The sequence below is a fragment of the Saccostrea echinata genome, unplaced genomic scaffold (assembly GCF_033153115.1).
Source record: "Saccostrea echinata isolate AGI-Se365-2 ecotype Australia unplaced genomic scaffold, CSIRO_AGI_Sech_v1 ptg000029l, whole genome shotgun sequence".
In the NCBI taxonomy this organism is placed as follows: Eukaryota; Metazoa; Mollusca; class Bivalvia; order Ostreida; family Ostreidae; genus Saccostrea; species Saccostrea echinata.
Genome location: NW_026889778.1, coordinates 4,987,999 through 5,056,000, shown reverse-complemented (window position 1 = coordinate 5,056,000; position 68,002 = coordinate 4,987,999). Strand labels below are relative to the sequence as shown.

The 68,002-nt window shown below is 33.3% G+C and overlaps 3 protein-coding genes across 3 annotated transcripts; all 3 read right to left on the bottom strand.

Moving 5' to 3' along the window:
• Positions 1 to 23,104: 23,104 nt before the first annotated feature.
• Positions 23,105 to 31,644, bottom strand: LOC133195515 (uncharacterized). The gene is made up of 4 exons (XM_061331377.1): positions 31,589 to 31,644; positions 29,122 to 29,200; positions 24,169 to 24,365; positions 23,105 to 23,584 (listed from the first exon to the last, which is right to left on the bottom strand). Exons 1-4 carry the CDS (start codon positions 31,635 to 31,637, stop codon positions 23,319 to 23,321), a joined length of 591 nt encoding a protein of 196 aa, XP_061187361.1. The 5' UTR covers positions 31,638 to 31,644; the 3' UTR covers positions 23,105 to 23,318.
• Positions 31,645 to 38,897: 7,253 nt separating this feature from the next.
• LOC133194455 (uncharacterized) lies at positions 38,898 to 51,303 on the bottom strand. The gene is made up of 5 exons (XM_061330411.1): positions 51,269 to 51,303; positions 46,094 to 46,714; positions 45,226 to 45,851; positions 44,790 to 44,950; positions 38,898 to 39,017 (listed from the first exon to the last, which is right to left on the bottom strand). Exons 1-5 carry the CDS (start codon positions 51,301 to 51,303, stop codon positions 38,898 to 38,900), a joined length of 1,563 nt encoding a protein of 520 aa, XP_061186395.1.
• An 82-nt stretch (positions 51,304 to 51,385) lies between these two features.
• LOC133194454 (uncharacterized) lies at positions 51,386 to 53,035 on the bottom strand. The gene has a single exon (XM_061330409.1). It carries the CDS (start codon positions 53,033 to 53,035, stop codon positions 51,386 to 51,388), a length of 1,650 nt encoding a protein of 549 aa, XP_061186393.1.
• Positions 53,036 to 68,002: the final 14,967 nt, after the last annotated feature.

The window sequence follows — 68,002 nt, the reverse complement described above, 5'->3', positions numbered from 1 at the left end:
GATAGGTTAAATCTACAGTGTGTTTTGACACAGTTACATGTGTATAAAGTAAAAGAGAAATATATACCACACGGATTTCTTGTATCTGGTAACAACTGTACGGTTTCTATCCGTCATTGCTCATTTCTAGGTAGAGAAAAAAAGGGACATATAATTTATCATTCTTTGTTCATTTTCCTGGGTAGAGAAAACAAAGAAAATATAATATATCACTCTTAAAAATGTAAAGGTATGTTTTATTTACGTTATTTTTTTTAATTGACAAAATCCTGTCCACATTTTAAACTAACTTAAAACAAATGGTGGCTTAAACATTGATTGTTTGTATACTGGCCATTCTAAATACGTACATCTACAAATGTACTACATGTATTAACTTTTATACTGGATAGTTATAAACTTTTGCATGTTAAGGAAATGTGAAAACCTGTGAGGTAGTGAACTTTTTCGTCAGTTAAAACTGCTTGGATTCCATAAAATCTGTCTAAACAAATTCAGAACATTAATTAGAAGTATATATATATATATATATATATATATATATATATATATATATATATATATATATATATATATATATATATATATATATATATATATATATATATATATATATAATATACCTTCTTTTTTTATACGAATGAAAAAGATTAAAAAATATCTACGTCATTTCCTGCTTTACTAAATGTAATTTGTTTCTTTTCATCAATCTTTATAATTCATGTGAGTTGTATTTGTAGATGGCAGAATACATTTACACCTGTCAATATTGCAATGATATTTTAAAAAGTTATGTTTTAAAAACTTTTTATAGAACAAAAATGGAAAGTTATACGTATCAATACACATCATGATAAATGATGCTTATTGATACTTATATCTAGTTTACACTGTTTCCGTGGATAAATTATTATGAGGTCCATTCGGCAAACCTCGGATGATTCCGCCGTTCATCAAACTACTAGATCAAATTATCAAATTAGATGAGGTACATGTACGAATCGGCCAAGGTGTTCCGTGCGTGATCATCAGAGGTCTGTGGGTCTGTTCGTGGGTTTCTGGAAAGGCTGTACAGGGCATTGTATAGAGGGAGTATCCTTTCCCTAAACTACAATTTGTTTAAATAAATTGTTGCCATTTTGGTCGTTTTAGATTTAGCATTTGGAAGCATTATTTCAAATGATGCTACCGGGTTGATGACAAAAAGAAATCATTATCAATATGCTAGTGAAAGTCTGAAATTTAAGTCAAATCACAACCTCCAACTATACCCCCCCCCCCCACCTCAACCTTGATTCAATATTCGACTACCCAATGTAAAATGCCATCCAACGCCCCATGTAGTATGGTTTGCCGGCATCAAATAGAGTTGACACACATTACTGACAGGAAATAATAATTCTAAAAATTTTGGAATATGTGTTGTTGTTTTTTTTCCCCTAAAATTCGAACTGCGGGTGATGAGTACTTTTGGACAGATTTTGACAAGGATATATACTGATACAGTATATTACACTGTACATGTTTTGCTTTTATATATACATACACCTGTCAGAACTTTGAATAATTCTTAAGATTAATCGTTATTGGTACATTTTTATTTCATCCATATCAGCAAAAAGAGTTGGAGGTTTTGACGTTTTAGATGATATTTTATGCAAGTGCATGTAATAACGTCAAAATGCTTTGTTTTTACGTCTGTGACATAACATGCTAACATTAATTTTTTGTTAGGATTTTGTCACCATAACAGGGATGGGGTAATCGTAATCGAGTAATCGTAATCGATTGTAATGATTACTTTTTTTCAAGTAATCGACAGTAATCTGTAATCGAAGAGATTTTCGATTACTTGTAATCGTAATTTAATCGATTATAGCTAAAATTTTCAATGTAATTATAATTACTTTTTCGATTACTTTCGATTATTTTATACATAAATGGATCTTATTTTGGAGAATTATTTCCATTCAGTCACACATAAATATCAAATATTATAAAACCACCTAGTGTAATGTTTGGATTTCCTAACTTTAATAAGTTTAATTATCATAAGTTAAATAATGTTCTCAATAAAATTTGCATTATAGACCTACTGGTCTAGTATTAAATAATTCAGAAGTGTATTTCAACCATTTATTAATAAAATATACATATTTTTCCTGTGCATTTTACATTTGACCCACTGTCCTCTTGCTGCATGTCCTTTTTCATGTTTCAGATGTTGAAAAACTTTGTCTTGTAATAGAAAATTATGAATAACAAAAACATATAAAAGTGCTGGATTGAATATAAATAATTTGTTAAATAAACTACATTGTACTTGAAAAAAAAGATGGAAATACTTATTCATATCTGAAAATGTTTAAACAACTTCAAACTTGTGTTTTAGTAACTTTAAAATTTGCAAAATCATTTCATGTTTTCATTCAAAATTGTAAGGTTGCTTTTATATCAGTGAGAGGTTAAAAGTTTCTGTAAGAGAGGAAGTGTGTCACTGTGTTTGCTTATCTTAATTGGCTAATTAATTGACTGAGACATCCCTGACTTGCAGATAATGAGGTGTAAACTGTGAACTACCTAGTGTTGAACTTTTATAATTGATAGTTCCATTGAAGACAAACAATATTATTAAAACAATTAATAGCTCTCAAAACACTTATTTCAGTACAGAATGAAATTGTGCTATTAGTTGAATTACTTAAAGACACATTTAATTTACATGTTTACTACTAAGAGTTCTAATTTACTTAATTTTTTGAAAAAGACACGTACAGGAATGTTTAATGAGTACTGTCAACATAAGGGCAGCCCAAATACTTCTAATATAGTAATTCACAATAAAATATGAAATAATTTTTGCAACAAGTCAATAAATATGGAGGTTCCGATCCAAGGTTGAAAGGAATAATTAATTCCTTGGCATATTTTATCGTAGGAATCATGTCTCCACTTTCCATGGTAGAGAATCTCTCATTTGGGCATTTAGTGAGAATGTTAGCCAGAATAAAACCTTAAAAGAATCTGCACTGAAACTGCAGGAACACATTCAAACTTCAGTGGATAACATCAACATTTACCATTTAAATATTGCTTTGATATTTGAAGGGATAAAAACTTGGAAGTAATCGATTATTAATCGATTACATCTTCCAAAGTAATCGATTACAATCGATTACAGGACGAAAATGAGTGTAATCGATTAATAATCGATTACACAAAATTCCTCTAAGTAATCGATTATTAATCAATTACATTTTTCAGTAATCGTGCCCATCCCTGCACCATAATATTGAAATTATTTTGGCATATACTAGTAACTTTTTGAAGAGATGCACATTTGATAAAAATCCTTTAATTTTCAATATGTCTCTATTTAATGACTAAACACATATGATTTATCCAACCACAGTTGTACCATAATAATTAGATTAAATTTTATTAGTTTTTGGACAATGTGCGACATTCAATGTTACTTCGTAGAGACCCTCTATAACAAACACATCTTTCAAGAATCGATTCAATTTTATATCTCAATGAAGTTTTGATTTTGCACATTTTGTATTTAATGTTGTATGGTGCCAAATTAGAAAATAAAATAATTCTATGTGATGCAATTCCAGTGCATTGCCCTGAAAAAACAAATAAGGTAAAACGGATCTATTTTTAATGGAAAAAAAATACAACCTTTGTTTTTGATGGATTAAAACTTAAGAGCCATTTGCTTGACCATTTATCAAAAACATCAAGATCATGGTTTAACCTATATTCTGTATCTAATGAATTAAATGAAGCATGTTGCATTGAATTATCATCAGCAAATAGTCTCTACACTTTGATGGCATATTTTCAGCAACATCATTAACATATAAAAAATAAGAGGACTTAGAACTGAGCCTTGAGGCACACCTGCATATACATTGAAAATGGATGAAAACAAATCCTTATGCATAACTCTTTGTGATCTTTTTCTCAAGTAACTTGTAATCCATAGTAAAAGATCGCTGGATATTCCATATGTTTGTAATTTGGAAAGAAGACTCTTGTGCCATACTCTGTCAAATGCTTTAGAAAGATCGCAAAAAACCATACTACACGATTTGCCTTCATCTATACTTTGTACAACATTATTTTAAGTTTCTAAAAGTTGGTACACTGTAGAGTGTCCAGGTAAAAAACCAGCTTAATATCGATAGAATAATTATCACAATGAAAATGATTGTAAATGTGTTTGAAAACAATTTTCTCCATAATTTTGCTAACACAACTTAACAAAGAAACAGGTCTATAGTTAGACACTAACGAAGGATCATCTTTTTTAAAAAGAGGTAATACATGAGCTACTTTCCACCTGCCTGGAAAAAACCTTCTCTGTTAGTGATTTATTAAATAACATAGTTAATGATTTTGACAGTGGAAACAGTACATTCTAACATTTTGTGACTGATATAGTCGGGACCCATAGCTTTATTGACTGGAAGTATAGAAATAATATCAACTACCTCTTGTTCTTCAAATATGATATTATATAAATAGTGCACGTTTTTGCGGGTAACAGTTGAAATTGACACCCCTCGGAAAACCATTGTCAACCTCCGCTGACGCGGAGGTTGACAATGGTTTTCCGAGGGGTGTCAATTTCAACTGTTACCCTCAAAAACGTGCACTATTTATTTTATTATACTGAATGTCTTATTGATTTCGGATGTCATAAAAAAATTCGGAGATCGTCGTTAAGTTCACGCTTAGAAAGCTTTCAAACTCCCCGCTTCTATTTTTCTCAATAAGAAAGCTTCGGAAAAGATTTACCAACCTTTCTATTGTTTGTTTGCTACTCAAAAAGTCCTTTATCATCTAAAGTTTGCACTCGCAAGGATGTTTCGTCTGTCGTTTGTTGTTTTCAAGTAAGCTACATCGGACGCAAGCTTTTATTGACGTCGTTTATTCGGCTTCTTTCAAACGCACAACCGACGTTTTGAGAATTCTACGGTGAACCGTACGCGCATGATTTGAACGCATGTGATATTTTCGTAATGTTACCCGTTGTCAAGTGTGTTGCTAACGCTGAGGGTAACATTACGGATTGTTAAATGCGTCTAAACCAATCAGATTTTAGTATTTAACATGAAAGTATAATAATACTAATTGTGTCACTACATCAAGAGAACATTTCTGGTAAGTTTTGGTTTTTATCATTGATACTGGAAATCGATGAATATTTTTTATTAGAAAGATCACCAGGAGATGACCATAAATGAAGCTTCTTCAGATCCTTGTGTAATGATCTATGTGAGCGGATCAAAGGATATGATTTCAATCAGATTGCGACTCCCCAAAAGTTAAAGTTAGACACGTACAGTGGTATTTTCTTTTGACATTATTTTTAAATTACGGTTATAGCCTAGACAACTGATGTACAGTAAATTTCTAACACTGTAAAGTCCTTGGGATCACATGACTAAAGCTATAGTGTGGGATCACATGACGGAGTTCAAAGTAAGAATGCAATGATCATCATACATGTAAGCATGTTCATGTATTTTAACAGAAATATATGTATACTTATGTTCGCTAATTTTTTTCGTCTTTATTTCTTATAAAAACCATTTCATTAAAACTGCACACAATTCGTAAAAGGACTTTGTTCCGCTATATTTCCCTTAATTTGCAGTTAGAAGTGGAGCCCCTATATAAGCCGTTCACTTGGTCTCGGTTCAGTGTAATATGCTTTTCAGTTTACACCTGTAAGGTTGGTTCTAGATAGTCATTGAAAATAATCGGAAGCGACAAAATTAATTACAGTACTAGTGTATTATACATGTTATACATCTAGACTTTTTACTTAATAAAATGAATCGATATATTTTGCTGATTCCCTAAAAATCGCCCTAGAAAGACTGATACCCTGCAAAAAAGGTGCGTCAGTTCACACTTATTTGAAACACGTCGCAATTTCTTTTAATCATAATTATGAAAAGTCCCTGTAAGTTCCAAATAAATCATGAATATTCATAAAGCTGCTCAATTAAAGTTTCACGAAAGTAGGCGGGGCCTAATAAAAAATATAATTGCTTGCAGATTCGTGTAATTTATAATCCTTTAATTCAAATGCAACGATTTTCTACCTTTGCACAGGTCATTGCAGTTAAAACAAACACAAACACACGTTAGCTGCAATAAAATGTAAACAAATGTAATGCAAGATAACCAACTCGGTCACGGACCGTTCATTCAATGGAGGTATCTTTGACAAGAGAGTAATCGGGTGTTATGAAAACGAAGGGTGTACCCCAGTGTTGATATCGGGGATAGAACTAATATGACGTATGCCTATTCACGAGTCCTGTTCAGCTTTAATCAATCCATTAAAGCCGCTAAGCTAGTTAGAACGGTTTTTACGCCATCTGCATGAAAGATATCAGACATATTTATATCAGTGGACTCTTCCATCAATGAAACATGATATGTACCTAAACCTACCTTTATGCGATTATCAATGCAGGTAGTAATATAAATAAAATGCTACATTAGGTTATGTATTTTACCCGCAATTATTTCCGCATTATCAAACAAATAAAGATTTCATTGTTTTAAACAAAGGTGAATGTTTTGCCAATTTTGATGACTATTTCTTTACCTACTTCCTTCTGGTTCAATTTAACTCTGTTCATAGGTTGTTCTTGTGTTTCAGAAAAGGACAAAGACGCTCATTTCAAAGAACTTGTAGTATAGATATGCTCCTTCAATGCTTCCAGGTAGTAGGATACAAGATAAAAATATGTAATTTAGTTTTTAATGACCATGATTTTTTTTTTACCAATTATACTACACTAATTTTTCTTTTGCTTGGAAATACTAGAAATCATTATCAAAGGTTGTATTGCACCAATATTCAGTTATAATTTTTTGCATGCTAAAATGTCATTTCCATTTTATAATGCCTAAATCACGTGTATATAATGGTATATTAAAAGTCAGAGCTCACGGAAATAAAACATACTTTTGAGACCAACAAGTAGTAGTAAATGCAGCACCGCAATTATATTTTGAATAAATTGTGCTCAAAAACTGGAATATCTAGAGGTAGGAATAGAATGGAATGTGGAGATAAAGAATAAATATCATGCTCAAAGTCCAATTAATTTAAATTGTGACAAAACAAACATGGACCCCTGAAAACAGAGGTTGGATCAGAAGCCATGGAGAAATAAGCATCCGCTGTCGACGGGTCACATCTCCCATGTGCCATGTCATGATTGGGTAAACAGAAAAAAAATCTTACATAATTCAGTTTGAAAATAATGGCCTAACAATTCGTTTAAAAGACGCCAATCAACATTTGTTCTGGTAATTAAAGTCATTGTCAAAACAAAAGTGTCAGACTCTTGGTGTCTTTTACTTGGGAGTTCAGGAATCAACGTGGGATTGACAATGGATATTGTTAATTAATTGACAAAACGTCCTCGTTATATCTTAAGCAAGAGACTTCTTTTGATGTTTTAAAATAAATTCTGCTTCATATAAATACAAAAACAAGTCTGCTACTAACGGGGCACTGTTAGTACCCATGGGAATACCAAAAGATTGTTGAAAACTTGTCTCCAGAGATAACATAGATATGGTTAATGAGAAACTCATGAACTGATAATCTTTGGTAAGCTCAAAGCAATCCTCTTCGTGTTGGACCTATTGATATTTTTCATTGACAAGGAGAGGGACTTACAAAATGTTTTCAGAGAGGATGCAGTGTATTTTCGATAATATGATATTTTATATGTTTATAGTTTTCACAAGAGATTGATTGATTATATTTTGTTTTACGTCTCAGTCAATTTTTTTACTTATATAAAGAAGTCACCGTATACCTGAGATGGACTTCAAATTTAGACCTATACTAGGAACTGAGGGCCATTGAGTAAAGGGATACTTTATCATGCCAACGCCTATCGTGACACGGGACCTCAGCTTTTAAGATCTCATCTGAAAATCCCGTGACTTTCACTTCTTATGCTGGTGTAAAGACGAGTATTGACAACGTAGAATAATGAACAGTGGTCATTTTTTGACGTTGAATAAGTCCCCAGCGGAAGACATATTTTTTTGAAGAAAATTTACCTTAGGGCCAGTTTTCTACATGTGCAACCTAAAGAAAAAAGAAATTTACCCCTGTTGAAAATTGACCTCAATCCGAACAGAGTAATGCAAAGTTAAAAAGAGGTGATTGATGACAATTTTGGATAGCAATGTTTTATTCTCAATTCTCATGCGGGTTTTTTTTTTTCTGACGAACACTGGACGAAAACAATTAAAATGTTATATGACAGCATTGCATGTGTTTAGATCTAGTAGATCTGTTTGGATATTTTACAAAAGAAAAAAAAGAAGAAGGCAAACTGTAGTGCTATGAAACCGTTTCCCTTTCATGTTTCTTATAAATAACTGTCACATTCGTTTCCCATCATTTATTTCCATCAACATAGGTAAAGGAAATGGTAAAGGAAAGGGAGAAGATTGACTACAACAAAAAATAAACAGAACTTACAAAGCTGTACATTATATAAATGTGACTGAAATGACGCACCATTCGACTGACTGATCAATTATACCGAGTACAATAATAAAAAAAAAACTTTATGTAATAAACTAGTAATGCATAATGGTGTTGAATAATTTAAGTAAATAGTGTAACGTGCAAGGGAGGTCACTACTTGTGAACTCCCGCGGACTCGTACCCGTGATAGAAACGGATAGCCCTGAGATGCTGAAATATGTACAATGCTCAGTCTTAATCAGGGGATTCTGCGTATATATGGCTTTTACCGGTAGCATACAAGTAACACTGGTAGGGAAGTCCACACACCTGCGAACTTCCACAAGGGACAAGCAGGGATGACCGCACACTTGACACTAAGGAAACGGTTTTAGACTAGAGACACTGACAGAGATGTCCGCACACCAATGCTCTACCACAAAATACAGGCAGGGAAGTCCGCACACTTTGATCTTGCGCAGCAACAAGCAGAAATGTCCGCACACTTGCTGCTAAGAGATGCCAAGTCCAAAGCTGGGATGACCACACACTCTGGCAAGTAATAAGCAGCGATGACCGCACACTTATTACTTATTGCTATACTACATAAGCCGTGATATCCTCACACTTACATGTATATAGACGGGTTTGTCGAGTTTAACCTATAGAACCTCTCTCGTTACAATTGCCATTAAAACCCCTATATATCGCAAGTACCATAAATAATAAATAGTGATTATTTATTTACAAACTAATGAAAATACTAAATAAGCTTACAATTAACAAATCTTTATCAAATCAAGTAAAGATACATACAATGATTATAATTGATAACTTTAATTCGAATTGAGCATTAGCGTAATATTAATTACAGTAAATATAAAAAATAATTAAAGAGAACGAGGGCGATTACTCTCGCAATAACAAAAATGAAAAATACAGCTTTCCGCTTCGATAGAAATGAACAAATGACGTTAAATCTAACGTATGAGAACGCTAATTTACATCATATACTCAAACCGAAGATTAACCTTGTTTGCTCCAAAAAGACAGTATACAAAAGGTTATGAAGTTAATACTGCCTTTAGACAACCATAAAAAGGTAATTACCGTGATTATTTTCCAATTCATCCAAAAATCTAAGGTAAAACAGCTCAATTTCACTACAGCTTTGTGTAAACATTGGAAAATCGTGCAATTATGGCTGGTTCACACGTTAAGATTGAAAATTCATATTCTGACAAAATTGGATAAATAAATCGATCCGGATAAATTTGGACAATAATACAAAATAATCTTACACAAACTAATAAAAACATCTATGATAAACGTGACGACCTCAACTTTTATATCGTTAACGTCCCTTATTTATGTAGCAATATACCTTTTGTGTTGTTTTTGTTTAACACAAGAAATGAGTACTAGAAGGCATCTTTACAGATTAGCATTTTATTCTAGACTAAAGCATACAAACATATGTACAGAGTATTAAGTCTGGCAATGCAATATGATATTCCTGGGACTGGATGCTGATGTCCGAACACATAGTAAAGTTAATATAAACAGTTCACTGGATTGTTTATACGGCTATATAGTGTTGTTTATTAATACACTGAATACGACAACACAACAATACCATTGTCATCTAAATATGGAGTTTATATTTTTTCGGTTGATTCGATACGCATACGGTCTGCGCTCGAACAATTTCTAAAACTGGGCGGCAAGCTAGCGACGAATAAATTGAAGATACAAGGATATCAACAGTTTCATTTAATGTCCTTTCTCAAATTCTATGGCCGATAAAATGACCTTGTTAGCAAATTCAATCTAGCGAATGTTGACTGGCGTTTTCTATAAAATGTTAGACCATTATTTTCACACTGAAATACCTTGAATTTTCCTTTTGCCCCATCTTGGCAAGGAGCACACGGCGGGCATTTCCATTTTCCATGGCACCCGATTTCAACTCTGATGAATATAGAGGTCCGTGTTTGCATTGTTCCAACGGACTTTTGAACCTAGTGATATGGCGTTCACTTCGTGATCGGGAGGACCTAGGTTCTCGTTCATTGCGCCGCGTCAAGCCTAAGACATAAACATAGGCAGTAACTGTTCCTTCGCTAAGCGCTCGGAATTGAAAGTGAAAGTCAGGGTCTTTCGGATGAGCTCCCGTGTCACGGAAGGCATTGGCACGATAAAGAACCCTAACTGCTCAATGACCCCGAGTACCGAGTATAGATCTAAATTTGAAGCCTTTAACCAGTATATGGTGACTTCTCTTTATGAGTGATAATTTCACGAATTGGACGTGAAACAACATACAATCAATCATCTAATCGTTTAGTTTACATTTCACCTATTTTGTTTTTATCACTCATAAAATCGTGCAAGATACTCCACAGTGGCTATAATATTGGTGAAATATATCTTTTCATCCATTAAAATATGGTTGATTGATTGATTGATTGTATGTTGTTTTACGTCCCGCTCGAGAATTTTTCACTCATATAGAGACGTCACCATGTACGGGTGAACGGCTTCAAATTTAAGCCTTTACTGGTCACTCAGGGCCATTGGGCAGTGGGGGTCCTTATCGTGCCAACGCCTACCATGACACGGGGCTTCGGTTTTGAAGGTCTCATCGGAAGGACCTGTAACTTTCACTTCAAAGAGCCGAGAGCTTAGCGAAGGAATAGTTGCTACCTACTTTTTAATCCACTTAGGTCAGTCGCAGCCCTGATCCGAGCACACGACCTTCCGATCAGGGAGAGAGCGTTCTACATTGTACCGACTGATATACGTGACGGTGTATGAAATATGGAGATAACGAACAGTATTCAAGCTCAAAATTCCATTCAAAGAATACAAATCAGGTGCAGAAGCAAACACGGACCTCTAAAACATCAGAGGTGGGATCAGGTGCCATGCAGGAGTGAGAATTCCCTGCAAAACGGTCACACACCCCGTATGCTCCTTTTCATGATAGGGAAAAACGGAAAAGTCCGTAGACATTTCAGTGTGTAAATAATATGATAGAGACGTCATGCATAAAAATGAATGATCAATTAAAAATAAAATATAAAAATGTAATTCGGGAAAGACACAAACTTTTAAGGTTTAGCATCAATTTCTAACAAACAAAAATAAATGAATGAAATAGGGGGAAACCACTACTAAAGTGTTTGAAAAATATGGTTTTTAGAGGTTTCCGGGGTTTCTTCCTAATATTTTCTGTTAAGTCGGGTTAGTGTGCGATGTACATTTCAAGAGACGGTAAAATGAGAGAACAATTATGACTGTGTTGTCGCTTGCATGCATGTAAACTTTGTTTATCAAATTAAAAAAAAGTGAAAAATAATTCCAGGTATATTTTATAAACATTTTATAAACAATTTAAGAATAATTATTCGAAAACAATTTACATACAGCAATGTCATAACAATAAAAAATATTTTCAGTCGGAGTTATACTATACCTAAAACTATCTACATTCACTTCGCCTGGGTAAATATTGATTTCTTTGGAGAGAGAGAGAGAGAGAGAGAGAGACAGAGAGAGAGACGAACGGCAACTCGGCACGGGAGATGGTGAGGACCTACAGTGTATTAACTTAATCCTATAAAAAAGAAAGTGATAAAATATTAATCAAAGCTGAAACAAATGAACAAATAAATAAATGCTAATTATAATTATAACGATTACGATTGTACGTGTACCAAATGGTCATAGAAAATTGCACCATGCAAAGTAGCAATAAATCCTTTTCATGTATACTAGCTAGATATTGGGTTCTTCATGAAACTTGGGAAATATACACGTGTGCTAATATTTTAAGCGATGAACCGTTTTCTTAGATATGTTTTAGTGACAAAATTAACAATGCACAGTTTTTATTTTGAAACTCTAAAAATTTACCATACTTCTTTCGTTCAGTAGGGAACTCACTTATGATCCATTGAAACCGGAAATCCCAAACAGCGGTATATATGACTTGTACAGATGTCCAAAAACATTTAGAAATGAAATTACCGATCAGTAATTATTTATGTCTTGGTAGATTTATATTTTTTCACAAGAGGTGTCTGTCTTGTCCTGATAAAAAATACAAACATGTATTTTCGATCAGTGAAAACAGGAAATAATGCAAACTATACATTTGAAGACGGGCATATTTAGCATCCGTCTGCAAAGGAATAAATTGATGAAAACTAATTTGTTGATTAATTAATTTATTTCTTTAGACTGAACAGGATTAGGGATAAAGTGCAATTATTCAACACATTTATTAAAACCTGATTTACACATAGTAAATAGAATATTTTCCGAAAAAATAACAAAACATGTTTTTGGATGATAAAGTTTGCAGCTTTAATAATTGTTTCAATGACAAATGTCAGACAAGCATTTAACAATCATTGGGTGCCACACACCTAAATTGGTAACGGGCGTTATGGCACCTCGCCTTCAAGGGTATTCCATAGCAAGGCGTAACAATATGAATTAATTGACTCCTAGGGTACCCCTTAGCAAGTCAGATGGGATATCAATGTAATTGCCTCCTAGGGAATTCCTTAACGAGGCTACTACCTGTTATACCGAACAGGTAAGCCCACTATACCGAGTAAGGCAAATAAACCACCCGTTATACCGAACAGGGTACGAGGTTACTGTTATACCAAACAGATCCCTCACACAAGCTCCTAGTGCACTCAATAACAAACTTGTATTGGCTACTAGGGTAGCCTTAGCGATCCACCTCATGCTCTACCAAGCATGTAAAATATATAATCAAACATAAATAATAATAAAATGATGACTAATGTCTTTGCTTGTCTGACATATCCGCAAAAGCCGCGACAGCAACGTAACGTCAGTCTTCAGTCCCATTGCAGGTAGCTCACAATCTTGTGCACATAAACATAAAAAAAGTCCATAGATACAGGTGACCTGAAAAATCAAATGTACAGAAGCAACAGCAGCAGCAGCTCAGTTCTGTATGTTTAAACATACAATATACTAACAGCTAAGATTATATTGCTCTTTAATGGGAGTGGTGAGTGGGAAACAATTATTACAAGTGCAGAACGCTGGAGTAGTTGGGTAATTAAGAGGAGGAATTCACCTCATGCGCCACTCTTTTATACTCGCGGCAGTCGGGGGGAGTGTCAAAAGATCTATCCCAGTGTTTTTTTTTTCGGAAATCAATTAAATGCGTTTAATTTGCGATTGCATTAAACGATCTTAATAGAATATTTTTCCGAAAAAATAACAAAACATGTTTTTGGATGATAAAGGCCGCAGCTTTAATAATTGTTTCAATGACAAATGTCAGACAAGCATTTAAAAATCATTGGGTGCCACACATCTAAATTGGTAACGGGCGTTATGGCACCTCGCCTTTTAGGGTATTCCATAGCAAGGCGTAACAATATGAATTAATGTTATACCGAACAGGTAAGCCCACTATACCGAGTAAGGCAAATAAACCACCCGTTATACCGAACAGGGTACGAGGTTACTGTTATACCAAACAGATCCCTCCCACAAGCTCATAGTGCACTCCATAGCAAGTTTGTATTGGCTCCTAGGGTAGCCTTAGCGAGCCACCACATGCTCTACCAAGCATGTAAAATAGATAATCAAACATAAATAATAATATAATGATGACTAATGTCTCTGCTTATATGACATATCCGCCACTCAGAGATGTTTATACATCTCTGCCACCCAACAAATAAACTTTATGAGGAGAGCTTCTATGGCAGATTTTAAAGTGTTTATTATAATTGCATTTCCCAAATCCGACATATGCACTCCGTCAACGCGGTATAGCCCCTCCTCCGAAAATTCTATATCAGGGTGATTGATAGCTCTACCGTTTACAGATGTGACCGCCCTACGACCGGCTCTATTAACTCTTTTCCGTTTCCCTTCGACGGAGCATATGTCACGGCCCCCTATCCAATTTTGACGTGGGAGTATATCAAACCATATTATTTTGCAACTTAGTAATTGTTCGCGATTATGCATATGTCATGCTCTATTCTGGTACACAATTCCCCGCTCCTAATTGATGTTATATCATTCCCCAAGGTGGATTATTAAATATGAGGAAGGAGGACATTTAGCTAATTTTTTTAATACAATCGCTAAGATCCCCACCATCTCATGCCCTTTTTGCCTATCCAAGTTACCTGTACGCCTAAATTATCTAAACGTAAGTTAGTAGTCATATTTGCAGCTGCCCATCTACATACCCAGTAAACAATCGAAGATCCAACAATCCAAACAAGGTGCTCTAGAGAATTGATAAATAATATGGTAAATACAATTCATTAACACGCTTACCCCATATCCATTCTGATATACTTTAGGAATGCGCTTGATTTCCAGCGCCCTAGTAACTGAATTTTGTCATGCGATACCCCTTTTAAAGCGAGACACTTGCGCCTCCGAATCTAAAAGAATGCGATTTGTAAGCGGAAATTGGGTGATTAATTGTCAAAAGGGTTTTTTCCTCAGGACTGCGTTAAACTGAAATCTAGTTAGCGGAGATTTTTTACTATGTACGAATACTGAACCCTCAACACGTGGTCTCACTGCAAGATTTTTTTTTCAAGTTATAAACTGAGCAAAGTAGATGGTAATAAAATGCAAGTTCCCTTTCCTTTTTGATCAGTTTTTGAGAATCGTACAGAGATAGAGACACAAGGAACATTTTTGGACGTGCAAAATTTTTTATCCTTAATTGTAAATGGAACATGGATCCAATGGTCTGACGTATACACTAACTCCCCCACCCTAAATAGACCGTAAAAGCCAAGGAAAAACTGATCTAAACAAAGTTGTTTCTTATTTCGAATAACACACCTGGCGTAGAGCGCCACAGATTTTAACGAGAAGCTCCTCCGAAATAGTGCTTGGTGGTCTTTTGTTCTATTTAATCTTCGCAACCGTTCTAGCGACTTTCTAACTATAAATAAATCAGAGGGATCGACCCATTGTCTCATTTTGTGTACATAGCTAATACCCGAAGTATAAGATGAAACTGTTGAAGCTGCTGAACCCTGGCTCGAATGATATGCTATATATAACAGAATATGGTTTGAAGGGACTGGCCATTTATCAGGTAATTTTGTCAGTATTCTGAAGTCTTTAAAATTCTTTCAAGCCTTTAAATACACAGCCCTGGTGTTTGCCGAAATGCTTGCGTCTAATAATCGAGTGATTTCGTCTCGAAAATAGTCCATAGTGCTGTTTGAAATGGTGTCAGCTGACTGTCTGCATCCGTAGCTAACTTGTGAAATGGCTGAAATTGTAAACGTGATAAACTGTCCGTTAATGAGTTCTGACAACCAAAGACATGCTGTGCTTTAAATGAAATGTTCAACTGCAAGCATTTAAGGACGAATTTACGCAATAAGATCATAACTAAATCTTGTTTTGATGTCATCGAATTTACGGTATGTACTACTGATTGATTATCAGATCGAAATAGAACTTTTTTGTTGCGCAACCCCTATAAATACTGAATCAAGCAAGGGAAAAAATTCTAACACAGTGATGTCATTGGTATAGCCCTTATTGAACCAGAACTCTGGCAATACGCCATAAGTCCATGCACCGCTAAAGCAAATTTCCATATCTTTTCCTCGACGCGCCGAACTATCTGAAAAATTCTAAATCTATATAAGTAACCCAAAACTTGACTTGAAATACAATGAAACCAGTAAATCTGTCAAAAAATTCCAACCAAACATGCAAATCCGCCTTTATATCTTTATAGTGTTTAGATAACCCACACGTTGCATTTGACAGCCGCCTGCAGAAGTGCGACCAGGAGGAATTGCTCTGCAGGCATAAATTTAAATAACCTATTAAATATTGAATGGTTTTCAAGTTGATTTTTATTTTCCGCAATATGCCGTTAATAATCATGCTGATTTCGTAGACTTTTTTTCCCGGTGATCTGACCTTCATTTTTCTCCGTATGTATTTCTAGTCCAAGAAAAGTAATGACCCGTTGGGGACCTAATTTTTTTCCCATGCTATTGGAACCCCTAATTCCTTGCATACTTGTATGAAAGTATCGACGATCATTTGACACTCTTCCGCTGTATTACCATCGAATAAAAAAAATCATCCAAGTAATGTAAGGCTTCTCTAGACGCGGCGCGCACACGCACTAGCCACTCCAAAAAAAGAAGAAAATTTCTCGAATGTAGAACAGGATATCGAACACCCCAAGGGTAAGCATTTGTCAAAATAATAACAGTTGTCGAATTTGAAACCCAGAAGCTCAAAATCATCAGGCCAAATGCGCAATAATCTGAAAGCACTTTTAATATCCGATTTCGCTAGGAACGATCCGCGCCCTAAACGTTGAATCATGCTAATGGCTTCGACAACTTTTGTGTTGTTAACCGAACAAAGCGCATAGTCAATGAATCCATTGACGGAATTATGGGTAGGGTAGGAGAGGTGGTGAATAACCCTGAATTCCCCTTCTAGATCTGTTTTCTTGGGCACTACACCCAGGGGCGAAACTCGCAAATTTGACATAGGTCGCGATTTAAAAGGACCGGCCATCCACCGTTTAGCAATTTCCTTCTCGATATTATCTCTGGCAACACCCGCATGTTTATAAAATGAGGGAAAATTACGCTCCTTCGTTTTTTCTCGGGGACCATGATAATGCAAGTGAAAACCAAATTGAAAACCATTCATAAGTTCGTTCGCTATTTGCAAATTTGGATAATTTGTAAGGGCTTTCCTTAAAGCTGAATTGTTAATAGGGGAGTTTGCCAATTTAAATTTCTGGTTTTATTGGTTGCAGCGGTGCTGTTTGAAGCCTTTGAGGTACGAATATAGTTTTTTCTTGAACAACTCGATTTCGTTTGCTTTCCCTTGCAAATAGAACATAGATGTGCGTATCTGCAGTTAACTGTGTTGCAACGAACCCTATTGTAGCTAAAACAGACACCAGTTTGGGTTGGCTTGGGCGCTGCTGTGAGGCTAGATTCTGGCTTGGGCGGGATGGCGATCAAGCGTAACCATAATTCAGAATTCAGTTGTGACTAATTTCGGTAAGAAATTGCTTGGCGCACTCTAAATTGCTCGTCATAATTTCTCCAACCCATGCCGGGAAATTCCTCGCCGCATCGCAAATAATAAACATATACTGCACCAATTCGGCCGCCCTCCCTTGATGCCTTTGAATGTAAATATACAAAAATATAAGAAAGGCATCTGTTCCTCTATCGATGGTTGTAATTTTTTCATTTAACACTTTAGGCTTAGCCTCAAGCTCGCCCTTTTCGATCAATAAAAAACTACTCCCGGCAGCAAACTGCTGCAGCTTTGCACTGAACTTTGGAAGTAAGGCTAAATTGATATAATTACGAGCCCAAATTTTTTGACTCAATTAAAGTGGCACATGTGCACCTATATCGTCCCCACAAACCTCTATGTTTGGCATCGCCCCGAAATTATCTGCCGATGTCACGACAGCTTCCTCCGAGGCAGGCCAAGAACTAGTGAAATAACTGCCTATCCTTATTAACCAGCAGCTCCTGCTCAGGGTCCTCAGCCATCCTCGTGGAGGCTTGACTGACTTCTTTGGAGCACATTTCGTCCCTGGCCTGCGATTCTAGCATGCTTTCAATTGGGGCTTGGCGGACGGCCGCTAAATTCCTCCTTCCACCTCTACCCTTCTGCTGCTTGGATCCTCTGGTCCTATAGCTTGCTCGTGCCCTGGTGGAACTGGCAATGGCATTGGCCTTCTTAGATCTTATGGATGGCATGGTGAAGGTTTTCAAAAGAACCGTTTTAGAAGGTTCTACACGATTATAACAATTAACAATTATTACAAGTGCAGAATGCTAGAGTAGTTGGTTATACTCGCGGCAGTCGGGGGGAAAGTGTTGAAAGACCTATCCCAGTGTTTTTTTCGGAAATCAGTTATATGCATTTAATTTGCAATTGCATTAAACAATCTTAATAATACATCGTATTCCTTATGAATTATTTTACAGATATCAATAATGAAATTCTTAGTTAAACTGTCTGGGAACTGAAACTTTATTTCAAAAATTAAAATAAGACTGTTTTAAATTAAAGGTATAATAACACACAAACATTTTCACACCACTGTAGCCTCCCCGAGAGCGAGAACAATAGGGACAGTACTTATCAGTAAATGTCAGCACTTGTTTAAGTTTTCAGGAGGGACAGTAAAATGGGTCAGTAATTGTCTAAGTTTATCAGCACCAGCAGTAAAAAAAGGTCAGTAATTGTCTAAGTTTTGAAGTAAAGGCAGCACATTGTCAGTAATTATCTAAGTTTGTCAGTAAAAAATGGGAATGTCAGTACGTTTCTGACTTAGTAGTGTAATGACCTAAGAATTAGTACGGAAAACATCAGTACGCCTTTGATTTAATGAGGTTGTTTTTTCTGACAAGGTCATTGTATCGACCATAAAACTTGCGAAATCTCGAAACGAGACTGTTGATAGTCTTGTTTCATCAACTTGTTTGTCAATAGCTTGCCTCGTTTTAGAAATTGTTCATAACGTAGAGTATGACAATACAAATCGGGAGCAGAGCAAATACAAGCGCTTGGGATATTTTACGGATTATAGACTTTTTTGGCCAACTAACGACTAAACTTTATGCCAAACGGGATGACTTACGAATGGGCTTGGTAAAACATTTAATGCTACATGTACCCGTCATGTATCTTTGTTTGTAAGGAATTTTATGAAGTTTCGGAATTGAACATAAATATGATAATTCAAATTCATTTTGATTGTTGAGAATATAAAAAATATTTAAAACTGATTTATGATTTGAAGAATTTCCAACTTACAAAGGGAGCTATGGGTATTCGATTACCAATTGGTGAATTTAATTCCAGTTCCTCTAAAACACAATTAACATAATGAGCCTTACAAACAATGACAATGTTGGTATTTGATTTTTCAGCTGAGACCAGTACATACTGATCGTGCTTTTTATCTAATTCTTTTCTCACTTCTATATAATTGAAGACAGAAGGAAAGATGTTTTCCATATTACCCTTTTAACCATTTAATGCGAGATTTCAACATCTATCTGATAAATTTACTTTTAATCCATTCTGACAAAGTGCCAAGGTCTTCGTTTCATATTTGACGCATCGACTGGCATAATATTCAACATAATTCATGATATTTATGAAATTATGACGCCAATTGAAAGATCGGGGTTCCCTAAATTTTGGTCCTTTTAAAATAAGTGATTTAAGGTCCTCATTATTGACTATATTTCCGTCACCAGCAATTACGTATCCAGCAAAACTATAGCTTTAGGGTGAAGATGAACATGATTACGTTGGGGGATTATATTTCAGATATTTCAGATATCTAAGAACTGTAGAGATTTTGAAGCATTTTGAGATCGGAAGCAAAAGTCGATGTATATTTGTAAAAAAAAAAATGCAAAGTGTGGACTTCAACTTGAAATAAAATGGTATGACAGACAAGACCCGTTTGTGATTTAAAATATTAAGAGCCATTCTCTGTAATGACTTGAACTTTTATATAGGAGCTGTGGCACGCATAGTCCCAGAATTTTTCCAAACTCTCTATGATAAAAGTCTTTGATATCGTAAACTCAAATCAGGCAAAAATTGGTTGCTATGTGTCATGGTTACCATAGCAACATGTCCTAAAGTTTGAAAAATGGCATTTTTCAACATGTTCAGAGTCCCACAGTTAACGTTTGCAGCAAAGCAAACAAGTGATAATAACTGTTTTTGAAAGTTGAATGCCTGATGTCTTAAATGCATGACAAATATGTTTGGTAAATCAATTATTACATACGTTACTATGGAAACAAAGTATTCAAAAGTAATAATTTTGTTCATTTAACTTTAAAAAGTCATACACTTAAGAATAAAAACAATTATAGGTTGAAATGCTAGCAAATAATACACAAAAGATCCTTGTAACAAATATCAAGGACGAAATATGATATTTCTTATAGGTTGGCAATGGTTGCCATGGTTTTAATACCACAAAGGGATTTTAACTTCTTTCTCTTAGTGTTTTAATCCTATCCTATCTTTTTAAAAAGCACATTTCTATACAACTGATGATCAATTTTTAAAGGCGTTGATGTGACTCTAATTTTTACATTTCAAAAAATTCAAATTCAATTCTTTAAATAGAGTGTTGCTATGGAAATAAGCTGAAAAATATGCATAAAAATCTGAAAAATATTCTGTTTCCTTGGATACGTACCCTTGTATGTAGATTCCCAAACTTTTATTATGGATAATTATGAACAACTAACCTGACTTTCAATTTTGACTACCACCCAATCTCTAACTGGATGCAAAAAGCTGGCACATAGGATTTAATATTGATATAAAATCAACAAAATCGAACATTTTCACTTCTTGGTAACCATAGCAACAGTGTTGTAATTTTCAACAAACTTTATCAATATATGATATTCAATTTTAGTTCTACTAGATAAGTACTATTAAAGGTGAGTCAAATAATATGTTTCTTGGTTAAAAGGTTAGTAAATTCCTAAAGCAGCAAAAAAATATCGCTTTAAACAACTGGCACGTTGTTTCCATGGTTACAATGCAAAATAACAATAAATCCCAATTTTTCTTATGTTGTGGGTGTTGCAAGGTCCTAAGGATGTATATGTGCCAGTCATGAATTTTATTGTTTTTCCTCAAGATAATAGCAGTAACCCAATCTTAGCAACAGATTTTGCATGGTTACACTATGTTACCATGGGAACCATGAAAGTTATTCTTAGAATAATATTGCCAATACCTAATTACTTAAGGTCAACTATTTTTATTGTTTTTTCTTAGGTTGTTGATTGAGTTTGATCATCTTACACCTATCATTAGTGAATATTGAGTGTTTTAAAGCATTTTTCAGCATTTAAAATGTATTTCAAACATACCCATGGTTACCACTTGCTTAGAGATAAATTCTAAATAGTTTCTTTATAGCATAAGTGGCAACAAGGTGTCATGTTTTTGTAAGAATGGTTTATTTGTTTTTCTTAGTCTTTGTTTAGGCTTAATGAAGATTCAAAGTAGCTGAAAATCTCAATTTTTCCAACTTTTCTGGCTGTTACCATGGCAACCAAGACACATAGCAACGAAATTTTATTTGATATATGTTTCTGGTGTCAATTTGTAATAATGGGCAAAGTTTCATGAAAATCGGTGACCATGCGTGGCAAAGAAGTTTAAGTGGTTACAGAGAATCGCTATTAACTTACATAAACTGTCAATTCATGTGTTGGCATGTTGAAGTTTAAGGAACAAACGATATTTTTTCCTCAGTAAAATGTGACAGATTAAAAAGCCTATGATTTGCAATATCCATAATAACAGATCCGAGCTTATTCTGGTGTTGAGGAATCCAAATGTGGACTTTCCCTGACTTTTTCGATAGAATATTAAAAAACTTTCAAAAATGTTTTTGTAAGACCGATGTCCATGATTACGCTTACGTTTCTTTGTATTGATAAAAAGTCCCATTACATTCACATTGTTACACTGTGGACTTGAAAGATTCCCAACACTGTCGACATTGTCATCTCTACGTACCATATGGAAAGGTCGTGTCTAATTTTCTAATCTAGTATTCCTCTCGCTGTCTACGGAAAGATGTACTCAATGATGGTTTGTTAGTATGATTGTAAATCTTTTCCGGAATTCTAACTTCCTTCACAAAATAGAATTATCGGGTAAATTAAAGTGTTTGTATAGAAGCTTTTGGCCCCAGTTGTTAATTTGAAATCTATGCTCAGATATTCTTTTGCTAAGTGAACCTTTGGTTTCACCAACATAAATAAGCCCACAAATGGTAAATTCTTTTCCGTAGACAACTTTAGAGAATTAAATTTTGCAGTTAAAATTTTCCAAAGTTTTGGTGTAAAACTCTGTCCAGTTAGATTAGCAGTAAAAGAAGAGCCTCTAATCAAATAAATTATAATGAAACTTTCTCCAAATTAAACAGAGCTGGTATATATTTAATTTATTTGTACATGTTTAGGCATATAGTTACAAAGAACGACAACTCTTCACGCACGGGTGTTTTAAGTTCAGACAAAGCAAAATTACCGTATCTATTTCAAGACAGATTATACCTCTTAAAATGATTTAAAAAAATCATTCGTTAGTTAAAATCAAATTTTCATAATGTTATTTTAATAGTTTTAACGATGACGTCACAAATGCATCAAAACAATGAAAAAATTTACGAGAATTTGAAGACGATGCTGTTTTAAGCTATAACCGATGTTAAGAAACAAATGCGATGCATATTGTATGTGATTAATTAAAATATAGTGGATTAATAAGGTCTGCTCGTTTTATTTTCATTAGTTTTATTCCCAATTAAGACAAGGCCTTATCTTGTTCAGGATATTCTTTGACACTCTGGACAGCACCACAGAATGCAAATACAAATAACAAACAACATCGTTGTTGTTTCAGTGAGCATGGTGTTATGGACAACCAACTCTGAAGACATATTCTATGACGGGCGTCATCGAATATGTCTGCAGAGCAAAGGTTGCCCATAACACCGTGCTAGCTGAATAACGTCGTTCAATTCTTGAGTAGCTATCAAGTAGTTAGATAAAATACTGCTGACATTTTTTTTAATTAAATATCAGAAAGTGTTTGTACATATTGCATATTTTACAAATATGCTCTACAATAAACAAGAGAATCGTCTTTCACTTCGTCATCTGCTCTGGAGAAATCAACTCCTTCTTCTTCTGTTGCCTTCTCTTCTGCGCCTCGAATTGCGATGCCTGCTCAATCTTCGATGTCTCCTGTTCCTCCTCCTATTTGTACGATACCCATTTCGAAATCGATCTCGTCCACCTTGAATTAGCTCCAGTCCATTCTGCCAGTTGGTGATGTTTGAATTATGACCCCTATCACCACCACCGTGATTTTTAGCGTCTTGACGCCGATAGGCTAGGATTCTTTTAATTCGATTTATTTGAGCATTCACATTTCTGCCTACATTAACCCAAAATACCAAAAAAGAATATGTTGGTGCATGCCTGTACGCATTTAATAAGTTACTTAATTACTCAGAAAACCCTCATTTTTCATTACATTGTGTGATACAAGTCTAAATAATTCGGTCAGAAAGTACATTTTTGGACGGATGAAGCAATATTATCAGATATATCATTGAAAATCTTTGTTGTTCCTAATCCACTTAAAACATTTTATTTATTATGGTAGTGAAAATGCATTTCTTGGCCAATAGTTTATATTTTTAAAAGACTGATCTTTTAGGGTATGAATCATAATTTGCATATGGCATAGTTATGAACATCTTATGAAAGAATCATAACTCAAGTTACAATGTCCACTGATATCTTTAGTCGTCCATGTCGTTTTGCTGATACACATGTATATCTTAGTTTCAGAAACGGCCTACAACTTTAACTACACGAAAAAGTGCTTCACTGATATTTCGGACAGAAGCATGGATAAACATTAATACATGAAGGGAAAAGCAATATGTATAGGGAAAGTGTATCATTGAAAACTATTCTAAGCCTTTTAATGTAATGTAAGCTAAACAAATTCACCTGCTTCTGCTTGCAATCTGTAATAATTTGTTGATGTAGCAATGGCGTTACTGTATGAAGTTGCCCCAAGTGGACTCCAATCATCTATTAATCCGTTACGTCTCAGCCTGTTGTAAACACTAAGAAGACCCTTTTCTGTATAATATGCTTTAAAATACTCGTGTTCAGGTCCCAGGATACGCCGTTTTTCACTATGCCTGAGAAAGGAGTTGCTAGAAATGAGCCTGAGTTTTGTTGTTGGTTTTTTTTTAATAAAAATCATTTTTTACATTTCATAATTCAGATTACATTCAGAAAAAAAGAACTTTACAGAGACAGAGGTTTCTTGTCAATGTGATGCAAGTAAACAAATACTAAGGGTTTGATCATACACGAAAAGAAACACTTTGACTTGCTTTGGAATGCATGTCTGTACATGTACGCATGTTATCATAGAGAGACCTTGGATGTGATACCATTTCGACCTATATATGAAATATGAAGATAACAAACAGTATTCAGGATCAAAGTCCATCAAAACCATACAACTTTGAAGTAGAGCAAACACAGACCTCTAAAAACACCATAGGTGGGATCAGGTGCCATGGAGGAGTAAGTATCACTTGTCGACAGGTCACAACCACCGTGTGTTCTTTGTCATGATCAGGCATATGCTTGACGACCACACTTTTATGCGCAAGATGCCTCTATCATATTCACACGCCAAGCATGTTGCATTTTTGTTAATGGATTATTTAAAATGCAATACTACGGTTTTTTATTCACTTCCCCAAAAATAACTGAATTATATTCGAAACAAGAAATAATATTAATGGAGTCATGCATATGGTGATATCTAACATATATTTTGAAACATTACACAGCCAAGTTTACTTTAGCCCGAGTTAACAAAATAACTATTTTATGGCTTGCTGTTTTTTCTCTCTACATAATGCAACAAGTTTGATTTCAGTCAAGATAAGTCCATTCGCAAAGAAAAGCATTTTTTTTTTTAGAATAAGAAGCCAATCCGGTTTAAGTTTGAGAAGCTTTTTAAAATTTTGTCAGAACAAGCAATGCTCTTCAATTTAATGTTGTCGCCCGCGTGGCGCAGTGGATAGAGTGTTTCCTCTAGTGTCGGGGAGTAAGGAGTTGATCCTTACGTCTCGGGTTCGAATCATGGACCGCTCGTTCGGATGAAACCGAATAAACCTAGGTCGCAGTAAATGCTGATACGAAAACGACCCTCACAGCTCAATGGCCCTCGTGCCGAGTATAGGTCTAAACTTTTGCAGCACTCCACCGACAAATGGTAGAGTGTCAATATGAGTGAAAGATTCTTGAAAGGGATTTTTACAAACAAACAATCAAATAATTTTTGTTCAGTTTATATCAGAATTATCTTTTTTTTTAAAAATTCACCCGTACTGTAATGATGTTGAAGCTATCATACTTATAAAACACTATAAAGGTAAAATAATGGTGATTTCATGTTATGTCCTATTTTTTTAAGAATTTAGGACTGAACTTTCATTATTTATATGTTATAAATACTTAATATAAACGTATGTTTTATAAATTAAATCTAATTTAGAATTAATTAAAATTCTTCGACCTCTCCAATCATATGAATTGCTTTTTAGAGAGAAAACATTGTCAAAAATACATTTGTAAACCTCTTATGGTCAATGCTTGTTTGTTATGTTTGAATAAGGCTGAACACGACTCGCAAACAGGCATACGGAATACTAGTTTTACTGATTCCGATATCAGCAGAATGGTGTATAAACCCTCGCATTTGTTACACGTGATTGCTTTTATTACTTATTACTTATTAAGGCCAAATACATTGAACTGTGATCAGGTCTGAGGCCTAAATAATTGTCCAAGACATTAATGCAAAATAGGAGAAATACTAAATCTGTATGTTTTACGAGTCATGTTCAGTTTAAACCATTCAACTACCATATATTTTGCATTTTTTCTGTCAAACAGAATAGGAATTTCAAATAGAAATATTGACATTTTCTAGTCACTTTTACACAAAGCAACCTACATATTTCTGGAAGGTAAATCTTAAAGTTTTTAATTTTGCAGAGTGGAATGACGACACGGTTGCCATGGCAACGAATTATACTATTAAAACAACGCATACAGTGAATTAGTTTTTAGCTCTAGCGGCCAGTTCTATTTGATAAAAAGAGTTAATACAATTTATGGATTTCATTTATCCACAAGTCTTTAGCTTTGGCTTTCCAGCCGTCTGATTATCCGTAAACAATTTTCAAATCGCTTCCCCGCCTACAGTTTACGTCTAAGTTCAATAAAACTTGGTATACCTGTAGAGTACAATTCTTTGTTTCATTTTCTTTATTTCTATGAATAGAATTGCAATGGTTATTTTTCTTTTTAAGAATTGTAACAATTTCAACTATTTGTAACGCACGTATGCTATGTACAACATCATGGTACATATCAATATTACACTTATCAACATCACAGTAATTATTTTCGTCTATGAAATGTTTCATTTGTTAGGCCTAGAGAAAAAATGTTTCCTTTTTCAGACCGACCCTATTTTTTAAATGCTTTTTTAAATGTGAAGATATGGATTTTCCGTTTTTGTCCGATTTATAAAATTTGTACCATAAATTAAAGTAACAGAAGTATTAAAGTTCCTGAAAGCATTTTTCTTTTTTTCTTTCATGATCAGTGTGACAAAGATGTTTCGTTTTGCCAAAATTTGAAAACATGGCGACACACGTGGTGGTTGTAGAGCTAAAAAAATGTTCACATTAACCAGGCAAAAATATTCGATCTATTTCGACATGCCTGAGGCTAACCCAGGTATATGATGACCTCCATCAGTCACGAAGCAAAGGTAATACCTTTACTGTTTAGTTTGCTGATTATAAGGTTGATAGTGCCTTGACTGTATACGATTTAATAAGTACCACTTCCACCGATTGATACAGAAGCGTAAGATTTGTTTGTGGTGATAATGCAGATATTTTTGCCACCAAACAAGCGGTAGACTGTGCCACCAGATATGCTTTCCAGGTTTTGATGTCAAAGGGCTGGAATTGTCCTGGTAAGAAGGTTCATACGTGATTCTTGTGTCTATCTAGCAAAGACTGACAAGAATTTCTTTAGGATAAGGGGAACTTTTTTCTGTCAGTTGTTGTCTTTCTCACTTCTTATGTCTATAGTTTTCAGTTTTAGAAAAAAAATCTGTTCCACTCGTGAAATAAATTCCATATCCAACTACAAAACATTTTATATCCTCTATGTAAACTGGTATCTATTTAGGTTTTCACGGACACACGAGTTTCTTGCGATTCAGTGTCGGTATCGCTGTATGTGTCTGACAAAACGTCACTTTTAATAATCAAAGTCGCAGTAACGGAATCTGAATTGCTACCCTGCGCAGTGGTTAGAGCGTTCGCTCTAGAGTAGCGGAGTAAGGAGTTGATCCTTACGTCGCGGGTTCGAATCTTACTGTGGGACGTGGAGACCGGTCCTTCGGATGAGACCGTATAAACCGAGGTCCCGTGTCGTAGTAGGTGCTGGCACGAAAAAGATCCCTCACTGCTCAATGGCCCTCAGTGCCGAGCATAGGTCAAAATTTGCAGCTCTCCACCGGCAAGTGGTGGCGTCTCCATATGAGTGAAAAATTCTCGAGAGGGACGTTAAACAACAACAAACAAACAAACAAACCCTGTCTTACGTCCATGCTACGTTCCCCTCTTTGTTCGTAAATGCCATGATGACAGAAAGGGAAATAATTAAAATGCAAGTTTACTAATTTTTTTTTTACATTTAAATGATTACACTGTATTTTTGAGTACTTCATTTTCACGTTCCTTTACACTACAACTTTATTTTTGTATTTTAGAAAAAGGAAAAGAACAGTTATCGCTTCATTTCCATGCAATAAGTGCAAGTAACAAGAATATATCCATCGTCGACGAGAAAATTCAAGATCTATCCCCATGAGTTCCATAATTATGGATGCTTTTTTTTCAATTTTGATTTTGACAATTTTTCATCTGATTATCATAAAAATTAATGGCTAACTATGTAGTCTACACTGTATTCATAAAAATGCTTTTTCTTTATGAAAGAAAAAATACTCGCAGAGTCCAACTTAAAATTGCATTTATAAGAAAAATTTAATATATTTGTACCTTTTAATTTAAATAAATCCGAAGATTTGAAAAAGGTTACTGTTACATTTAAAAACATGTGCATTGACTTTACAAATAATAATAATTCTTTATTAACTATGTTCCATATATCAAAATAATCAGTTTGATTACAGTTGCGCCAATGCACTATTACACTGTACATGTGAAACGTCAAATGACGTCATACTACATTTTGCGTGCTTTACCCGTAAAAGTCTCAATTTTTAACAACAAATACCTCTGTAACAATAGCACATATCTTATAATATCCGTAATAAAAAATAGTTAACATTCTCAGCTTCCAGGTAATGGCATTCATTTTTGCTCTTTTGAGTTTTGTACTTAAGATAAGACCAAAAGAAGATACCTCAAAATCAGTCAGTTAAGCATAATTTAACAATTTCCAGCAAGGACAAGAAATATTCACTTCAATTTTACGATAACATCTTACATCGCACAGAAAAATCTTTCAGTAGAAAAAAAAATTGTTTAGTTTCCTCTCTAATTTCAGAAAATATAATTGTTTTGTTATATCCCAAAACAGTTAAATGTCTGGGATGCAGAAAAAGCATCTAAAGGTATCCCTAACGTTAAAGAGTTAAGCTACCTGTATTTAATTTGTACCATTGATACAAGGAAAAGGATGTGATCTATACAAAATAAATTAGAAATTTAATAAGTGATCATGCCAAAGTAGGCATCTGCCAACTATTAAATAATGAACATATAAGACTGCGAAGTTAAAATGATAATGATGCAGTACATATCTTTCTATCACATATTTCACCTGGTTAAGGTATGGCAGTTAAGGTCTCTCTTAAGCTCTTTGCAAATTCGATTGTCAAGGTTCTCTGCGAGTAGTGTACCTTGGAAAAGAAATTAATGCAATAATTATAATTGTAAGAATAATACACTAGCAATGCAAAAGAATATGCTCTGCAATAAAATTATTGTGACGCAGCACTGTTAAGGCTTCATAAAGGAGAGGGGGGAGGGGGGGGGTCCTAATTTATGCGAAAAATGTTGTGTGACATCAAACAAATAAAGCAATTCCTCACAATAACAGAAACTGTAATAATCTGAGATTTTAAATTGTAGAAGAGTAGTGAACTACTTCAAATCCTAACACTGGATTCATTTTTGTCGCTAGTTAAATCCAACACAGCAAGGTATACACAAGTCACTGATCGAAATGGACTTGTCTATATAACGTCATTATTGTAAAACTTGACGCATTTTATGGCGGATCAAGTCGGTTTTTTGTACAGGAAAAAATACATTTTATTATTTTACAGAATTTTATTGACTGATGTTAGGCGGACCATTAATAAGAATATGAAACCCAATTTAAGTGCCATCATTTAATAATTATCGAGAAAATATATTGAAGTAATTTTACCGAATTTTTGCCTACAGAGGTGTCCCGTTTAATATGGAGCTTCTTCATGAAATTCTCTATTCACAAGGGCATATACATAATAGATCTTGACCATTTTTGAATATACACAAAGGAAATATTTCAAAAATGCTGATGCAATCGTGAAATCGGGAACCTTCCTTAATAAAAACATAAAATACATGGTGAAGCTCACACTTATTTCAACTTGAGCCCAAACATTTCAAATTTAAAAAAAGAAAAAGAAAAAAAAAAAAGAAATCTTTTTAAAAGCAGCAGCACTTTCTAGAAAGTAATATATATATATATATATATATATATATATATATATATATATATATATATATATATATATATATATATATATATATATATATATATATATATATATATATATATATATATATATATATAAAATCTTACTTCTGGATTAATTATATTTGCTTACGATATCATCGTATCGTCCACAGAATTTGCGAAATGTTGACTTTCAATGAAACTGCTCATATCGTTGTATCATCAATTTATTTGTTAATAGCTTGCCTAGTATCAGAAATTGTTCGTATGTAGAGCGCATGCTCTTATGTATTGATTCAAATATTAGAATGTCTGCTGCAAATTGTCACTTACTGTTGATGCAGAAAAGATTAACACTTACTACATGTATAAAAATTGAACATAAACTAATGAAATATAATTTATGTAATCTTGCCCGTCTGTACGTATGTTTAAATAAGAATAATCAACGATGGTGTTGATAGATAACATAGGTAATTTGTATTCTAGTCAAATGATGTACACAGAAAGCCGTGTCTTCCAACTACTAAGAAAAAACGTATTACTATATTTCCAACTTCTACACATAACCTTAATCGAATACTACATATCTCTTCATACAGTTCACAAGAACTGACTGACGAACTTTTATTTAAGTTCAAACCATACCGTCATTAAAAAAAGATTTTGTTAAAAAAGCATAAAAAAAAAGCATTCTGATCGCACACACGAGTACTCTGAAGTTGATATTAAAAAGATTTTTGAGCTGTGGCCTTCAACTCGACATTTCGTTATATCGACGACGTATTATCAATTAACAATAGTTACTTTCATTCATATGTCGATGTATCCCAGTGAGCTTGAAATGAAAGATACCACAGATTCTGACATATCTTTTTCATATTTAGATATTTAACTAGAAAAAGACGTTAATGGTTACCTAACAACAAAGCTTTATGATAAACGTGATGACTTCAGCTTTTCTTTCGTCAACTTCCCTTACTTATGTAGCAATTTACTCGTAAACATGCATATGGGGCTTATGTCTCTCAGTTGATTAGATATGCAAGAGCATGCTATACGTATGAACACTTTCTAAAACTATGGACAAACAAGTTGATGATACAAAGATATCAACAGTCTCGTTTGAAGTCATCATTTCGCAAGTTTTACGGTCGATACAATGACCTTTTCAGCGCATACAGTACATCCTATCATTAAGTCAAATGCCGACTGATTCTTTTTTATACTAATTGTCAGACAATAACTTATACACTGAACTGTCTACGGAATTTTCCCCCGATCATTACAAAGAGTACAAGGCGGGAGTGACAGGTCGACAGGGGATGCTCACTCCTCCATGGCACCTGATTCCACCTCTAAATTTTATGGTCCGTGTTTGCTGTGCTCCAGATTTGTGTCGTTTTATTAGACTTTCGAGATTGAATACTGTTCGTTATCTTCGTATTTCATTTTGAAGGTGTGGTTAATTAAGGAAATGTATTTAAAGGTATTATTTTGTCTTTATTTGCACTTACTGTTGTCTATAAACATAATTTATACAGAACTCAGATTTTCTTACCTTCAATTGTTATGAAGATCAACAAAACAAAGATGGGATTCCAATCCATTGTCAGTTGATCTAGAATAAATGTTTGCCATGAATTCAATTTAAGTGTACAACAAATAGATTTTTGACATTATATTCTGCCAAAATTAGTCATTAGTTTTGAAATTTTGAGAATTTTAAACATATCAAATCTACAAATACTTTCATATGTATACAGTTTACTTCTGTGTTTAAAGTTTAAATACAAAAATATAAGATGATTGTTATAATCTAGTTGCTTTTGCTCCCTTTATAAATAAGAAAATAGAAAGCTTACTTGAGACTAATAATAATAATAATAATAATAATACAATGAAAGTAGCCTGATTAGTGCACCCCACTTTTCTTCCTAAGGGCTTTCTAATTACTGAAATGCATCAAAGTAGCAGAAAAGTCACAAATAACAAATAAGGTTTAAAGCATGTAAGGAAATGGACACAGTAGAACACAGGTTTTATTTCTGTCAAAGTGCAGAAGTGTTTTGGAATGCTTTTTTGAACTGGTGGAATAATAGTTTAAATTTATATTTTATCTTTGATCTTTCATGTAAAAATGTGATAGTTGAATTTGTACTACAAGTTATAACAATCCCCAGCATATCAGTATATTACTAGCAAAATATTATGTTTATACCATAAGAAATGCACAAGAAAATAATGAATATAATCTAAATTTTATGATCTTAAAAAATGTTACGGAAAAAAATATACTGAAAAAATCTATATACTGTAGTAAAAGAAAACTACAGTGCAGGGAACTAATTTTGTTACATAAACCAGCATCAGCATAAGCATTAGTAGCATCAGGATTGAGCTAGCATCAGCATCAGCATTTAAAAAACAGCATTACCAGGATCAGCATCAGCAAGCAAAGGATAAAACCAGCATTGACCTACATAAAATCAGCATTATCCTACTAGCATCAGAAAATCAATGAGTTTTAATTCAGTAAAATATGTAAAAAGAAAAAAAGAATATTGGTTAAAGTATTCACATTATTGATACATAGTGAGATATTATGATCAAATTATTGTAAAAGGCACTTTAATTGCTTTAAACGGCAATGCTGAAATTCATTATCTACTTCCGGTAGCATGATGCTACTTCTGGTAGCATTGACCTAATTATAAAACAGCATCAGGATAAGGATTACTAGCATTGAATCAGCAAGCAAAGGAAGCATTCAAATCAGCATCGATACTGTAACAAAATTAGCTTCATGCACTGTAGAGGATTTTTATAGTGATTTGAAGGTATTATTAGATAATTTGGAAAACTGATTTCAAAGCAAAACTATATATTAGCCCTAAGACATGTTTATTCATTAGAAAAAGTATGCAATTCACCTTTGATTTGTATATCATGTCCTTTTGTAATTTTGCAATGTTACATGTATGTTTTTTGCATAATTTGTAAAATGTAAGAGCCAATTCAAAAAGTGTAAAAATTTACATTATAATAATTACATTGAAATGTAAGCCAAAGTTTTACTATATTGCATTTTTAAGATTTGACATTACAATATATACGGTTATGTACAAAAACAAAACAAAATAAAATCAGCACAAAAAAATTGTATTGTTAAGAATATTTTTTTTTCTACATTATGTTTTAAGATTGACATATTTGGTGCAAAGGGCCAAGTCTTCCATATTAGAAGGCCAAAATATTTGAGGGAATTTTTAAGTTAATCTGTTCGGTATCATGGTAGGCGAAGGTTGTGATTAGATTCTGAACGTAACGGATAAGCATTAGAATTAACTTTGAAGAATAAATAAATCATGGAGGTAAACAGGGCTCAGGTTGTAAAATATCTTGTACAGCAAAATGTATTTGTGTAAAGTCACCAAATCAAAAATTGATTAAAAATAATGCCTTTGAGGTAGCATCAGGGGCTGCATCAAGTATAATTCTACATGCCGTATTTAGATCTATGAATTCTCTCCATGTATCTGTTTGGTGCGTTACCCCAAAGTAACATTCAATTATTTAATTAAAAAAAAATGTGCGCTACTTTTCCCAAAACGATCCAATTTAAAGTATCTTGCACTAAAACAACATCAAGATATTTCACTACTGATGGTGTCACTATTTCCTATGATATTTTTTAAAATTGATTCATAAGCCAAGGCAGAGATAAGTCCATTTAATTCTTGCCGATTGGCAATCGCCATCTTTATCTTAAAAAAAATCCCTTCTTTTGTGAAGGCATTTAAAAGCATTTCTAAAAGAAAAAAATAAAAGAAGTATAGGAATACTTTACGGAGGAAAATGTCTTACGAATTTAATTTGTATCAAGAACTGATGACAGGCTTGTACTGTGGAAATAGACGACGTAAAACATTTCTTGTGATATTGATTGCTAGATAAGTAAAATCTACGCAATGTTGATTTTGCAAGAATGCCAAATGTTATATTATATAAATTTTATTTATTTCAACGTATTTGATATGCTTCATATTATGACAGTTCATGCACTCATAACCCAATTTTGGATTGGGTGGGGTGGAGGTCGTCCCCAGGCCCCCCTAAAAATTTTCAGGAATCGCAGGAAATGGATGTTATTCTCCACAACTTTAAGATCACATTAGTCGTATTGATATTGAAGCATACTGATGTTGTGGGGATTCCGAGACCCCTTAAAATTCGGGTTGGAGAAAAGTATGGAGTCAACATTAGAGTAACCAAAAATATTCAATGCTAAAAGCACTACACTCGCAAATTAATTTTAAATTAGGGTTCTCTAGGATGAACATTTCATAGAAGGACTTGGTTTATTTGAAGCGCTTTATTTTTATTTTTCTTTAGTTATTTGATAATTTACTGCCCTATATAAAACTAAACATAATTCAACAAAAGTATTTCAATGAAAGAAAATTTTAAAACTGAAAGCATGGGTAACTGTTATTTTCCTCGACTGCTTGAATGAAGATAATTAAGAATCAGTGTGTGTGTTTTCCACTTTTAAATAAGAAACTGTGATTTCTGTTTTTCAGAACTTTTTTTTCTTTTTAGTGGGGGTAAATAGATACCCTTAGTTGAAAATATAATTAAATTTCATACGAGGGTTGTCCGGTAAAATCGTAGACAAAGCGATTTTCTCGAAAACTAATAGGCTCACTAAGCTGAAATTTTCAGCAAATGTTTATTTATCATATTTAAGCTCATTTTATTATCTTTTTTTTAAATAAAAGATAGACAAAACAAAAGAATTTACTATGTTTGATTGTGCACAGGGTACGGTCTTATGGCGCACGATAAAAAAATACCAGGGTTTCATTAGCGAATACACAAGTATTATTTCGAAATAAAAGTATTAATAAGATAAGGTTGGGATAAAAAATTATCCTATTTTTCATCCACTATCTATTATCTCGACTTGCGTAAAATTTCAAGGTATTTGCTTAATTTTTGGCAGTATCACGATCATTTGAAATTGGAAAGTGGTAAATGCAACGTTTGGTGACGTTACGGCGAACAGGAGATCACTTCAGTTTGATTTATATGTAGTAATGACGCCCTTAGAAACTTTAAATGACTAAAGAAGAAAAAAGATATAAAAATATCACTAGATCTTTAGTATACAAGTGAAATGGGAGTTTTCTAAGCGGAAGCTTTTTGATCGGGTCCCCGGGTAGAACAAAACATACATACAAACAGCTACTGGCAATAGCGAAAGACGCTGTCACTGTAGACCGTCGATATAAGATAGTTGCCTGAAAGTGAATGTACTGTCCATAACTTACTAATAAATCTTCAAAAGGTTGCATGTGTGTGCGAGATTGGTTCCTCGACTGTTTATGGAGGAATAGAGGGAAAGTCAAGTATGTGTATCAATGAAATCCCCGAATTTAAGTGGGGCTTATCCAACTTTTGTTTATCAAAGAGGAAGCATGACGCTGCTTTAGATACTTTGACGTTATCATCCGTGCGCCGTAAGGCGATACCACACAACATAAAGTCTCATATTTTGTTTATTTGAGCATATATCTATTTGAAATTTGTTAATACAATGATGAAAAATATACTAAAAAGTAGTGAAAATTTAAAACGTAGTGATAATTATTTTTCACTCTAGACAACTTGTCCACGATTTTATCGGACAACCCTTGTATATGTGCATTTGTACATATTGGTGTTACAAAGATCTTGACTGACTGGATGAGTGACGGCTGTTTTATGTCTGTATGTCTATTTAGTCAATAATATATTTATTGTCTTGTACATTGTTGGTAATTTATATATTTTTCATTTTTGTTATTGAAGAGAAAATAGACTTTCCGTTCTTAAATGGTAAATGTATTTATACGCTGTAAAAAAAAAGAACATACCAATGCTTATCCCAAAGATAAATAACTATTCAGTTATTTCAAATTTGAAAAAAGAAATAGAAATACTATTTTGACATGTCCGTGTACATATGGTTCCACAATCAACAAAAAATATTTTCAAAATAATCTATTAACTAATTAGTACTTCATTTTAATTAATAGAGCCCGTAAATAAACTCAATGAATTTTCTTATTATGACATGTTTTTATATGTAAAAAGTGCACTATGGTCATTTAAAAAAAGTAAAATAAATATTACCTTTTTGTCAGCCAAGATCTATTGGTCGTTGAACAGTGTTTAATTTTTACTTATATATAAATATTGCAATGGAGATCGAAAACACCTGTCAAACAATATTTTCAAAAAGTAAATATAAATATTTACTTAACAGTGTAATAAGCGATAACTTTATTTGAATTCGATAATACGACGTGCGTGTAATATTTCATAGTCAAATTACGGTAGTATTCACACTTGAATATACCTGTGTCACATAACAAGCAATATCGCATAGATGCACAGAAGCATGCCCAGTTTATCAATTCAACACACCTTTCAAAGAAATACAACAGCTGAAAATAACTACAGCATGCATACACAATATATTACCAATTTTTAGCATTTTGCGATCACCTAGTTATTACCAATGTATATATGTACATGTTCAAACATAAAACAGACAAGTGTGAATCTTGTCAAAATACAGCAAGCCTACTCTGAAACGTGTTCAGAATGTTTAATACCTTGCGGGCAAGATCTAAAAAATTATGTTTATGTTTTAAAATTATCGAAGAAAGCTTATTCTTTACCTTAATAAATTCTAAATGCATAGTTTCCGTTCAAAAAGAAAATGAAAAAAAAAAAAACAGCTTTATCATCAAATTTGAAAAAGACTGACAAAGAAACTGGTTAAACTCTCCTTCGTCAATTTTCGGTATTTACATACATAATTTACAAATTGAGATACCCTAACAAAAATACTATAGTTAACTATAGTGATAACTTTGACACTTTGATTTACTATAGTGATAACTTGACACTATGATTTACTATAGTGATAACTTTGACACTATGATTTACTATAGTGATAACTTTGACACTTTGATTTACTATAGTGATAACTTTGACACTTTGATTTACTATAGTGATAACTTGACACTATGATTTACTATAGTGATAACTTTGACACTATGATTTACTATAGTGATAACTTTGACACTTTGATTTACTATAGTGATAACTTTGACACTTTGATTTACTATAGTGATAACTTTGACACTTTGATTTACTATAGTGATAACTTTGACACTATGATTTACTATAGTGATAACTTTGACACTATGATTTACTATAGTGATAACTTTGACACTTTGATTTACTATAGTGATAACTTTGACACTTTGATTTACTATAGTGATAACTTTGACACTTTGATTTACTATAGTGATAACTTTGACACTTTGATTTACTATAGTGATAACTTTGACACTTTGATTTACTATAGTGATAACTTTGACACTATGAAAACTTTGATTTACTATAGTGATAACTTTGACACTTTGATTTACTAAAGTGATAACTTTGACACTTTGATTTACTATAGTGATCGCTATGAAAACTTTGATTTACTATAGTGATCACTATGAAAACTTTGATTTACATTAGTGAAAACTGATTTACTATATAGTGATCACTATGACACTATAGTGTTCACTTTGAAAACTTTGATTTACTATAGTGATCACTTTGACACTATAGTGATCACTTTGAAAACTTTGATTAACTATAGTGATCACTTTGACACTTTGATTTACTATAGTTAACTATAGTAAACTTTATTTAACTATAGTATTTTTTGTTAGGGTAAAAACTAAGATCTAATTAAAATAGTACGCAGTTGTTCACTGGGACTGAGGGCAACAGTTGATCTGTCAGACCAGTGTTTTCACAAGTTTGCACACCGATCCGACAGATCAACTGTGTCCCTAGACTCCTGTCAACAAATGTATTGCTTTACCCATATAGTAAACAATCAAATGAGTGCGGTATAAAGTAATAAGTCAGGAAATTGAATAAAAAAATTGTAAGAAATCAAATTTTGTTAAATGTATTTAAAGCTGCGGTTCATAACGTTAAGACTATAAATTGAAACCTAGTAAAACACATGTACTCCAAATTGAATTATTACAGCCTTAACAGAATTAGACTTTACAAAGTGGCATATCATACATGTACGTATTATGATAATCATATAAATTTGAATAAAATATTTCATTTTCAATTTTCTTATATATTTTAAAATGAATAAATCTTATACTAGGTTAATTGATTAAAATCAAGTACAGGAATCTTCAGTTGAGAATAAACATGAATAAATCAAACTCGATGAAATAGTTCAACAATAAAACTTTGATAGAAAATAAATAAATCTATTTAAAAATTGATAAGAATAGATTTACAATATATTTTTTACGTTTATCAAATAGTTTAACAATAAAACTTTGATAGAAAATAAATAAATCTATTTAAAAAATGTGAGAATAGATTTACAATATTTTTTTTAAGTTTATCAAATAGTTTAATCTAAAAACATATAAACTTAATGATCACATATTTCTCAAAATGCACTTATCCCTATATTGAAAAGATAAATTTACATAAAGCTTAATGAAAATTTTCAGCAACAAGTTCAACAGCAACCAAAAAAAAAATGAATTATACAACTGATTTTGAAAAAAAAAAACAAGATTGCCTGTATTCTAATATTTAGTAACAACACATTTTCACAGACATATTTTTTTATAACAGTTTTAAATGAATTTGCATGTGACGTAAATAAATCACTGATGAGTGGATAGTGGTTTCGCAGTCATGGAAAGAGAGATATGCAGTGTTTACATAAGAAATGCTGATACCTCTTTCTTTCAATTAAACTTCCAAAGACTGAATCATCAAGATCGGATGGCAGTTAATTCTCTGTCTTCAACTTCTTGAAGAGATGCAGTGGAGGCTGGATTAGGCATTTTGTTGTTCTCTATTGGTCTTGGGAGTCGCTGTTGAATTGATGTGGCCTTGAATATAGATAATTTGAAAGCCACAGCAAGAGATTTGTTTTTCTCATGTAAAATATTTTGAATGAATTCTGTTTCATTTGAATACAAAAATAGGTCTTCTTTCAACAGGGTGTAATAGGTACCCAAGGGAATTCCAACAGAGTGTTGGAAGACCTGGTCTCCAAAATCTACATAGATATTGTCAATCAGAAACTCAAGCATCTTTTTAGTATCTACTTCAGGGTAGTTGTGTGTAGAATCAGAATATTTTTATAACAAAATAATTTTGCAAATGACCAATGACAAGGTAAGTAAATTTACGAGTTCCATTTTTATTGAAAAAGCAACTGTCAGTGATGTCAAAAAGCCTGGTATTTAATTTATCGTGGGGAATGGTTGTATACAGAGTTGAAAAGTCGTAAACTTTTATGTTATTGATTTTGGTAAAAATTTGTGATTTCAAATTTTACAAAAGTACCTTATAATATTTAAGTATCCACATCTGATTTACACCATCTCTCGAATATATTGTTGCACAGTACTCCTGAAGTTTCTCCTTCACTGTTGTTAATATTTTAGTGAGAAGTAAAGAAAGAGGCTTGGTAGAACATTTACTGGAACCCGCTATGTATCTTTGTTTGTATGGATTTTCATGAAGTTTCGGAATCCAATACAAACATGGTAATTTAAATTCATTGTGGTTGTTGGGAATATTAAAAATATTCAAAACTAATACATGATTTTGAAGAATTTTTTCTCCTTCAAAAGGGACCCGTGGGTATAAATTGGATTGCCACTTGTAGAATTAAATCCTAGTCCTTCTAAAATACAATTAAAGTAATGAGCTTTACAAACAAAGACAATGTTATTACCTGCTTTATTAGGTGGGATCTGTACATACTTATCGTGTAGTCTTTCTAATTTCTGAATTACTGAACACAGAAAGATGCGATAGGTTGGGATAGGAAATACAATTCAAATCTTTTTATTTATCAGGCATTACGTTAGAATATTATTGTCACCTTTCTTAAGTACTTGACAAATACTTGACAAAATGAAGTGGATGACCAAGTAGTTTTTTTTTCTATAGAACACCATATTTGCATTTGAAAAGTATTAGAATATTGCACTACATAGGCTTTTTATCGTTCTACAATATCTAGAATATGTTTGATTAATTATCACCTTTAAAGAAATGGTTATGAAGCATATTTCTTAGAAGAACAAGTAATTAATTCATTTCTTTAGCTTTCCATTTACCTGTATATTAATTAGATAGAAGTTCTTCCTCATTGTTTCTTGATATCTACTTGACCCAATGAATAACTAAACCATATTCTTACATTTCCTTGACCAAATGTTCATGTTTCCACCAAACTTTTCTGGCTCTGCTTTCACATTAGTCATTGGAGCCATGTCTTAACCAAACACAAATCTTATTTTTTGGGTATTCTCAATATTTAATAAATTAAATCAATATTTTATTATGTAAAGTCATATACATATTTGATTGAACTTCGGGCATCATGCCTAGAAGATTCTCAATTCATTAACTCCTGTAAAAAATTCACCCCTTTCCAATGTCACATTTTTTTCTCCACAACTGCCTTCATTTTGAATAATTGCATCAATTAATTTGGTCATTAATTTTACATTTTGAAATCCTGCTTTTCTTTCGAAGACTTGACAACAAGCACCCATTAAAAGGTATATACTCATACAGATATGCATGTGTGCATTAGACAAAACATAATCAGAAATAAGTTATAAGGACAATAGGTAAGGTAAAGTTAATAGACATTTTTTCCCCTTTTATGCATTTAGTTTTAAAATAGATATGGAAGTATAGCTTAGGAGGAAAGCAACAATTTGGATGGATAAAGAAACTTCCTCATCAATACGTCTTTGTGTTTTAGCGATAATAAAGCCTGTACAAACTTTCAAAAAATATGTTGTGTGAGTTTTTGTATGCTTGGTCCTTTATCTTTAAATTCAAACTGGCTGGTCGATTATGAAAGTATGAAGAAATTAAATAGCACTCAGACTGAAGATCGATAACATCGTGATATATTGTCAATTGACTTTTTACAGTAACAGCTGTTCTTAATAAAAGGCACTGTGAATTAAAGACCCTATACACTGAAGAAAAATGTTCTTTAGACTTGAGAAAATTATAGAGAATGAAAAAGTAAATAACAAAATCATGTGGTTCATTTTCAACAGAAGTTGCGTACCTTTTTTTTTTTTTAACCAAGAACGATCTTTATAGACAATGAAGTACTGACGAAGAAAAATCGCATTATTATGCTTACTCAAATGGGAAAATTGCATTCAATTAAAAGTTTTAAATTCATCTATCACAGTCTAATATAAGGTTAAGAATACTTGCATTACTTACAAATTATGTAGTTGCCAGTGTGGTGACTGGCTAGAGCGTTTGCATTAGAGTCGCGGAGTACGTAGTTAATCCTTACGTCGCGGGTTCGAATCCCACTGTGGGACGTAGAGATCGGTCCTTTGGATGAGACAGTATAAACCGAGGTCCTGTGTCGCAGTAGGTGTTTGGACGAAAAAGATTCATCACTGCTCAATGACTCTGTGTCGAGTGTAGGTCTACATTTGCAGCTCTCCACCGGCAAGTGGTGGCGTCTTAATATGAGTGAAAAATTCTCGAAAGAGAGCTTCAACAAAAACCAAACAAACAAACTATGTAATACAGTGCAGATTACAAAAGATTCTATTCTATATCAAATGGTGGATCAATCTAGATATATAAAAGTATCCTGAAATTAATGTACAGTGTATAGAGTGTCCTTAAATAAACAAATAAGTAACGTATGTCCTTTTTCTCTAAATGCAAAATAGTTTGGCAATAGTTGCTAGAGTAAAAAGAGATTAAATAGCTTCCAGACTGGACATCGATAACATTGTGATAGGTTCTTAACTGACTTTTTGTTGCTGTTCAGAATTACAGGCACAGTAAAATTATATAAACGAATATTTTATTGATATATTTAAGGAGGACATAAAGCATAACAATGATATATTAGTGATTCAGGTAATGTCTTCCTCTAATTATAAAAATGTTACAGAACCTGACGTCAGTTATGTCGTGCTTTGAATGTATATGTATAATTCTAAAGCATCAGTAAATTCAAATACATCTTGGCAAGCCTTTTGACTGACCTGAATTTCTTTAACTTAGGATTAAAACTGTTACAGAGAGAGAGAGAGAGAGAGAGAGAGAGAGAGAGAGAGAGAATCAAAAAGTAGATATATTTATAATTCTCGTGGAAAAGAAATGTATGAAAAATACTTTTTTTTATTTTCTTATCCTTGTAGTTATGTTGCGTTTTGTATACATTACTCATGTATGTCGGTATACATGGTTATCTTGTTTTGAGTGAATTCAAAGCGATGCTCAATATATATGATTCAGATTAGAACTTCCTGTATTTTGAAGTTTGTTTCAATTCCTGCTGAATCTTATACATATACATAATATACAAATTTCAGTTGAACTCATTTAAAAATAAACATCAATGTTAAGAAGTTCACTGGGAAATGAACTTGGTCACGTGATCAAATCCTGTGAAGTCCCAGGGTAGTTCCTTCAAAATTGTTTGAAATATTTTTGTAAACCTGTAAATAAAGGTACATTGATGTATTCAGCAAAGCAAATACGTTTTTGTTCTATTTCAAAGTGAATTGTATGATTCTTTAAAAAAAGTGTTAAGATGTGAGTAATACACCTTTAGAACCCGAATAAACCAAGGAAACAACAAACTGAAATTCTTACAAAATTTAAAAAACAAAACTAAATTTTTACAATAAAATAAAAATAATTAAAATGAAATGTCTAACTGCAGACCGTCCTGGGAAGTGTCCTGGAAAGTGTGATTAACTGATCACAGCACCTATGTTTAACATTTTCAGAATTTGGGTGTTGAATTTTCCTCACACGTATTTTTTCATAAATGAAATTGAATATAAATTCACAAATAACACATAAATCACTGTTTCTTAAACTTTCACAATGCTGTTTGGATTATCTTTGGATTTAATCAATATAATTTTCAAAGTGTTGAATTCTTTTTAACACATAACTTTTAAATGCTGGTCACGAGTTGTCCGTCAGGGCTGCATCTGACTCTCTCTCTTTCACATGTGCTGTTGTAGCTGCATAACCAAGACTCTCCCCCTCGCCCTGGACTGGCTATTGTATCAATGAAATTTAAATACCCCGCCCAAGACCTGTGTCATTTTAGAAACGGGACGAAAGCCCAAGGAAATAGGACCCTGGGGAAAAAATAGTAAAAAAAAACAACCATACTAAGTGTGTAGATTCAAACTATATAAACGTATTTTACAAATTACATTTTCATTCCCGTAAATACCTGATGTACTTTTGAGCACCCGCCCCGGCTACTTCAGAACAAGCCAAACAGGTCTAATCTTGGCTGTGACGTCCCGGGTACTACTCGAACACGAGCTCATGCAGGTAGATAAAATTGCTAATCGAGGGGCTCCTCACAGGATGATGATCAATATATGTTATTATACGATAGGGGTATCTTATGGGATAAATTTAGTTTGTTTCAAAAAGATTTACAATAAGTCTTTGCCTCTGTTGGCTCTGCACGCCGCCCTCTCAGTAGATAACATGTCATAAAAGTTAGAAAAGCTCTTATATTCAGATTTAATGAAAGTCGTAGTGAAAAGTAAAGATTAGTCTGAATAATGTTCATATCAAAGCCACGTATAATTTCGAAAGTTCTGATTTTTTTCGGTGAGAATCGTCTGATCCAGCGGTCAAAAGAATTTTGGGTGAAAAGGTAAAAGCAGTTTTCGTTGATTAAAAAATACTATAATCATTCAGGAAATAAAGCGGATATTCAATGGCTATCTGTTTCATTAAAAAAACTCTATATTTTTTAGTTTTTTTTCTCTCATCGTAGTCGAGATGGAAGGGATATAAATAATAATAAAATAATAATATAATAATATATAGCGCCTTATCTTATGTGAACTCTAAAGGGCTTTACATAGATATAACAATCTACATAAAAAACGGAAGAGTAAAACAATCTTATATCACCTATAAAATAGTAAGGCATTCTGAAAATACAGTCACGTTGATATTAAAACAAGCCATACGTATATACACTTTCCACTTCAAGTAAAGGCTTTTTTAAAAAGATGAGTCTTAAGTTCCCTTTTAAAAACTTCCAATTTGTGAACTTGTCGAAGTTCTACTGGCAGCTGATTCCAAAGTGTTGGAGCAACTCTATCGAATCTACGATCACCGTATGTTTTTGATCGGACTCGAGGCACAACCAACTTGTTTGACGAAACCGAGCGAAGTGACCTGGCGGGTCTGTATTCGCAAACTAGCTCAGAAAGATAATTCGGTGCCAAACCATGAAGTGCTTTGAAAACATAGACACATAGTTTGTATTGCACTCTATATTTGACAGGAAGCCAATGTAGCTGAACAAGTATGGGCTAAATATGTTCACGCTTGCCTGTCCTAGTAATAAGTCTAGCACCCGTGTTCTGAACCCTCTGCAATTTGCATATATATGTGCTATTTATGTTGAATAAGAGCGCATTACCATAGTCCAATCGTGACGTCACCAGAGAGTGGACAAGTGTTTTACATGCCCCATCCGTAAGAAAATGTCTAATGCGTCCTATTTTGCTAATCTGCGAGTAGCATGTCCTTGAAACAGCATTACATTGCTTTTCAAAAGATAGGATTCGATCGAAAAATGCACCAAGATTTCTGACATTCGGAACACTGTGAATGATTTTTTCTCCAAACGATAAGCTGAATTCGGTCATGGTTTTGATTCGACTCTTAGGGGCAAATACAATAAGATCAGTTTTATCCTCGTTTAATTTCAGCATGTTACCAGACATCCATGACTTGATTTCATTCAGACAGCATACTAACCGAGAAGACACATTCAGCCAGGTCTCAGTTGGTTCTACTACTAGATAAACTTGCGTATCATCGGCGTATACGTGGTACCTCATACCATGACGCAAGCAAATCTCGGTAAGCGGACGGGAAAAAATACAGTATATTTTAGGGCCAACACTGAGCCTTGAGGTACACCGATATTTAAAGGTAATGGATCGGAAATTTCGGAACCAACTGATATGCGTTGCGTTCTTTGACTCATGTATGACTTGATCAACAAAAGAGCGTTCTCTGTTATACCAAAAGTGTGTGCAAGCCGTTTGTACAAGATGCCATGGTCAATGACGTCGAAGGCTGCAGAAAGATCCAACATAACTAGAACTGCACAACTGTTGTTGTCCAGCGCAGCAGCAATGTCGTGATGAACACGAAGTAGGGCTGTCTCAGTGGAATGGTATTTCCTGTAAGCGGACTGAAGGTCATCGTTAAGACGGTTTTGTTCTAGATGACGATCAATTCGAATGGCGAAGACCTTTTCCAAAACTTTTGATATGAAGGGCAAGTTCGAGACAGGTCGATAATTTTTGAAACATTCTTTATCCAAACCTTGTTTTTTAAGCAATGGTTTCACAACTGCCTCCTTGAAACTCGATGGAACAGAACACTCAGATATCGATTTGTTGATGATATCTGTGATATGAGGCACTAATACTGAACTTTCACATTCTTTGAGTAAATTGGTTGGTAACGGATCTAAACAGCACGTTTTTGGTGCAGAGTTTGACAAAATTTTCAAAACTTCCTCACAAGTTGTAGGATCAAAATTGACCAACTCTTCGCCCTCAAATGGTTTATCAAAAGCCATGTAATTAGTGTCGCCTCTGCTTTCACTGACCAACTCATCTCGAATGTTGTTTATCTTGTTACTGAAAAATGATCCAAACTTGTTCGCTAATTCCAAATCAGATGTACAGTCGGGAAGAATAGGAGCATTTGATTCTCCAAGTAGTGAATTCGTAATTTTGAAAATTGTTCCTTGATCTTTACCGCAAGAATTAATTTTGGACAGATAGTAGTCTCGCTTGCTTTCAACGAGTAGCTTCGTGTTCGATGAACACTTTTCTTTGTAAATCAAATGATGCACAGTCAGTTTAGTGCGCCTCCAAACCCTTTCACTTTTCTTTTCTCACGTTTTGCTTTGCGCAGTTCAGATGAGTACCACTTTGTGTTCGGTCTTAACGTAATTTCTTTACTTAAGAGAGGTGCGTGTTTGTCGACAACATCGCGCACAATGGAATCGTAATTCGTAACATGGTCGTCAAGCGAAATGTCATCTAATTTCAGAAAACTAAGGGTGTCATCGAGGTCGGAACTCAGGTCCTTTATATTAACTTCACGAAATTGCCTAGAACTCACTAATTTCTCTGGTTTTTCCGGTTTCGAAACATTCAAAACAGTACATATACCCTTGTGATCACCGGACACATTCCCTCTCAGATCACATAATAAGGAATCTTTTACCTCCGGTTTAGAAAACAGGAGGTTGTTCGACTCTCTGGTAATGACCAGGTCAAGTATATGCCCCCTTTTGTGGGTTGGTTCATCAACATGCTGTTTTAAACCAAACTCATCAAGAGAGTTAAGGAAGTTCTGCGTATCCGCATTTTTGACGTTATCCACATGGATGTTGAAATTGCCTGTGATAAGAAGTTCTTCTGATGTAACGACTAATGATGCTAAGTACTGAGAGAATTCCCCAATAAAACAGGACAGACTGGCTGAAGGAGGTCTATACACGACAGACGTTCGAAACTTATAATCCTGTGAATACACGATGCATCCGATATGTTCAAACTGAACAATGTCCCAGGGTTCTTTTCTTCAACTATTTTTAAATTTTGTCTTGCTATGATAGCTACACCCCCTCCCTTACGGTCAATTCTGGGTTTATGATAAGTTTTGTAGCCTACAGGGGTTAATTCATTTAAAACTATTTGATCCGTATCAGTTCCAAGCCAAGTCTCCGTGATGGCCAATATATCAATATCATTCGAGACGATGAAGTCTGAAATTGAAACGGTCTTATTTTTCACAGATCTGCAATTTATAGTAAATAAACGTAGAGACTTTTTGACTCTTTGTGATATCGACAATGAAATTTTCGTCAGATTGTCTTTACTAATGCCAAGTGACGAATCAATTCTCTTTGCCCGATTTTGAATTAATGTTTGGATAGGGAAAGCTTCACATACTGTATTGGGAACTTCCTTTGGTACGGTTGATAAGGGATTGTTGAGTATATCACCCAAGATGTACACCAAATTATCTCCATTAACCCCAAGTTGATTCCCCCTCGTATTTCATATATAAATAACTTTCGAAGCTACATGTTTTTCCACAGTGACTGTGCTGTCTCGCTTAGGTCAGACTTGTGGAGAAGTTTTATGCATCGTAGCAGGTTTGTAACTACTGGAGTGCTATATATATATTTCGAGGAGTATCATTCTTATGTTTATACCGCCCTAGAAGCCTTATTTAATGCGATTTTCAAGAACTGCGTCAGATCGCCTCAGTCCTACACAACGTTTAGGCTAACTTGCTACAAGAACAAAATCATTCAAAATCAACAAAGGTTTGTTGTGTTTCGTGTAATACGGAATTATACATAATTGCACCTCAATAAATTCATAGAAAATATTTGCAAATGTAAATATTTTAAAATACATTAAGGTGCAGGACTTTTTTTTTACAAAAAAAAAATTATATACAAATGAATTTAATCATGGAAGCTGTGTATAAGTTTCAAATCAAATATAAACATTCCATTATCAGTTTAGTTGCAGTAGTAATAATAATAATAATAATAAATAATCGATAGTTCCGCATATGTAATCAAATGTGTTGAAAAATACATTGATGTCAATTTACTAGTAACAATAACAACAGTTGAATATTCTGTGTATTTGTAAAATGCTTTCAAAATATCTATATACACAATTGTTCAATGTTCTAAAGTGAATAGATGTGACTCCAATGACCACCTCACTTTCTGTATTATATTTGTGTATATGACTATCTTCATTAAAAACTTTCACTTACAGCTGTATACTTTATTAAAAAAGAATGACTAAGTTAGTGTAAACACTTTTCTTCCTTGAAACCCTCTATTCAAATTACAATCATACATAAAAATAAAAACATACAAATCTTCAATATCAATATTAATATTTCATACATTTACATGTACTACTATTTATACAATCCATTCACAGGTTTACAAATTTCAACATTTTAATTGATCTTTGGTCTGAATTTTCTTATTTTGAATTTAAAATTTTAAAGCGTTGGAGACATTCTTATCATTACTATCCCGATAATTTAAAGAGAGCGAGAAGTGAAACTGATGGTAAAGATAAAGATAAGTAAATCAAAATAAAAGAAGAGTGAAACACATACATTGAATAACACTGTCAGTAAGAAAAATTAATGTCAAACTGTAGGTAATAACAAAAGTTTTCTTCTCATTTTGAAGTGTGGGAATAATTCTGTTTTATATGGATATATTTACATTCCATATGGATTTTCCTTATAAACGTGGTGGAAAGGTACTATAAACATGGTGTAAAGGTACTGCATTCATAGCATCATTACACCGACAGGTAGGTCCTGTCTTCAATTAATTGTGTCTTACCCAGAGGACAATAGGAATGTCATTAAATTGTAAATTGAACCATTAGTTTATTATTTTTTGAAGGATGTAGTCTCATAACGGCAACGTGCGCAGGTAAATTTTTGATACGCGCTAACACGCATTTTAAAATTTTGTTTGCACATTGTTGCATTTTTGATACTTCAAATTTAAAAACAAAAATCCATGCTTAAAGAATGCATGCCAGCTATTTAAGGACTACATGTACTACATGTACATGTATAAGTACCCAGCAATACAGACATAGTCCCAGAGGCAGCATGAAAGGGTTCAGGCTTACATTATGCTTTAAATGCAATTGTCGTAACGATTTTTTTAATTAAAAATTATCGTGGAAACTATAGATATTGAAGCATTCTTTCCGAAAGATTAAATTATAGTCTCAGTTGTAAATTTTATATTGATAATAAAATAATGTATATTTGTGGCGTTGGGGGGGGGGGATGCAAATTTAAGAACCGTTTATCCTCAACTAGTTTCAACCGCTTTAACAGACTAATCGAGTTAAAATAATGCGCTTCAATTTCTATGACTGTTATTGCTTTATATTTTTGATAATTATCACTAGTTACTGTTTTTCTTAAATAGATATTTTTAACTAGAAAAAATTTACTAATTATATATGTTCAAAAGTCACTTCAATCTAACACAATCTGGACAGATCAATAGGATAATAAACGCGTACAGTAAGGTACAGTCCCCCGGAATTTCAAAAGGTTTCTAAGTACGTGAAACGATTATACTTTTTATCTTGAAAAAAAAGTTGGAAAATGATTTTACACTTTTCTCTGTTGACGTCATTTAAATTTATCATTTTAATGTATAGTTAGTAGTAATGTATAAGTAGGTTTTAGAATGACGGTTAAATATATATAACTTCATCAACATAAAAAGATCTGCAGACTTTCCTATATTAAGAAATTTATCTTACAGAAAACGATATCCAATGCATAGCTGATCTGTTTGTCACTGAATCCTAACGACGTGTTAAGCTTTATAAATATTTTATAATTCTTAGCCTGTCGCATAACAATAGTTGATACAGGTATCCCCTTTCATACTTAAGGTGAAAAATCCCTCTGCTCTAAATTTCAACAATATTTCAATTAATTCCCGACACTGATTTTCATAACCAACAATAGCATTAGATTCTATGTGGTTTTTGGAGACCAGGTCTTCCAACAATCTGTTGGAATTTCCCATGGGTACCAATTGCGCCCCGTTGTTAGCAGAACTATTTTTGTATTCCTATGAATCAGAATTTATTCAAAATTTTATACATGAGAAGAACACTTGCTGTGGCCTTCAACTCGACATTTAGATATATTGATCGTATATAATCGGTTAGCAATAGTTATTTCCATTTATATGTCCACACGACATATCCGAGTGAGCTTGAAATAAAAGATACCACGGAGTCTGACACATCTGTTTCATATTTAGATATTTTACTGAAAAAAAAACGTTAATGGTAATCTAACATCAAAGCTTTATGATAAACGTGATGATTTTAACTTTTCAATCGTCAACTTCCTTACATATGCAGCAATATATATGTACCCTTATCATCTGCATATAGAGTGTATATCTCTCATTTGATTCGATGCGCAAGAGCATGCTCTACATATGAAAAATTTCCAAAACTAGGTAACAAGGTAAGATATTGGCGAACAAGTTGACGAAACAAAATCATCAACAGTATCGTTTAATGTCATCACTTCGTAAGTTCTACGGTTGATACAATGACCTTGTTAGCAAATACAATTTATGTCATATAATAGCTGACGTTTTCATAATAATTGTTAGGCCATTAGACACTGAATTGTCGACGGATTTTCTGTTACTTACCGATCATAACAAGAAGCACACGGTGGGTGTGACTGGTCGGCAGGGGATGCTTACTCTTTCATGACACCTGATCCCACCTCTGATGTTTTGATTGTCCGTGTTTGCTTTGCTCCCAAAATGTATTTTTTAATGGACCTTGAGATTGAATACTGTTTGTTATCTCCATATTTCATTCAAATGAAAAATGGCTCGATGTATGAAGCGTTGCTTACTTTATCAGAAATGAATAGTATGTCTAATCGTGACATGAAGAAAATTTATGAAAGTGAATAGAAAGATCAATTATTGTGTATCTCAGTTTAAAATTAGAAATATCAGGTATATATGAAAATATTTACAGTCATATATATTTAATTCATTTAAGAAAACATAATGAAGCTTGCTTTTTAAATCGGAATATCACTGTTTTCTGTGCTCGTAAAGTAAAAATGCATAAATCTAAAAGAGTTACCTTTTCATCTAGAGGAGTTATCCTTCTTCAAAATATTTTTAAGCGAAAAAAAATTAATTTATTATGAAAATTTGTGACATATTACAGCTTTGACTGAATTGGCTATATAATGGTCATTATTAAACTTTGGTAAGACAATTTTTTGGATTACTTGGAATAATTTCCTTGGAATGTTATCTTTCCTATCAGAGTGACATTTCACCTTAAGTAGATACAACCTGATACAAATACATATATATGAATTAATATTCACTTAAAACCATACAATTAGTAAACAATAACTTTGAAGGTGTATTTTCCATTGTTTATCTTCTTTATTATCTGATTATATTTACCTTTGTCTGTTCTGTGTCTGTGTATACTTGGCCATTTATCTAACTTACAAAAAAAAATTGATTTTAAGTAAGCCTTTAGACAGTCCAGTGTCTTTATGTATGCATGTATCTATCTTTCTAATTACAATTCCTTGTTCGATAGTCCTGCCTCTCTATATATCTATATACACAAACTATGTTGTTGTATGATTCAACCCAGAGAAGGTGGGTTTTATCATCATAACTCAGTCCCCATGGTGTGTCCGACCCTTGTTCTGTAGCTAAAAGACACAAGAATTGCCCGTCCTTGTCAATCATCTGCACTGTACCGGTGACCAAATCACCCACCAGGATGTGTGACAACGCGTCTGTACAGACTCCACGTGGCCATATATCAACTCCTGAAGGAGGTCCTGTATATGAAAAGCGATGTTGCCCTCCACGCTCTGTCACCACTACAGCACCACGACCAAAATCTAAAAAGTCAGACACAATAACATCTCCATTACGGTTCTCCGTTATGTATCTAGGGATAGTGTAAAGTTTCTGGCCTTTGTTGTTGAGTTGTATTGTCTTTATTTGTTGTCCAGTGTCACTATACCGTGTAACCTTGGCTGAATCCGTACTCCACATCCCCACTAGTAAGTCTCCATTTGAGGGTGAGAAGTAGACACTTTCTGGTCTCCATGATTCTGGTTTCTCTATTAGTGAGGTCTTGGTTTTGCTATCTTTCGATAGCTTCTTAATGTTATAATCCCTGTCTATATAAATAAGATCACCTGTTTTGTTCACTGTGTGTGCTCCATAACTATTCGGCCATATATCTCTCAGTCGATGTAGTGTGTCTCCTCCTATATTTGTTAAGATGAGGTTGCAATCTTCACTGATCCAGACAAGGTCTGATGTCAGAGGGGAAATGTGTCTTACTTCATGTACATCTGTCACTGTGACAGACCTGTGTAACACGGGTGAAGACATTAATTTAAGCAGACATTCATTTCTTACTTGTCTTTTTCCTGTCTCTATGACTTGGATTTCGATCAGTAACTTATTGACATCATCCAGCCTGATTTTTTCCTCGGTCAGCGAGATTTGGGCGTGTTGTGTAAGCTTGGGAGTTTTGTTTATCTCGTGTACTTTGTTTTTTGTTAAAAATAAAAGGAATTTAACAGGTCTGTTTGCGGACTTTTCAAATCCGTGTTCAAATTTCTCTATACTGACAAGGAGTCTGTTCATATTTCTCTTCTGTTTTGGTAATCTATGAGTCATATAATGTAAAACATCACATATCATAGTGTTTATAAGGTTCTTAAGTATCCGGGCTTTTGCTGACATCTCTGATTGAAAGTTGGAGAATTCTGTGTGACAGTCCTTTAGATTATCGTAGATTCCCGCTAGGAGAAAAGAGTTGTTATAAAGAGTCTCACTTCTGATGTGAATAAATTTTCTGTGTTGCTGACGCTTTGTTTTATATTCTGCTCTTATATCAACTGTTTGGTGTTTTCTGTGTTTTGAACATCGGAAACAGACAGGGAGTTCACACGATTGACAGTACAATTTATAGATTATGTTTGGATGTTTAACACAGGTCTCTCGTCTTGGAATGTATTTATATTTCTCACGGTAAATAACAACGTCATGGTTGAGGGTTTCTAAATCAGAAATATGTCTCTCTTTACACTGTTCACACAGATCATTTTCACACATCTTGCAATAAAATTCTGTGGTACCTAGACATTCAAAACAATGTCGGATTTTACAGTGGGTGCCGAATCCTAGCTTGTTCATTGTGAGGGAGGTCTAGATCCCTAGTAAGACAAGATTTTGAAATGGATAACTTTAAAAGAAATAAAAACACAAATTTAGGGTACATCTTAAATTACAATATATTGTTTGGTTCTTGTATCGATTTTCTGAAACATTATCTAAAGAATGTTTTTTTTTTTATTTTGTCGTTTTATCTTAAGTACAATACAGTAGTGAATTCTATGGTGTTCCGTTGAGGCCACTCGCACCTTCGCACTCTCGCATTTAGGGTGAAGATGCGAGAGTTCGAATTTGCGAAGGCGAAAGTGCGAAGTTGCGAAGGAGCGAAAGTGCGAAGATGCGACGGCGAAGCTCGAAGGTGCGAGGGCGAAAGTGCGAAGTTGCGACGGCGAAGGAGCGATACTAGTATCGCTCCTTCGCAACTTCGCCTTTTTCCCCTCGCACCTTCGCCTTCGCCTTTTTTTGTGGAGTCCTCTAATTTTATTTATAAAAATGACGTCTGCAGAAGAAGATGAACTGTTCCGTCTGCATGTTGCGAATATACTTCCAACAAGGATTTTGCATGATGAAATTCGAATGTTATTGTATTTAAACCACGGTATTGAATTAAGGTATGCTATTTAAGAAAAGTGACAGGTATCTTGAAGTGCACACACATATAGTTGGCATTACGTTTTAAAATAGAGTTACATAATCATGATAATGTTCAAGCTAGTTGTACACTGATTAACAGGTTAAAAGATATGTCAGATAACCCTGTAAAATATTAATAAATTTTTAATAATTAATTGATAGTAAGCACGACGGTCTAATTTTACTCTAACTTTTGGCACCGTTACAATAATCAAGCGCATGCGTACCAATAACATTCAAGAGCCCACTAAAATTAACTCATAACGATGAAGAGCTCCACAGAAGTAAAATGCGAAGGCGAAAGTGCAAAGTTGCGAAGGCGAAAGTGCGATGTTAGTATCGCTCCTCCGCCTTCGCACCCTCGCACCCTCGCATTCGCATCTTCGCGCTTCGCCGTCGCATCTTTGCACTTTCGCTCCTTCGCCTACGCAACTTCGCACTTTCGCCTTCGCAACTTCGCACTCTCGCATCTTCGCCCTAAAGGCGAGAGTTCGAAGATGCGAGTGGCCCCAACGAAACACCATAGAATTCACTTTAATCGAATATTAACAGACTAAAGCTACATAATATATATCATTCCAGCCACAACATGGTTATAGCCAGCAGTTTGAATATCAAGTTATGACGTTAACAGTAAACTTTCAAGAGAATGTTAAAAAAAGCATATGGTCTTGACAGCAATCTATGTATCAATACAAACTTGTTTCACATCCGAATCTATTTCTGGGGGAGAAATTTTTAACCTTCAATACGTATATGGCAAATTGCAAAAACAGAATAGTCAAACTTGTTTCGTATGGGCTCAGGAGTAAAATTAGATAGGATAATCTATTTTGATCAATTTAGCAAAAGTATGGTCTGGTTATTAAGTGAAGTAGGATGTTCCATGTCTGAAACTATGGAGATCGCTGCGCAAAATAAAAAGACACAATTTAAAACAAAATTCTATCTGTTCACTGAAGTCTGAAATTTGTTTGGATGATTGTTGATTACGAAAATTCGTACTGTCCACAAAGTCTTTTTCAAAGGTTTTATTCAACACTGACTGCCAAGTTGACCCAGAAACATAAGAACGTTTAAAAGAAGAAAGATAAAATTCACAATTTGAACACAACTTTGATGTGTGTTAATATCTTAACCTGTTAAAATTAAGTTGCCTCATGCCTCCTCGCATAGAGATGTTCATTCGAATTAAACATACGTTTTTGCGAATTAAATTTGACCGCGTTCGCGCAGAGAATTTCATTCACATACGTTTATTTCGAATTAATGTACGGGGCTTCAGATTGCTTTGCATAAACTCCGTGTGAACGCAAAGCAAAGCTAATTCGAATTAAATTTTGACGCATGAGTTATTACAAAATTAAGCCCCATTCGCATTATTTTACTTCGAATTAAATATTTAATGCGCATTCAGGTGAACATTAGCATTAAACTTAACTCTGTCATAAGCAGTAGTCCTAGAAAGCGATTTGAACGCAGTTGCAAAGTCTATCGAAAATGGCACGTTTTTGTCGACACTCGCTAAAGGTTCTGGAATTTTCTTTTTTAAATAAAATGTCAAGAATGTCAGGAATGAAGAGGAGGATACTGCAGGGATACATATACCAGTTTTTATTCGTTACTGGTTTTGATTGAAATAAATAATTAAAACTCTTGAGTGATTTTCTTGCAGCTATCCCCTATACGTATTTCCTTATTGACATCCATGTAGATCCTCCCTCACCGTATCGCCGTTTATGGACAACTTGTGAATCATGGCAAATAAATAAATCTTACCTTGTAATAGAACTCAGAAATTTTTATTCGACTCTGGTGCTAAACGCAATTATATATTTTTGATCGTCAAAGATATTGAAACATTGCTTGAAAATTCACAAAGAAACAAGTCAGATTGAAAAATTAATTAGCATATTATTAAGTCACCAGAGCCACTCAGGTGAATTATTGCTATTTCTACGTCTGACATCGTCCATATTTAAAAAAAAAAAAAAACTTTTTCAGCTTCTTCTCTTGTTCTTTTAAACCAGTTCAACTAATTTTGGTATACACCATCAATGGGTGATTAGGGTCCGAAAATTGTGAGTTTCATGGTCCCTGGAAAATGTGACCTGGGTGGTAGTGGAGTTAAAACCATCAAATTAGTGCTAACTTTAAAAATCTTCTTTATTCGTGGACATCAAGCAGTCAAACAATTGGCATTATTGAAGTAAGGCCTCTACCAAAATTGTGATATTCATGACCTCAGGATAAGGGGTTCTAGAGTAGGTTTGGAGCTTCATTGATCATATAGTAAAACATTCGAATTCTTCAAAAATCCTCTTCTTTCCCACTGTATAAAAAGCAAATTAACTAGGTGCATATTTATAAGCAAGGGTGAATCTTATTAAACTGTGACCCAATGGTCAGGGGTGGTGATGGTGGTAGTGGTGGTGGTGGGGACTCTATTGATTATATAGTGGAAATGTATTTTTTCCTTCAAAATCTTCTTTTCTACTGCTGGATATAAAGCAAAAAACTAAATGTTATATAGTCATATAATGGCGAAGGGTGTATCATCCAAAATTGTGAATTTTATGGTCTTTGGTCAGTGGCTCTGATGTTAAGGCAGGGCTTTATAGCATATATTGTGATAATGCGTTTAGTCTTTGAAAATCACATACTCTGCTCCTTGATGTTTAGTAGATATACTAAGTACAGGCTTATAATGAGTAAGGGTGCCTTTTAAAAAATTGTGAGTTTCATGATCCCTTGGTATGGGGTTCTGGTGTTAAGGTGTGAATGATTTTATCAATATACAAAATTAAGGCATTGGCATCTATAACCAATAAGGGAATAATTCTTTAAATGTAGGTACCATGTTCATTTAAAAAAACAGATGAATTGTCAGCCATATGTCCGGAGTTTCAGAAGTTGTGCTATTTAAAAACTTGACGAGAATCGAAGTTGTTGGAAATTTAAGAAAGAAAACAGATCCAAGATTTTTGGAATTTTTAATGTTGGTGAATTCAAAAAAATATTAATAATAGAAAAAATACATAAAATAAAACGTGATAAAATAAAAAAAAATATAAAGCTACAAAACACATATTTATCAATCCGCACTAAGAATTCAGGCGATGTGAATAAATTTCTGTAGCTCAGCAAATGTCTTTTGATATTGACGAAACACCTGCCAAATATATCATTAATATCTTAAGTCACAAAAAATATTATGCCTATAAATGGTGCTAAAATGTCAGGAGTTTTGTGATATTTTGACAATTTAATATTTCTTGAGGATCTATGAAATAAATTGTAATGTTTTAAGTTGGAAACAATAGTAAAGACTTTCCTGATAAAATTCAATGTATTAGCTTTAACTTTAGATTGTAGTAACTTGTGTTTGACCAAGGTATGGTCATGGCCGCTGTTGATAAAAATGCTATACTATGTCAGGAATGCAACAGAAAACAAAAAAACCAAAGGGTTTTAACATTCATCTGAGCATAATATAATGATCCATAGATTAAAACAAAATAAGTTGATGAATGCCATGTTTCCCAAAAGCAAGAGAAATAGAATAATCAGAAATCATCAATTTGAAAGTATTCATTTAGGACTCAAACACAGATGTAAAAGTTGATCTATTTTTTTGCCTGTACTTTCCCCCTTTTGTCACTACTCTAATGTGGACTAATCAAAACAATAGTTCTGAGGCACTTTTAGTTAACACATTTCATTATCCTTCACATTCGCCTCTTTTAGTCTTTGAAGATTATTTATCTTACAAAGATGTGGTATTTCTGTCCCAATTTCATTTATCTATTATTTAAAAGTTTAACTGACCATTATAAACTATGAAAGTAGTTTTGTTTTAAATATTATAAAATTCCTTGTATGACTGTTGTTCAAATGACCTTTTAAGTTACATTATTTACAGTGATTTATTATTATAGATGAAAAGCAAAGGGAATAACTTCTTTCAGTAGAAATTAACAAATTGACCAAAGGGTAAATATTTTCAAAATCTGGTTAAAACAACCTTGCTCATTCAACTTTACATACTCTTTTTGTCTCCTAGATGCCCAGGAGCAGAGAAGAAAATTTGCAAATTTTTGCATACCTGATGCACGTAGATAAATCCAAAGCTTTTTATACCTCTTCAGTTGGAAATAACAATGATCTGTGTATCTGCTTTTGACAACTGAATTCAAAACAAGTTTATATCTATTTAAACTGCAAATGGTTTAAATAAATTAATAGTGCAATGAGATTTAAACAGTCCTCAATGGGCGCATACATTAGATGAAAACACAATACAAAAGCATTGGATATTTAATTGTCATTAATCACAATGACAAGTGTTTTAAAGATATAAAGAAGTTACAATGTAACAAATATACCACAAAACAGTTAATGAACAGTGCGGTGACTCATCCAACGCTTGTTTTAAAAGAGGCTCTAGTTAATTAAAAAGTCTTATTCATAAAGAATCTGGTTTTTGCCCTGACATATTTTTAGGATATTGTCGTCAATTGTATGTTCATGCAATATATATATATATATATATATATATATATATATATATATATATATATATATATATATATATATATATATATATATATATATATATATATATATATATATATATATATATAAAGAACTATACAGGACTATTTTCTATTATTAATCTTGCTTTAGAGGAAAGTTTTCCCTCTTTTTAAAACATTTAAGCACGTATTTCCCGAGTTTTCTTTTTTTAAGTATAATTTCTATGTCGGAATTAAGTAATTCAATTAATTTTAAAATACTAGGTCTTGCATAAAAATATTTTTTTAATATATATATTTCTCTTAACTCAACATAAAAGTTATATTAAAACAAAATTGTATTCGTCTTCTATTTCTTTCGATGTACAAAATATGCATTTTCGTTCACTTGTAGGACATTTTTGCTTATATCTACCAGACTCAATACGTAAGCAATGTGAAGATAATCTGAGTGTACTTAATGATTTTCTATGTTTTTTCATAATATATACAATTAAGATATTCACCCTGGTCAGGGTTAGAAACTCCCTAAAACTACAACTCGCAAATAATTGCAAGTACCAAGAAAGTGAACTCGCAATTTTATAAGACTAATCGCAATTTTTGTATAAAGTTAAATTTATAAATTAAATACATGTAACTTAAGAAAAATGTAACTACTGTACAATACACAAAATACAACTACAGTGTGACTTTTATTTAAATTGCTGATTTAAATCAAAAGCATTGTGTTCTGTCATATTATATAATTTTGCTACAGTTTCAATGCAAAAAAAATCAACTCGCAAGTTTTTGCGAGTTAACTCGCAACTTGGGAATTCTAACTCGTGTTTTGCGAGTTGTATATAGTGAATTTCGAACCCTGCTGGTGCATAGTTGGATTTTGATATTTAAACAGTTTTAGAGTATAGGCATTTTCTATATCTACTCTTAGTTTTTGAAAGAAAAGAAAAAACGATCAGCTTGGCTTTGTTCAAAATAAGCTTAAAAACCTTTTTTCATTTACTGACTCGGGAAAATACCACGCAACGCCAAAACCATGTGACAAAAGTGTATGTTAACAAAAATGATCCAATATATAGACATATTCTTAAAATCATAGTTATAAATTGACCGTATTAGACAATTTTCTGATCGAAGGACTTTAAACCAATATTTAATGCGAAATGTTCTCGTTACTATCAACGGTTTTCTTCCTAATTCACCATAAACAGCCGGGTGCATGTTGAGGTTTTAGTAGTTCCAAGTAGTCTTTTACCAAATTTTAAGTGTATATTCGTTCCATTTCTTTTGCCGATATAGAGCTCCACACTTCTGCCCCAAAGTTCATTTTCGAGACACACGCAACGTTGAACAGCTCACATACTGTTTTACAATCTAGTGACATTTTTTAAAATTAACATCATGAATGCATTATATAGTTTTAGAGGTTTTCTTCACATGTTTATTAAAGAGTTAGTTTGAGGAAAACACCAGTCCAAGATATGCAAGACTGTCTACAATTTCCAGGGCACTACCGCTATACGTAAATTTGTATCCCTTTTTTTGTCTGTCCTTTTTGAAAAATCACTACTTTCGCTTTACCTACATTTACAAAAAGGCCCCACTTTTCGCAAAAGGCATGTAGGCTGTTAAGATGGTTTTGTAACCCATTGGGTGTTTCGCTTATTATGGCTAGATCTGCAAATAATAGTAAAAAGATTAAAAAGATGTTTATTTGGTCAATTTGAATGCCACATGCAAAGTTTTCCTGCAGAGTTGTCTCCAGATCCTCCAGACATAAGGAAAATAGCATTGGTGATAGAATGACTGTCCCCTTGTAACACATTTAATTCATTAAAATCAAAAAAATGTTAGGAAGCCATTTACCCGAACAAATCTTTTCACATCCTCCTACATAGCTTTGATAATTCTTAACATTTTACCATTGATACCTAGCTTTAATAATTTATAGAACAATGCATTTCTATCAACCGTATCAAATGCTGTACGAAAATCTATGAAGGCACAAACAAGTTTTTTACCATTTGAAATATTAAAATCAATAGTGCTTCTTAATACATAATCAGCATCAAAAGTGCAACAACCTTTTTTAAAACCATATTGTGCATCAGATATAATATTCTTGTCTTCTGACCATTTATGCAATCTATTATTCAAAATACGGAAAACAGGTTAGCTAAAGAACTCAATAAAGTTATACCCCTATAGTTTTGTGGATCTATTTTATCCCTTTTTTAAGAAAATCGGCACTATTATACCCAATTTCCATTTAGATGGATAACAACCACTGCTACTAATAGCATTGACAAGAACATTTAACACTGGTTCTAATGTTGCCACATCTACACTGAGCATCTCATTGATTATGTTATCAATTCCGCCTGATTTTTTTCGTGTTTTTTTTTTTTTTTTTTTTTTTTTTTTTTTTTTTTTTTTTTTTTTTTTTTTTTTTTGCGATTTTGTCGCGTTAATCATTTCTTCACTGGAGATCTCATTGTCTAGCTCTTGGAACACGGGCGATCCAGAATCTTTTATTTCCGCATCCACAATTCCATTTTCGTTTATAGCACACGTATTCCTAAAATAATTGAACAAGTGTTCTGGTGCTATTCTACTTGCTGGGTGTTCTGCTTGGGACATAACATTTTCCAGAATTCCTTAGGGTTTTTCTTTTTAAGTTGTTTCAAGTTTTCTCTTTGTTTCAAGTGATACTGTGCCTTCTTCCTTCGAGTAAGTGTTTTGTAAGATTTCTTTAATGTGAACATTTCAATTCGGTTATTTAGCGTCCTTTCATTATTGTATCGTTGTATTGTCTTGGTCCATGATCTTTTCGTCTGCCACACTCCGCGTCGCTAAAACCATATCTGTTTTTAGTATAATTTATTTTCTTTCTACATAAAGGTTCTGCAACATTTAACAGAATATCTGTAAATTTGTCTGTAAGTTTGTTGATTGTTTCTTGATTTGGTTGATCTATATCCCTCAGTATGTCTTGAAATTTATAACTGTTCTCTCTAAGGTGCTGTATATAGTCATCATGAAACGTTTCATTCCATTTCCACTTTTCTACGTTTATGTTTTTTTTTCCCCCTGTTCGTTCATTTCATGGGTACAACCAGATTTAAGTTTGCATATAATTGGGTTATGATCTGAAAACTGTGTATGCTCTCCTACATAGAAATCTATCACATTAGGAAAAAAAATTCCTCCTCTGTTATCATGTAGTCAATTACACTACTTCTATTTCACATGTATATCTTCCAATCTCTTTGTCTGCATGCAGTCTGCCATTCATGTTTCTGATTTACATAAACGTCCAATAGCATTGGACCGAATGATTTTTTTGTCTTCAGAATAGCGTTCCGTTTTATTGTCAAATACATAAGATGATTATCATTCTCTGGTGCAACAAAATCGTCCCTGATATAGTCTGGCGATACAGACGTACAAGCCCATTATAATAACTTTTCCTATATTTCGGAATGTAGCTATGTTTTGGGAAAGTTCATCAAAGATGTTTTCAGCGTTGGTTATAATATTGTATACGGGGGATTTCTCCGGGGGTAGGTAAGCACAGCATACATGTAAATATATATCCTTATCAAGTAAGAAAAAGTATTTATCAATTCTAAACCACATGATCCCATCAATATTTGACAACACTAATTGAATACCTTTATGAAATTTGTCTTTTATAAAACCAACAATGCCACCGCTGTTACGTTTAGTCCACTTGTGGGTGAATATTCTTGGTTTGTGATACATCATATAGTTTTCCATATCAATTTTACTATTGTTGTTAGTTTCTTGTAGGCATATTTAGTCCGGGTTTTCTTTTTCCAATGAATCACTTAATTCTTTGTTTTCAAGTTTGTGTTGTCAAGCCTTGAATGTTCCATGACATTATTTTGTAACTTTCCCCGATGTACCCCCCTAGTCCGCAATATATATATATATATATATATATATATATATATATATATATATATATATATATATATATATATATATATATATATATATATATATATATATATATATATATATATATAGCTTTTGCAACCTCCCGAAGTTACAAGCACCCTTCATAGCTCAGGTTTGGGAAGTTGATTTTCAAATTGATATGCTTTTTGGCCATTTATGTCAACTCCATATGTCTATCCCCGGACAGACTGGGGCCAGGGAAAAGTACAAACAAACCCAGATAATACTGAATGGTGCGTGAGTAATTTTATATATGTAGCACATGTACCTTGCCTGTCCCCGATAACCTGCAAAAATACAACTTGCAAGGTAACGCTAGATTATCATTACTTAAATTGATGCTGGATGCTAAGTGCGCTGTTCCTGTCTGTGGCTCTTGCAAAATAATTTTTGATGATTTCCCAAGTGAAGTCTATGCCACGTTGACCAAAATTGTACTTTCATCTTAGTTCATCATGAGAACAACCGTCTTAATTCCTGTGTATAGCGGAAACACGCTCTGTTTTCTGGGTCAAGGTGTGTAAATAAGAAAACAAGCGTCCATTTTTAACCACTACATTAATTTCTTAATCCACCTATCGTAGTTAACGCAGAGATAACACTGGGTAAAATTTAACCACCTTTTGAACGACCGGACACAGGGCATGGGAAATAATCAATTGCATCAATTCATTTGTAACGTATATTTTTATTGCTTTCATTTTTACAATGTAAGCGCACATGACGGAATAAATGTATAAGTAGTAAATCTATTTGTAAAACATCAATAGTCGTCCGGGAAATAAATGAAGAAAAATACACTGAAACGCAAAAGAAACGCAACAAGCAGTAATCTACAAATATTTGAATTTTTTAGCTAATGATTTTCAAAAAATGAATACACTTAGGTAAAACTTGATTTGAAAACATCAAAGATCTGATAAAAATGTTAAATGATTATCTTTTAACTTTAGAAAGTAACACATGACTGTTAAAACACCCCCCACCCCGGCCATTCAATTACAGCGTGCAAGTCTGCCATGCACAACAATTGCATTTTCCAGATTTAATTTTCCAGCTAGAGCAACGGAAATGCCTACTTAAGTCATTTTCAGGAAGCCTTGGCATCGCTTACAGAAAAGATAGGGGAATTTATTTTTCGGAACATTGCTAATTGACTTATGATAAACAGATACAATACCTTAAAAGCCCATATTATTGCCAAATATTTTGTTAAACATGCAATTTCTGATATTTGTTAAGCAGACTCAAACTTAACTTCCGGTAATGGTATGAAAATCATTCAACCGTTAAGTTGCCGATATTTACAAAATTGAAAAATTCCTTACTTTTTAGATACAAAATGATATCCTATATGTAATATTTCCCCCTAAAATATGATGTTGCATTTCTTTTGCATTTCAGTATATTATGATTTTGTTTTATTCAGAAGTGCCCGTAATTCCTAAATTCTTAAATTTAGTCTTGAGGCAAGGCACATACTCCATCATTTTTTTTGTGAAAATAAAACTAAAGTGAATAGTTTTTTTTTTAATTTATAGTCCTAGAGTTTAATCTGTCAACGCCCATTAATCAAAAAACTTGATCTCCCAGATTGAATGCAATTGATTTCATAATCCTGTATTTATAGCTGAGAAGTTACTATTACTACTTTATACATGTATAGACATACCCTTGTACTTTTGACCTCAAAATCATGAGTCAAGTGTGGAAAATGACCGACCAAAATATTTATGCAAGATGTACTAATTATTAGTTGGGACAATTACTTGTCATGTGCAAGATTAATCATGAGCTCGATCAAATTCTTCCGAAAACAATGGAAATTAGTCCTGATCATCTATTGATTAAGGCACGCGTCTGAATGATCGAGACTATAGAGAAGAAGATTTACGGAAAGTTTCTAATCGGATGAAAATCGAACAAAACGATACCGTTTTAAACTTTACCATTTCCTCAAGTAACTGTTGGCTGCATAAAATATAAATTAGATTCAGACACATGTATAACCTATCATCAAAAATATATTTGACTTAATGAATACGTAGAGTACGTTTTTATGCGATAAGTAAAACTTAGTGTTCTAAAAGGGACCTGACGTTTTGTCAATAGCAAATGAAAAGCAACTTTGTATATTACCTATGAAAAACATATATATTTTTAAAGATGTACTTCATGGAAGTAAATATATTGTGTATCTCGTAATTTATACAGGGAAAGAACATTCTGATATATAATCTTTTTAGTGTATAGTTAACCCTGAATTCTGAATAACTTCTCCCACCCCGATCCCATTCAACAAAACTTAAACTGGCAGCCCGGTTCTCCGGGTTGTAACAAATTTGAGAAGACAATTTAGGATTTTGCACGCAAAACAAGGAGAAATATGTCATGTTTCCAGACTGAAAGTAGGGCATCCCTTTTCAGTTAACGGTAAGACCGAGCGGCTTTAGTACAATGTTTGTCATTGATACAAAATTTCACCCCTTTTACTTGTACTCTTTTTATCTTAATAACAACATGATCCTCAGATTCACGTAGTCGTGAATATATATTGCTTTGTCTTTGAAATGCTTACCTTAAGTTTGATGTAAGAATGTGTACTTCAATTGGCAGATCACTCAATGGTTAGGTCGAGTGTTAAGTATTCCAAGCATTAAAAACCATAAACAACTACAGAAACCTCTTCAAAAGATAAGGAGGTGTGTTACTTAATACTTCAAATTGCTGAAAGAATGATGATTGCGAAATCCAGACTCTCAATTGATATTGTTAGGAATATATTTTTGTAATTAGTTAATTGAATACATGTACACGTATAAATACATAGAGCTATTCTGATGAGTCATTATAATTAGTGAATTAGCTGCGTGTATAGGTATACATACATATAAGACTCTACGCTAGGTCATTGTGATTTCTGATTTAGATACATGCACAAAGACATACTTGTAAACACACAGAAATAACTGACTGGTCATTGTGATTTCTGATTTAGATACATGCACAAAGACATACTTGTACATACACAGGAATAACTGACTGGTCATTGTGATTTCTGATTTAGATACATGCACAAAGACATACTTGTAAACACACAGAAATAACTGACTGGTCATTGTGATTTCTGATTTAGATACATGCACAAAGACATACTTGTACATACACAGGAATAACTGACTGGTCATTGTGATTTCTGATTTAGATACATGCACAAAGACATACTTGTAAACACACAGGAATAACTGACTGGTCATTGTGATTTCTGATTTAGATACATGCACAAAGACATACTTGTACATACACAGGAATAACTGACTGGTCATTGTGATTTCTGATTTAGATACATGCACAAAGACATACTTGTACATACACAGGAATAACTGACTGGTCATTGTGATTTCTGATTTAGATACATGCACAAAGACATACTTGTACATACACAGGAATAACTGACTGGTCATTGTGATTTCTGATTTAGATACATGCACAAAGACATACTTGTACACACACAGGAATCACTGACTGGTCATTGTGATTTCTGATTTAGATACATGCACGAAGACATACTTGTAAACACACAGGGATATCTGACTGGTCATTATGATTTGATTTAGACATACTTGTACACACACAGGGATATCTGACTGGTCATTATGATTTGATTTAGACATACTTGTACACACACAGGGATATCTGACTGGTCATTATGATTTGATTTAGACATACTTGTTCATACACAGGAATATCTGACTGGTCATTGTGACTTATGAAAGATTGTTTTCCTTCATTTTTTTCTTTTATTTAAATACCCAATATTAAGTTGACGCCCTCAAAATTTACCTAATTCCAGATCAACAATATATAGCCTGTCAATCATTAAAAAAAACAATAGCTACTGATTTTATTGACAGGCCAGCTGCCAGTGCTACCGGCGACTGAGTTTGCATGTTTTGCAAACAATTACCCGGTCACGCGTAAAACGCTTTCATGTACCGCATGAATAGTCACTTTGTATGTATACACTCTGGTTAAAAAATTCAAATCGCTAAAATATTGTTTTGTAATTATCTTTCAAAAAATAATTGAGAGTAGATAATGATACATTCACTAGACTTTATGGGTTTTTTTTTTTCAATCTCCAATGTTGTTTGGTACTTGTAAGCGATATGACGTTCAAGACAACTCAACTATAGAACTTTCCGAAGAAGAAATATTAATAGCGGATATTAGAGGTTTTCTTTCAAATTTCAATTTGGAAGTGTCGTTCTATTTTTAGCAAAAATTGTTAATAAAGACAAACAGATTATAAAATACAAATCAATCTACACTATTCGGTGGAAGAAATGTAACAATCATTGATCGAATTTCCTCTAACGTATATATTCGTATATTGGAAAGGGTGAAGAAAACGAACAGTGATCGATCTATTTAAAAAAGTCTACAAACAATACAAATTTGTGAACAGGGCATAAAAACACGGACCCCGGAAATTACAGTGGTGAATACTTTGGACACGATTGTTGGCCAGAAAAATAATTGATATTCTGTCTATGGTACATGTCGGATTGTCCACACGATAAATGAAATCTCTTTATTTCAATATTTACACTTATTGAATGATGATTTCTTTTACTGACGATTAAAAAATATTGATATGATTGCTTTGTAGTTTTCGCTCGTGATTTTATTTTTCTTTTCTTTTTTTTTTTTTCTTAAAAAAAAAAGATACTTCTTTGTAATTTTTTTTCCTTCAAAAGATATCGATGAAAACGTTAAGTTAACCAATTTTATATTAAATTATAAATAATTGTTTACAAAAGTTTCTCTCAAAATTAGGCAAAACGCGTAATGTTGATCCTGATTACCAAAGCCAGACTTTCTGTGTACTACAATGTGTATAGGTTTTTTTGACATTTTGAGTATTGGGGCTCTCCAGGTAAATTAAGACCACTCCCTCTCCTCAGGTAACCGTGCGGTAAAAAAAATTGAGTCTTTAAGGTTTGATTTTTTTAAAAAAAAATTTAGATATACACTCAAAACATTATCTTTGCCAATTTTAAAATTCACGAATCTCTTTCTCTGAATATTGACATAGAACATGTGATATTTATTGATAAGACGAGAGGAACATTGGCATGTAACACTAAAGAAAATTAAAAACACATTTTACAAAATAATTTCATTCATTGTAATGAGAATGGAGAGAGTTTGTCATATGTATAATATATGATTAAGAAAAACTTATGAAAACAGGATCTCTTTCAGTCACCAATTTAATGCCACTAAAATGTCTTTATTTTATGGAATAACCATTATATATTAATTATTTAAGTCCTACTGTGCAATACACTAAAAGTAATTGTTATGCATGTATCTGATGCTAGATAAAACTTTTTTTGTTCAAATTGTTACATTTGCTAACAGCTTCCTAAAATATAAATTAGATCGATCATTGTACCTTATCTTCACCGTTTTCATTGCCACTATTTTAAATCCCAGAATTAGTCTATTAATTTCAATCATTTATCAAGAAGGAGGAATGGTCCTTCATATCGATAAACGTGAGTGTTTCCTTACAAGATATTGAGTGTGACGTACATGTACGTATACTATACAGTTCAGTTTTGAACAATATCTAAACATCTGGCCATCCTTCTATCGCTTTCTGTAAATACACATTTCTGCACGTTGTCTAACTGGTGGATATACATGTACATGTTTATTTATTTCGAATTTATCATATCTACCGCGTGAGTCTTCAATTATTAGCAGTGTACTGTATTGTTACATCTGAAATAAATGCTATTGAAAATTAGTTAGTGCTCTGTAA

Bases quoted from the DNA above. Each gene is read 5' to 3' on its own strand.
- LOC133195515 (XM_061331377.1), bottom strand. From the start codon at position 31,637: ATGGATTGGAATCCCATCTTTGTTTTGTTGATCTTCATAACAATTGAA. The intron at 29,201-31,588 runs GTAAGAAAATCT...TTCTTTTCCAAG, and splicing joins GATCTTCATAACAATTGAAG to GTACACTACTCGCAGAGAAC. The intron at 24,366-29,121 runs GTGAAATATGTG...CTCCTTTCTCAG, and splicing joins AACTGCCATACCTTAACCAG to GCATAGTGAAAAACGGCGTA.
- LOC133194455 (XM_061330411.1), bottom strand. From the start codon at position 51,303: ATGGCCAAGTATACACAGACACAGAACAGACAAAG. The intron at 45,852-46,093 runs GTTTGGAGGCGC...ATCATTTTTCAG, and splicing joins GAGAAAAGAAAAGTGAAAGG to TAACAAGATAAACAACATTC. The intron at 39,018-44,789 runs GTCAGAAATCTT...TCTATATTCAAG, and splicing joins TCATTCACAGTGTTCCGAAT to GCCACATCAATTCAACAGCG.
- LOC133194454 (XM_061330409.1), bottom strand. From the start codon at position 53,035: ATGAACAAGCTAGGATTCGGCACCCACTGTAAAATCCGACATTGTTTT.